Source organism: Galleria mellonella, unplaced genomic scaffold (genome assembly GCF_026898425.1).
Source record: "Galleria mellonella isolate WM207_F2 unplaced genomic scaffold, CSIRO_AGI_GalMel_v1 utg74, whole genome shotgun sequence".
Lineage (NCBI taxonomy): Eukaryota > Metazoa > Arthropoda > Insecta > Lepidoptera > Pyralidae > Galleria > Galleria mellonella.
Genome location: NW_026442147.1, coordinates 3,545,515 through 3,617,603, shown reverse-complemented (window position 1 = coordinate 3,617,603; position 72,089 = coordinate 3,545,515). Strand labels below are relative to the sequence as shown.

General features: G+C 32.6%; 1 protein-coding gene across 2 annotated transcripts; it reads left to right on the top strand.

Moving 5' to 3' along the window:
- The first annotated feature begins 18,861 nt into the window (after positions 1–18,861).
- LOC113510433 (runt-related transcription factor 3) lies at positions 18,862–54,766 on the top strand. 2 transcript variants are annotated; one of them, XM_052901012.1, is made up of 5 exons: positions 18,862–19,901; positions 34,851–34,964; positions 46,551–46,652; positions 50,073–50,258; positions 51,115–54,766. In XM_052901012.1, the coding sequence occupies exons 1-5, from the start codon at positions 19,484–19,486 to the stop codon at positions 51,735–51,737; spliced, it is 1,443 nt and encodes a 480-aa protein (XP_052756972.1). In that variant the 5' UTR covers positions 18,862–19,483; the 3' UTR covers positions 51,738–54,766. The 2 variants fall into 2 exon arrangements, with proteins under 2 accessions (XP_052756972.1, XP_052756971.1); XM_052901011.1 differs by having other exon boundaries at positions 46,536–46,652.
- The last annotated feature ends 17,323 nt before the right edge of the window (positions 54,767–72,089 follow it).

Here is a 72,089-nt window from a genome sequence, read left to right as displayed (position 1 = left end):
GTGGCAAATAAGCATAGGTACAACCCATCTGATGGCAAGCGACTATCGTAGCCTATATAGGTTATGTTGTTTTTGTGATAATTTTGTACATATTTGAAAATAAGAATCCAAATTGAATCAATTATTGGATAGAAGCCTTTGGTTCTCGATTTTTTCTATGTACCCCGTAAGTAATTAAACTAAAAGATAGATATATAAACAACTTCAAATTCCATGCAATTCGAGTAAATTATATTCTGTACTTATGTCCCTCGCTGCTTAGTTTGTATAACACTACAAAATACTTGAATATTTTAGGAAAACATAAGTTGCCATATAGAGAGCCAATTGAGCAACCATTTCCATTCATTGTCTCGAAAAGGCCAAATATCACATATTTAAAAATACCAAATACAATTTTATTAAGGTGACAGAGAGTTTTAAATGGCTTGTTAAGTGAATGTGCTTGCGGGCGCAAATCTAAGCACAGCAGCATAGGCGATTTTGAGAATTTGCATAAGACGTTGTCAGAAGGGTTGAAATCTCGAGGGCTTTTCTCGTTGATCCGGGCTTATCCTGATAATTATTTCAATTGTTTATGCCCGTCGACGATGCATTTAGATAGCGTATTATAGTTTGTTGGAGCTGTGTCTTCATTACCGCCGCTGGTAGACTGTCATCGAGTGATGTATGCCGCCAGAGGTATCGCAAATGGTATTACCCGCCTAAATTGAGACAGATCTCTGGAGGAACGTTATTGTGATTGTGATTTTGATATATATGATAATATTGGTGAATCTAACGTTTTATTTGAGGTTCTGTTTATTTTTATTTATCCATTTTAATACCACAAATTTTCATTATTATATTCATGCAAAGGAAGATTGGAGATATGTAGAACTTAATACGCAATACCTAATTGAGAGATTCTGGTTTACTTTGACCACGATTAATAAAAAATGTTAAAATAAAAAATAAATATATTATTTTTTACATGTAAAATCTATTCCTATAATAAGTTTGTAATTGTAACTGGTTTTTTTGGCCTGCCTTACTCGTATTTGCCTTATAGTGAGTTATTGATTAAAGTTATCGTAAATGACCGAAGCCATCAATTTTTCATCTGACTTTTTGATAAATAATTTTCACTGGCCAACTTATTATTTGGTAACATTGGGGTGAGTTGGAAATATCTGACGAGATGAATGCGGGGCAATTGCTGTGGGACACTTACCCTATTTAATAAATATTATTAAGTGTTTATCTTTTTGTTTCAGTGCCTTAGATACCCAAAAAAATTATATAAATAATAGGTATTGTTAAACAAATGGTAAGTTTGGTATGAAGTATTCTATTTGCCATCTGTGTATCAAATTTCATTTAATCCCATTCAGCCGTTAAAGCATGAGGTTCAAATATGTAAACATGGAAATATCTTCCACATTTAAAGTTTCGTAGTAAGTATCTATTTCTTACAGTGAAATTATGATCACTCCAATAAATTTAAACTAATAACTCGTCTAAGAACTCGTCTATAAACAAGAATGTGATAATAATACTTATATATAGGAAATATAAACAAATCCAGCGAAATGTAACTGCCGTCAGTGGGCTGTAAAATGTGGTTAAATGAATACACACTATCAGTTCTATGAAAGTGGACGAAACCATGTACACATATTACAGTACCTTAATATAAACATATAGTTCAACTAACATTACAAATAGTTCACTGGAGCATTGTAATGTAGTATTTTAATAAGTATACAATAGAGTACAGATATAACTATATTACACAATTGTAATAACTTTGTTATATAGTTAAGAGGTACAAATATTTTCAAACAACAATTATAAGACAAGTTATATTCTAAGTATTTTATTACATAAAAAAAAACTACTGTGATCCTGGTATTAATAAATTCAATTTCGATATATTGTGGATAAATCCAGAGCATGCTTATATTAACAGAATAGTTGACAAAATATTTTTTTAAAGAGTATATGTATAGTTTTAATAAACCGTATGTATAGTTATATATAAACAAATTAGTTTTAAAAACCATTATATTATCATAAAAATTTGAATTGAGATGTACTTTTTAATTCAGCTAGATTTTTAATATACTAGAGAACTTTGTAAAAAAGTCATTTGCTTAGGTAGTTTTGTACCATTCGTGTTTCTACTGTGAAGCAGTTGTGTTTGCATGTCTATGTTTCGGTTTGAAGGGTGGAATATAGCAGTGAATTTACAGGGTATAGAGGTATAATACCTTAGTCCTCAGGAATGGCAACGCTTAAAGGGTATCATGGGCGAAACAATATTCTCTGTTATGCCCATGGCACTGCTCATGTTTATAGGCGACGGTTACCACTTTCCATTAGATGGGCGGTCAGCTTGTTTGTCATTCTAAGTTGCATAAAAAAAATTAAACTAATTCTATAAAATTTCAATGTTTTTGTATTTGAAATGAATTTAGTTAGTAGTGTCAAAGAAATTGGAATAAAAAATTTGAAGATTAATTAAATGAGAATTTTATTTTATTAATATTGATAATTTGTCATTTCTTAACCCACGCCTTTTTTGTAATTGCATATAAAAATTATGTTATTTAGTAAATTACATATAGTAATTGATATCACAATTTAAAGGACCTTTCCTTAGGTTTTTTTTCATATTAATAAAATTATATAAAAGTTGGTAACCAATGTAGGTCTCATCTGTACGAGCACATCGCCTACCTCCGACGTAGGAAGTGGTTACATCAAAAAGATGCGTATTCCGCCTTCTCGAGGGCCGTCGTGGAGGGTCAGGGAACGTTTTGAAATACCCTATCAATATGTTTACCATGATTTGTGTACAATTTCATCGGATAACATAGTTTATAGATTTTTAAAAAGTCTATGTAATTATGTGTTCGAAAACGAATTTGCATTAACAGTGATCTGTTGTTTTAAATTGCAAACATTTTTTAAAAACATAACTAAATATTATCATTTATTTAAAAATTAACAAATTTTAGATAGGTTACAAAATTAAAGAATAAGTACGAATTATAAAATCTAATACATTTTATGTGATATTTTAATCAGTTTATTTTCTATTTCTAATTATATTGTTTGTTATAATAATTTATTATATATATTTATATTGTTTGTTTTTTATTAATCTATTAATTTGCTTGTTCCGTTTAGTTAATAATTTACTAGACTATTTATAAATTAATTAATGGACAGAACATTATTTACCTTCTTTTCATTAAGTACAGATGATAGACGCAACATCTAAAAACGGGTCTCTACTATTCAACTATGAGGCAAGCTGAAAAAACTTTATAATAATATCCATCAGTCCCTTTCATTACCACTAATATCAAATTATTGTATGTATATACACTAGTATATTGCTTAATACGTACACATTAAGTTTGAGCTTTTTGTTACTTCATAATAATAATAGATAAAATAAATATACAATATAAGGAATATTATATCTCACGTAAATAAATAAAATATGGTTACACTACTCTCAAATCAAAGACTCTCTTGCTTCACTGGCCACCGATAACAATTGTTTTGGACCTCAGAGAATCCGTAAAGCGCCGACAAAATATCTAATTGGAATTTCTAATTAGACATAGAAGAGCAAGATACTAATTAGTTTAAACAGGAACGAGTTTCCAATAACTGTATACGTACATTTTATAATGACTACTATTATAACAAACTATGTTAAAATATTATACATAAAATTTTATTATTATCAAGATTAAGGACCTATTTTTGAGTATTTATCACATTCTTTAGAAAGGATTAACCTAGTATCACCACCCAACTCTCCAGTAATAGAAAATATCGATAATAGATCCATAATAATGATAATTTGAGTAAGGCGGTAGGATTTTTTTTTTGATAGGTGAAAATGGTATGGTAACCCCGCCTGCGTTAACGAGATACGCTGGCGGAGCACCAGTGAAGGGTGATAGATGAGAATGAAAACAGGTCAGTTAGCCCAACATGATGAATTCATCAAGAATTAACTATGATAGTTTCCAGGGGAAATCGCGAGAAGGTCGACCTGGTTGGGTATATTGCTAGCAATAGGATTCTCAGTCTCCATTACTAACAATCCCTTTCCCCCAGGCGGTAGGCTTAGATCCTATCACGTTTAACTGTAATACCTACTCTCATAATACATACTCTCATAATCATAGTCATAACTGGACTACGCTCTAAAAAAATTCTCCGTTAATTATTTTCACAAGTAACTGTTACGTGTTTTATCAGTTGAGTGAAAATTATTTTCCATAAAGGAAAAAGTTTTATTCTTCTCTTGGATAAATATAGATTTTTTTTTGAGTAACAAGTTATAAAGTTACACGTTTATTGTTTTTTTTAGTCGATGCTATGTATAATTGTGTTACGTTGATTACAACTGTCCATAAATGCTTTTACTACAACCTCATAACAGATTATCATCGTGAACATATTTATTTATTTATTATTATTCATTATAATGGTTTTTATCTGGTTTTGCTTCTCTTGTATTACATACATACATACATGTCTGTCACGCCTGTCTCCCATTAGGATAGGCAGAAACAATGGAACGCCAAATGCTTCGAATCAAACAAACCTTTTTCGCTTCTTCCACATATTTTTCTTTCTTGTATTAATGTATTGTAATTTTTTTTCTTAGAGACAAAGAAATAGTATTTTAGTAATACGAATATAATAAAAATGGTTCTGTTGTAGACTTTACCCTCTTGCCCAAAAAAACCTCTATTAAAGCAATCTCAAATAACACCACCTGTCCAAAATGTAGGAAATTAGCAAGTGTAAACATATAAAATGCGAAGCGGTAGCAAACGGCGCCCTTTCATATAAATTGCAAGTCCGATTTCCATTTAAAACACCGGCCATACATTAGGGATCCTTAGGTCCGAGGGTCAGTTGGTACACTCGGCAGAAGAAAGGGCTCATTTTCATTAGGCTAGTAAGCGTCAGAAACGTATGTTGATAAATATATGCATGGCATCCATGTTCGATGCTCTCAAACTTTGCTTTGTCCCTTATACAAATTTATATTATATTATACATCTTAGACACATTTATTATAAAAATTGTATTTAATACTTTTTGTAATTAATGATTGTCATTTAATCATTCCAATCTTATTATACAGGTATTCTTATACCTATCTCAGGCACCAGTCTCTCACAATTATATTTATAATTTGATTACTTTAATATAAGCATGTCTCATTGTATCTCACTGTGATAAATTGTGAAGAGAAAATAAATCTATTTATTTGTCAACCAATTAATAATATAATTTAACAATTAATTTATTAATACGAGTATTATTTAATACGTTTATTGTAACAGATTAATGTTATTTATTACTAGTTTGTATTTTTGATTTCGTCCGCTTGACCGGAATATCTTGAATGACTAAAATAAAAAGTATCCTATGATCTTCTCCATCCTATTGGTTTTTTTTTATGGGTGATGATGGAATGGTAACCCCACCCGCGCTATTGGTATACACCGGTGGGGCACCAGTGAAGGATGATAGATGACGATGAAGCAGGTCAGTTAGCCCATCGCGACGAATTCAATAAGAATTGTTCACGATGGTTTCCAGGGGGAACCACGTGGAGGTCGACCTAATAGGGCATATTGCTAGGAATGGGGCTGTCAAACTCCATTGCTAACAATCCCTTTCCCCCGCCATCCTATTGGTTAAGCCGTTAAAATACTAAGATTTAACAAAAAATATACCCATTTATCTATTCTATATCATTATTGGTACATGATGTAAATTTGTATATCATTGACATTTTTTATGTATACTACATATATCTTTTTATTTCAATATTTGTTTATATTTTTTTATTTCTATCTATGAATATCTAGTATGATAGTTAATGAAACATATTATAAAAATAGTTTATATTTAGTTTTCAAAATCTAATAATGTCATTTAAATTCTAATTAGATATAATATGGCGAAATATTATTTGCATATCACTACAGTAGTTATATACAAATAAAAATGCATATTTTATATATGCGTCGCCGTGTGCGCCCCGGCATAGAATGGGCCACCCCTTCCTTTTCCGTGGTTGTCATAAGAGGCGACTAAGGCAGGGCGAGGGATGGACAGCAACGTCCCTTTTAAAACATTCTCAAAGACTTAACTGCGATTGCCAACCCGCCTACTAAGCGTGACAACGACTGGCAAAAACTCCCCTTATGGGGAAGGCTTTGTACAAAAGTCGATTGCTTGGGTACCTCTGTCCCATTCGTGTTTCTACCGTGAAGCAGTTGTGTTTGCATGGCTGTGTTTCGGTTTGAAGGGTGGGATATGGCGTGAATTTACTGGGTACAGAGGAATAACACCTGAGTCCTCAGGAATGGCAACGCACGGGGGTATCATGGGCGAAACAGTATACTCTGTTATGTCCATGGTACTGCTCATGTCTATAGGCGATGGTTACCACTTTCCATCAGGTGGGCCGTCAGCTTGTTTGCCATTCTAAGTTGTATAAAAATAAAATAAAATAAAAATAAGGCTCGTTCAGCAGTGGACAATTAACGGCTGAAATAATAATAATAAAATCTTATATATGATACGTGTATCTATTGCGTGTTATTATTATTATTATTTGAGGAAATCATTATTCGTATAAGAAGTATAATTCTTATTAGAAAATCTAAAATGTAACAAAACCTTTATAACAAAAACTGAATAGGTATAAAGTAAAATAAATTATAATATGAACTATTGACTAAAAGGTTGGCGCTTATTTCTATTTACGAAGACACAAGAGGAAACCCATTTTCGAAAACATTATTTATGTACTGTATTGTGGGTGTACAATAAAGCATTAACTGGTAACCCATTATGTGCATAAAGCTACATTAGTTTTCTGGCATATTTTTAAATTATAGATTTAAATCGTTGTTACGTATGTAAAAAAAATGATAAAAAATATTAAAGTCCGTTCAGAATTAGTCTTAGCACACACATAAATAAATACCCTAATAGCCGTGTGCATCAAAATTTCATCGTCATCATTATCTCTATCATTATTCGTACTCCGCTGAACATAGGCCTCCCTCATAGACTGCAATAAAGAACGGTCCTGAGTCACCTGCATTCACTTGCAATGCATTTTCATAAAAAAAATATTAACTATTAAATCAACTGTCATTAACAATTAATTTAACAGAACACTAAAATTTTTATAAATTCATATTATCTATTAAATTAACTTAATATATAAACAGAAATGTATTATTTGCAAATTCTCAAATTATATCTTAGACAAAAACTTACCTGTAATTGTTATTTTGAGGTATTATTTATTTTCTGCGTCGATTTTACCTGTGTATTTTGTAATTTAATTTATTGACAGGTTTTGTTCCTTTATGTTAAAATTACTGAATTTAAATCTGTGATATAAACGGAAAATTACAAATATATTTATAAAATTTAGAAAAATGGTAGTAAGACCGCGGTTACGTTGTATGCTAGTCTAAAACTACTAGTTAAAAGCTATTTAGTTGCTTTATCACTCTCAATATCTTAATATGATACCATAATTATTATAAACACAGTTATAACCTAGTACTTAATATAAAGTACCACGGAAATAGATATTTTTTTGCAATTTGTTTTCGGTGTTGCCGAAGTGAAATTGTATTTCATTCATTAAAATTATTCGCTTGTACATCCTTCACACTGGCTATCCCATTAACTTTAAATTTTCAATAGTACATATATAAATAGGTACTTACATTAGTCGATTATCGGGTAAAATAATAGTGTAACTGTTAACTGCCAAAAATTATATTAGATTACATTAGATTAGATTTGATGCACTCGGCTGTAAGTCTCTGAAATTAGTTTTTCTCTATTACACGAAGTCTAAAAATATCACGCAACAGTCTCTTTGTTAATGTTGTTGAACTGAAAAATATTTATACGTATTGAAGTACTATTAAAACATTCTATGTACAAATATTTGAGAACCACAGTCCACGTTAACGAGTGCCCACTGCGAGTCCAGTAACCCTTGCCTTTAAAACGCCGTCAGAGACGAGAGGTATTTTTGTCTGCGAACGTTTTGCAGAGTAAGGAACCATGCAAAGCATTCTTGCACTGTGATGTATTTGATGTTTGAAGTCTATTCAACGCAATTTACATAATTATATATATATATATATATATATATATATATATATATATATATATATATATATATATATATATATATATAAAACACTGTATTGTCCTAGGTAAATTAGCAAGTATATAAAAGAAGATTCATAATATTTATTTTTTTAATTAATGGAAAATATAAACATTTTATTTAATAAAGAGCGTATCGTAAAAACACATACATCATTGAATGATATGTTTTGACTTATTGTATAGTATTCTTAAGTAAACAATTTGTATATATACAGTATTGTGGAGAATGAATAAATATTTCAGCTTCATCACAAAATTAATATAGGTCAAAGATCTTGTATTGGCTGCATATTACCTCAAACCCTATTAATTGCAAAAATAATTATTAAAATCGATTAAAAATTGGCGATATAATTACGTAAAGTAGCCACAAAACAAAATTTTTTTTGACCAATTGAAGTCTTTTTCTTCTGAAAGTCGTTTGAAAATCCTGTTGTTAGCTTTATAGCTGATATGGACGATAATAAAAGTCTGGTTTCAGATTTTTATTATCGTATTGTTATTAATTTATACTCTGTAATTGCCGTGTAAGTCCCGGCATAGAATACGCTTTTTGTTCTCGCGGGTGTCGTAAGAGGCGACTAAGGGAGCTTATGATAGAGGAATGAGTAGCAGCATCTCTTAAAACATCAACAAAAGCCAAACTACGGTTGCCAACCTGCCTGCATAGCAACTACTGGCAAAACCTCCTTCAGAAGGATGCTTTGTTCAGCAGTGGACAGTTAACGGCTGATACAACAACAAATGTGTAATTTGTGTACAGTGTTACTTTCGTTCTATAACCTCGGATTGTTCTAACGTAGCGTAATAAAGCACTTGGTAAGCCAGCATAGTGCTGCCAACCATTGAGAGTGGAACATTTTCTTTTCAGGTGATCGTATTTATAAACCAGGTTGTATCTGTGTTCAGTTAAGATGATGAGGTCATATTTCGAGTTATAATAAAAAAAATAACAATTATTTTTGTGTATTTTTCATGTTAACTATATTACCTACTTGTAGCGAACTTCTTTTTTTATATATACTGCGAAGGTGGTGAATAAGCATACAGCCCGTCTAATGGTAAACGGTCGGTGTAGCCTATGGACGCCTGCGACACTAAGGGTATCGCGTGCACGTTGCCAACCCTGCTACTAAAAATCTTAATACACCCTTCTTGAAGAACCTCATACTGTAGTCTCTAGGAAAAACCTCGGCAGGGATTAACTTAAGATCTTGGTCAGCTAAACTAGTTGATGCAGTGTTGCAAAAAAGGCAGGAAAGAAACGAAGTGAAATGTAGCAAAGAAAATTCATTTTTTACAATATCCTTTTATTTATGTAAAAATATTTTTCGGCTATAATAGAAAAACCCCTTAAAAACATTTTTTCATTAATTCATTCAAATATAGGATAATCTAATGTTCAAAATTTAAAATAATTGTAACAGAAAATCTAGGTACTCATATAAAAACATAATTGGCGATGTAATATCCTAAATTTAAAGTCAACGTAACAGAAAGCCTTTCCATTAATATCTAAATTAACATTAAAAATAAATTAGGTTTTGGGCTGCAATTGTAAAACAAACCTGTGTACCTACTAAGAGAAAATAGACATTCCCAGAATCTTTACCCTACTGAGAAGGGGCCTACTCGTATAAAGCACAGTGGTATACGTTCGTTTGAAGTGCGAACATGCTCAAGCCATTATCCCCTCGCGCATCCCGACTTTTGTTTTAAAACGTAGAAAATTAAAGTTTCTTTTTTCGAAACAATTCTAAACTGGCAAACAACTTCTATTTTAGCAGCGCCCTCACATGTTTGTGGAACTTTCCAATTCGGCGTTCGCTTCGTACCAACAATTCGTTTCACTTTGTATTTACAAAATATTTTAATTGAATCTGACGAATAACGATACCGTATGAATTATCTTATTAAGGATAGTACAACCTAGTGTCGAGAGTTTCTGTACCGCTTTTGTTATTCTTGAAGGTCTCTGTCTTTGCTTACTAGACGGCGTCTATACTATTTTTAATTGATAAAGTAGTAATATCGCCAGCGCTAATGGTATCCGCTGATGAGGCACCAGTGAGAGATGATAGGTGAGAATGAAAAAGAAAGTCAGTTAGCGCATTGTCATGAATACCCCTAGAATCTTGGTGGTTTTCAGAAGGTATCACGTTGAGGTCAACCTGATAGGGTATACTGCAAGCAATAGGTCTAGTAAGTTCGCATTACTAACAATTCCTTCCCTCTCCCACCACGACTACAGTATTTACTAAAACTTAAAACAAATGAAACCATACGCTTTTACTTGCAAATTCATCCTCGTGATTTGAATATATTAATTGATCAGCATAAATAGTAGAATATGGCCTTCATTTAAAAAAATAGTTCCAAATAGTATAATAAAATTTCAAGTATTTTGATTTTGAACCATTATTTGAGCCGTTATAGCACCAAAGGTTACAAACAAACAAATATTAACTTTCACTCTTATAATACTAACTGTATCCCATAACTTTTTCGAACGTAAATCAATACATAAAGTACCCTATATGTTATGTTAGGACATAACCTATTCGTGTACATTTTATTAAACTCTGTTCAAAGATTTTACGTTATAGAATAACAAACATCCATTCATATATTCTAACTAACGTTTACATTTATAATCATAGAAGAACTAGAAAGGGCAAAATGAACGAAATATTTTTTAATGTTAAAATTTACTGGGTTACCTATCAAGAGCCACGTATATTAAAACTGGTCAATTTTGTAGCTCTAGTATATTATTGTCGAAGTAGCACTACGCGTTAGGTAGTTCAATTAATCAGGGTGTGTAGCGGAGCGGGCGGCGGACGAAGGCGCGGGAGCGTGAGCGGGCAGGGTAATTAGATTTAAGAACAACTGGGCGGCGTCACTGGGAGAATGGCCAGCATTAATTTGAGCTTCTCTAACGAGGGCGACGGACGGTCCAACCGACTGGGACCTTATAACATGGATAGGAAAGGAGTCGCCATCGCTCTTATATATTCTAGTTTTCTTTTTTATTTTGTTTTAAAGTAAATACTTTTTACCACGTGTTCCTAATAAAAAGCAAACTATATCCTTTTTCATGTCAAATATAAGACGCACGCTAATTTTAATGAGATTATTATGTAAGGAATTTTTGTTTAAGTCAAAATAACTGGAAGGATCCCCTTTATGCTTAAATTTGCCATTGAACCATATATTATAATTTACTCCTGTTATTTTTTTGTACAATAAAACTATAAAAACAATCTAAAGGAATTTTTAATATAATTGTTAAATTATATTTTTTATAATATTCATTTCTCTAGTTTATAATTTATTCGTGTTAGTCTTTTGTAAAATGAAACTCTAAAAACAATCCTTAGTATTTTTAATACAATGTATAAGGCTATATTTCTATCTTTTTAATATCTAGATTATAGTATGATTTTGTAATTTTTTATCATTTACTCCAACACGACAAATGAGATAGTTTTTATCTAGATAAAAAAATGGATCATAGATGGCGGTAAGGGGCAACATAACGTTCGGAAGGTTTTGTTTGTCAACAAAGTTTTGTTAAAATTATCTCAGATACACTGTTTTTGGGCATCAATAGATTATAATTAGGTAAATTATTCATTTATTAACATTCAGTAATTTAACTAATCGATGTATGATTTATATTGTTATTAACAAGGGACTTGGACTTGACTTCATATACATATATGTGTGTGTATGTTAGTGTACCAAGCCAATTGTCCATTCGTTTAAATTTTAATTAAGTTTTTTTAAAACAGACTAACAGTAACTTATAAAAATCTGTCCGCGACTCCGCATACGTTATTGTCCTTTCGTAGTCAAGCTGTGTCCGGCGTAGCAGCGTGCTACGCGTCCACAGACTATGTTTATTGCAATCTGGCGGCTAACTGCCGCCTGCTTACCCCATTCACGTCGCCATTTTGTTACTATAATAAATTAAATTATTTTAAATATGTTGAAAAATAAACAATATAACCTTATATATAAATAATGCTCTTTTTTTTAAATAACAATTAAATAATTTTGAGCGATATTATTTGATGTGTAAAGTTTATTCATTTTACACATACATAATTTCTATGAATTTAATGAAATTTTTAAAGAAGTTTAAGATAAATTTATACCGCACGAGAAGTGATTTTAAATTTAAGAACATGCAATTAATTTATACTACCTCATTTATATATATTCAAGCTCAAAATTAAAAAATCATTGAAAATAAACCGTTTTACAAACAATTACCTATTTATTTATTTGCTGTTCTAAATAAAATAAAAAAAATATTTTATCAGTACCATTAATGTATTACTTATGTATTTACTGACTCCTTGCAACATTTGATGATTATCTACATTGCATCTACAGTCACTCGAAACTTTTCTTTGTCATCGGTTGTCGATCGAAGCTATATCAAGCTAATGTTACTACAACTTATTACAAATGGATTCTATTTGGCAGCAAAAGTAGTAGCACCGAACCACAGAATAAATACATAACATATTACCAGAGAGAGACTTTGTACAAAAGTCGATTGCTTGGGTACCTCTGTCCCATTCGTGTTTCAACCGCGAAGCAGTTGTGTTTGCATGGCTGTGTTTCGGTTTGAAGGGTGGGATATGGCGAGAATTTACTGGGTACAGAGGAATAACACCTGAGTCCTCAGGAATGGCAACGCATGGGGGGTATCATGAGCGAAACAGTATACTCTGTTATGTCCATGGTACTGCTCATGTCTATAGGCGACGGTTACCACTTTCCATCAGGTGGGCTGTCAGCTTGTTTGCCATTCTAAGTTGTATAAAAAAAAATATTAATACTGCGTACGACTATGAATCTACTTGGAATAGGAGGTTCAAAATGTACTGTCCTATATCAAACTATGTTTTACTGAATTAAATGTTATTTTGCGGAAGTCAATATCACTGGTTATTTGATTAGAATTATTTTGCTTAATTTTCCTACAATTAGTAATTAATATTATTTTTGTTTATATTATTTATAATGAATATAGAAGGATATAGAACTTCAAGTACATAAGAAGTAGTAAATTTTCGAGTGTTAGCAATCGCACGCGTACTTTGTGGCGTAATTGAAGGAAAATAATTCTAATGAACTAATCTGTGAAATATGTTTCTTTAGCAAAAATATTCAATATCGCCGATAGAAAATAGTCTAGAAGAATACTAATGATTTAGACTTATTTATTTTAATAAAATAAGTATGTATGTATTTCTTACTGCATTATTGTAACATTTTATAAAATTTGAGATCTAATAATTTATCATTAGATTGACATTATTATATATATAGGTTTAATGTCAATAAATGTACATGAAAATACTTCGAACTTCAGTATTTAAAAACAATTTAAATTATGCGCACAAAGCGTAATATAATTTTCTAATCGTTCAGACCTGACCTCTGGTCATCTGAAAGGGTTGTTGAACTATCTCCCTCGACGGTCGGCCCCCGGCCCTGGGCCCTCGGCTCTCGGTGCTCGGCCCTCGCAAACAATGCGCTGTGTGCACGGACTTAAATAAAAGGTTTGATTTTGTGTTGTAAGGGAGCCTCACCCAATATTTGTTAAGCGGTCCGACGGTATCGCATACCTTTATTATCTCGACAGTTGCTTTGAGGTCTGCTAATGATTATAATGGCGGATTTCGCGTATATTGCGGTGATTAGTGAATTTTTGTTGTTACATAAAAATTACCCATCATTAAATTATCATTTTAAAATTTGAATACTGATCTGTGCGCAAATAGCGCGTATATTACACATATAGTGTTAATTCTTATAGTAAATTGATTATAAAGAAAACTTAAAATTAGTAATATTTCACTCGCCCACATGAATAATGATAGGTATTAAAATATAATTTATTATATAATATTAAACACTTAATGAATAAAATAAATGTTTACAAAAAACTGTGATTATTTTCTGCATAAAATATATTGTCCACCCTTCTCTATAGTAAGCGTTTAAATGGGTAAAGCCTAGATTCAACCTTTGAGTACCTAGATCCGAGATAGGGCCCACTTCGTCTAACAGGCTTCGTTAACTGCGCTCACCTGTCATCCATCTTACGCCTTGCCACTTATAACGTTAATACACATGAACATTTACTTTACCATATTAACTTTGTACTAACTCCCCTACATGAGTATCATTGTCTCACTCACTAAGAACAGTAACTTCAAGATAAAGTGAATAGTATAGAATAGAAATACTTTATTTACTATTATTAGGTGTTAATAAAGTTAATACTAAGCGTCTAAATTTAATACGAGTATATATTTATTTTTAATGTCAGTAATTAATTTTTTTTTTATTTAACAATTGTTAAATTGCAATTAGGTGTTTATAAATAAATGTTAAAGAACTTCTTTATAAAATGTCATTCTTTTTAAATTATATTATTCTGATAATTGTTGAATTTTTTCACATGAACTATAATTTTATTAATTTTGGTTTACATGTATTAACACTTTCAGTGAATGATGTCTCTGATCTTGCAATCATTCGCAAGACGTATGTTACAATGCAAACAAAGGGCATTGTCGACCGTGTGAAAAAATTCATGACCTTTTTAAAGAAGCAAATTAATAAAATACATGAGAAATTATATTTTTTTGAATATATCAATATACCTACAATTTGTATGTCTTGAAGAAATCGACTAGAATAGCTTGTTCTAAAATATTGTTGCGTCCAATGAAAAAGCGGCACGGTCGTTAACTACGCCTCCCACGTCGTGTGAATACTTTTATGAATATCATAAATCAGACAACAATATTACAGAATCAACTATAAAATAGACAACTGAACTATGTTATAATATATTATAAACAAAACAGCTACTTACATATTACAGTCTCTCATTACAAGACATTATTATAGAAACTTTAGTTTTCATTTATTTTATTTTATTTTATTTATTAGGCGCACATAACAGAAGTTTTTCTACAAAACATACTAGATATACCTACTATATTCTCGCGGTTTCGTCTACGTAGATTGACATAAATAGAAATTTATGTATTTATTTATATATGTGAATTCCTATTCATTTATTAACAAACAACTAAACATGTTTAGAAAATTTCACACACAATTTTCATCATCATCATCTCAGCCATTATCTGTCCACTGCTGAACATAAGCATCCCCCATAGACTGCCATAAGGAACGGTTCTGAGTCACCTGCAATGCCATTGACTGCATGCAATGCATTTGAGGTCGTCACAATATTACTATGAACAAATTTGCTCAGATTTTTAGATGTTTGTTCCAATCACGTTAAATGATAAAATAGCAGAATGTAAAAATTACAAGAAAACAGAACTATATTTTCTATTTTTTTTTTTCATATAGAGTGAAATTAAAATCATATAATCTTTCTAGTTACGAATGTTCTATTAGTGAAACTACTTAGAGATTCCAAATATAATAGACACACACTGTTTTTATAGTACAAATTTTTAGTTACTTTTTAATCCGTGTTTTTTAAAATACGTTCAGTTTCACTGATATTTTCTTAAAAATATGCTAATATTATCATTGTGTATATAGATAAATATGTACATAATGTCTCAATTAAGTATATTGACTGGACCCAGGATCTATCATCATTTTCATCATCATATCAGACTTTAACTGTCCACTGCTGAACATAACCCTCTTCTTGGGGGGTTTTGCTAGCAGTTAACAGTTGTGACAGGCGGATTGACCACAGTTAGCAATTAGGCTTTGAAGTTATATTAAAAAAGGCGCTGATACCTATCCCTCGCTTTTCCTTAAACGCCTCTTACGACACCTACGGGAAAGGGAAGGATGGCCTATTCTATGCCGGGACTACACGTCACCCAGGATCTATACAATCTTGAAATATCTCTATTGTTCAATTTTAAGAAATTTATTAAAACGTGTGTAGATATCTTACAAATCAAAATTAAATATGTGAACCATTACTTAACGTGTCTCTTTGGGCAGTTATACGCACCTATAGTACTCGAGCTATCTACATGCAATAAATTTCGTACAACAATGCATTGATAGAGTTTGCACCCCTATCTGTAGCCTCGAATGCCCTTTGTGTGTGTAAGGACACTCTTATTGCATTGTAACAGGGGCGATTGTAAGTTATAACTATCGAGGAATACGAATGTCTGATACTGTACGAAACGTATAGTTCAAGGGACACAGTTACATTAAAAAACTCAATAGTTATGCTAGAAATTAATCTGAATTTTTTACGGAAAAATTATATGGTATAGATAAATAAATAGATACTCTTTACTGTTTCTTCCAAAAGGTTATTAATTCTTCCAAAAAATAAAACAAAATACAAACAATTACAAGGAAATATTACGTTGAAAAAACTATGGGCTGCCTTATCGCTGAGAATGATCTCCTCCAAGCAACCTTTAGATAAAGTAATTATAGTTTGATCGGAGGCACGAAACTCTGTTCGTTTTTTTTTTTAATACTTATAGAGATAAATTACGAACAATAATATGAATATATAATGTATATTTTAACTTACTGATATATGCTTAAATAAATCTATATACATTCAAATATATACATACAAATACAGATACACATGTAATTGTAAAAATAAAAATTAAAACAATGTGGGTATTACAAATATGACAACATACTTGGAACATGTATATAAATCCTTAACTTTTGTTTTAAAACTAAGTAGATATTATATATTTCATATAGAGATTGGTAGATTATTCCATAACAGTTTGCACAGTAAACGATTTGCCATAAACACTTCTGAAATGTACTGGTGTCTACAACTTCAGACTACCAGACGACTTCATATTAAGGGAATTAATGTATGAATATGAAGGCAGTTAATTTTAGGTAGCAAGAAGAAGAAGGATTGGAAAGGATATTGTGGAGCAATAAAAGAATGTGAGTATACCGTAATAATAGAAAAAAATCAAAATACTCTGCTAAATCTTTATTAAATCAAAATATAAAAAATAATATTATATTTCTCTTTTCCTAAAGACTGATTAATATATCCACTTTTTTCTAGATATATTTTATAAAAAAAAATTAAGAATAAATATTAAAAATAAATTATAGAAAGTACCCTATCTCCAGGACAGCTCTGATGACCATTAGCGTGGCAGGCTGCAGCTGACATTTTCGCATGTGAACTGCACGAGACCTCTTTCAATTTTGTTCACTAAACTGTATCAACTATGATGTTGGAGGTATTTGGTGGGTTTTATCTAAATTAAAATATTGAGAACCTAAATATAGTAATATATATTACAACATTATAGGTAGTGTGAGTAAATAATTTAAAAAAAATTGTAAAGTTTGGTTTTCACTGACACACAATGGGTTCTGATTCCATACATACATACATACATATCTGTCACGCCTGTCTCCCATTAGGGTAGGTAGAAACAATGGAACGCCAAATGGTTCGATTCAAACAAACCTATTTCGCTTCTTCCTCTTTCCTTCTTTCTTCTTCTTCTGGTTCCGTATATAAATATTATGTTTATAGCTATGACTACGATTTTGTTTGTTTACTAGTAGAATTTATTTTACAAACTAAAGTTTTTAGTTACTATCTCTTATAAAGAGAGCATTTGTGTTTTTAAATGTCTATTTACTCTTAATTCTTAATTTAGCAAAACTACATATAAATGTCATAAAGTTATATATTCCGATATTTGTATTGTTTTCAGAATGCTTTCACATTACAGTTTTTTCAGAAAAAATATGTCCGTCTTACCGAACAACACCAAGCACTCAATGAAGTATGTCAAACTATATTTGCCTGGAGTGATGTATATTGCCATCATTTATCAGAAAACTTTAATGTCAAAAAAATTTTGGAGTAAAAGTGATACATTATTTATTTATTACTATTTTTTTAAATTTATTTTATATATATAGTTAAACTACACTGCTAAAATAGTCCCTTAAATAATAGCTAGTGATTTTAACTTCATTGATAATATTATTTTTGAATATTTTCAGAACAATATTTTTGCCAGACCGTACTTGCATTGAGAACAGAAACATTAAAGAATGACTGCTGGACCAGTAAGGAAAACTCAGTTGAGTTAAGAAAATATTAGTGGGATGTTATTGGGACGACGTACGATAAACGCGGAACATCCAACATAGAAGCACCGGTATTATATGACAACTGTGTCTTCCACTTTACACAACGGCATGACACTATGAAAATACTATGAAAAAAGTACGAGAGTGTAAACATTATGCAATATTAGTGGTGTCAGCGACGGCTGCACTGTCGCCTACCGCCGGTCGCGCACCGCGCGTGGTGGCTGTTAAATGCCGCAAGTGCGGTCCGTCGTCCCGCTTGCACCGCCGCGCTCGCCGCACCTCTCGCTCGCGCCGGCGCGAACACGTGTTTATTTGTATGTTTTATCCTTCGGCGGCTTTAAACCCAACCCACTCCAACCGCAAAGTGCGCTCCGCCGCCCGCCGCGCCCGCGCCGTCGCCGCCTCTCGCTCACCGCTGCCGCTGCCGCGGAGCCGCACCGACTCGCCCGCGAAACTTTGTCCGAAGTCGACGGGCGCGGACGTACGCCGCGTATTAATAGCCACCGTGAACGGCCACCGCAACCGAGGGCGGCCCCACGCGCCGCGAGTCGCACCGCAACCGCGCACCCAAACGCACGCATAGCACGCAACTAACGTCTAAACCATACACACCATCTCGTAATACGTACGAAGCGAAAAGCGAAACTAAATACGGAATTCCAAATAGTCAAAAACCGAACGTCGAAAGTGAGAGGGACGTGCGTGCGGTGGTCGCGTAAATACGCGTCACGAAAAAAGTGCCGTCAGTGAAACTAGTGAAAAGTTTTTTCGCCGCGCGCGGGGGAGCCACCCTCTGCGCCGGAAAAAATCGGCCCCTCGCGTCCCTCGCCCGCCTACCGCCGAACTTTTCATTCACGGGGGAAAAAAGTGTGGCAAGGCCGTCGTGACGTCACAGCGTCAAGTGGCCACGCGCGCGTTTCCTAGCAACGGATCACGTCTCGTCAGCTCGTCTTTAAAAAATTTTGAATCGTCGGTAGTTAGGAGTTGGTGAACAATGGTACTTGTAAACGAGAATGTGGTGTCGGCACGGTGGTTGTCTCCGGCTTGGAGGAAGGAGTGACATGTAGCGAAGGGCGCGAGCACAGTGGACTATATGTGTAGTACACAGCGCGCGCGGGTGTCAAGGATGCACCTGACGGGCGCGAGCAGCGGCGCCGTGTCGCCCGACACCAGTTCCACGCTGCTGCACGAGACGTACACGAAGATGACATCGGACATCCTCGCGGAACGAACTCTTGGGGACTTCCTGTCCGAACACCCTGGGGAGTTGGTTCGGACGGGCAGTCCTCACTTCGTGTGTACGGTGTTACCGCCACACTGGCGGTCAAATAAGACGTTACCGGTGGCGTTCAAAGTGGTTGCACTGGGCGACGTCGGGGACGGCACGCTGGTCACTGTTCGGGCTGGCAACGATGAGAACTGCTGCGCGGAGCTGAGGAACAGTTCAGCAGTCATGAAGAACCAAGTGGCGAAGTTTAACGACTTGAGATTTGTCGGCCGCAGTGGGCGCGGTGAGTGCTGAAGGTGCAGTTATGTTATACACAATGAGTTTTATCTATCTTGATTTCAAAATAAAACGTAACTTATGCGTAATTTTGAAAAGGTGAAAGAGCACTATTAATTTTTAATTTTTTAATTATAGTTTCTAATTCGAATAACTTTAATGAAAGTATCATTAAAGTTATCTGAATTAAAATAACAATTAGGTACATGATAACATAATATTATTTAATATCACTATAATATTATTCTAATTATAGGTGAGTAATATTTATATTAAAATCTAATTAACAATAATATCTTATAGATAAAAATGAAGTTATACTGTAAAAAAAGTGTAAAAAGTCTCACAATTAACATTAAAAATAATATAATTAATACTCAATGCTTCATTACAAAATATTCCTAACAAAGTTTTAGTCTACGAAGTCTGTGACATTGAAAAGTGTTCGAAACTTTTTCGAAACAACTTAAGAAGTTACGTGAATGTCAAATAAGAAGAGGGCGGCAGATTTGGGCGGCTATTTCCGCCCTACACTTTGCCGCCCACCCTTTCTTCAAGAAAGTTAACTTTTTCACAAATGCGTATCTGAAGTGATTTGTTTAATACGCTATTTAAGAAAATAAAACTTTAAGAGCGGAAAAATTTGCAATTTAATAGACAGTATATATGTAGCAACATATATACTGTCATATAATATGTTATTTATGGTATATATTAGATATATATTAATACTAATGAGTCGCCCCGGCTTCGTACGGGTGAAATATAAAAACCAATGTGGTATCAGTATGGACAGATTAATAATATTACTATTGTAACTGTCTAAATAGCATTCCAAGCTCTACATAATTAGTATTATTTTTTAAATTTTAAAATGGTAGAAAGCTATTCTAATAATATAGATATATATATCGCTGACTTTTTGGAGCCCTAATGTAGCGGGACAATTCCATCATATATTATTTTGTTATATATATTTCAAAACAATGAGACAGTATTTTCGACGAAAGCTCTCAGTCGGCTTGTTTTCTTCCAATATCTTGAACAATTATCGTCACATTCGAACAAATTAATACGAATCAATATTAACCTATACGTATAAACCTTCCTACTGAATCACTCTATCTATTGTGAAAAACACACACTCCTAGCAAGTGTTCATAATCCGTAATCGTTTCCATTAAACGAGCCGTATGCTTGTTTGCCACCTTCGTAATATATAAAACAAAACAAAAAAAAACATTAAAATCCATTGCGTAGTTTGAAAGATCTAAACGTACAAATGGCGGATAACGACTTTCTTTTATACTATGTAGAAATATAAAAAAATAGCTTTATTGTTTGTACAAAACTTTTCATAATGGAGACGAATCTAACGACAACCAATTTATTAAAATCCATCGATCCACTTAGCCTACACATTGCACCAAAGATACAGATTATTAACATTATATAATAAATGTCAAAATGAATTTGTTTGTATGTTAGCACCTCGATTATGGCGTTGGCTGAACTAATTGTTATGAAATTTGGTATATGTGTACTATATGGAATGGAGAATGACTATTTATCCCGATCAATCAATATATTTCCTTTATAAAGGCGAACTCACGGATAATACGAGTACATTCGAAAATCTGAATCTTTCATAGGTAGATAATTAAAAAGTATATCACTCACAAAAGTATATCAATCGTGATATAGGGATGAGCAGCAGAGTTCTTCGTAAAAGATCACCAAATCCTAAATGCGATTGTCAACCTGGCCGCCAAACGTGGCAACTACTGGCAATACCCACCCATATGAGAGGTCAATGTTCAGCAGTGGACAATTAACGGCTGACATAATAATACTAATGATCCTGATAGGTAGATAGGATACAAATTATACAAACATAACATTTTCAAACACAAAATAAATTATAAATCTTTTACTGTAAAATCAAATTGTAGCTTATGTTAATTTAAATAAAGTTATAAAAATAAAAATACAAAATGTAATGGGTATCTTACCTTAGTACATTTAATTACCAGCGAAATAACTAAAATTATAAAAAAAAACTGGAATTTTCGATGCGATTTATGTAAATCTATGTATGAAAGATATGACAGGAAAAGGTTGCAAGTAGTTTAGTTATGTTACAAACGCTAAAGTTAAAATGGACAAACCGTTTGCACTTTTAAGTGCCTGGATAAATTTGGATGAAATAGATAGATGGTATTAATATGCAAAACGTGCAAAAACTCAGCATTTACATACATACATACTTACATGTTCATGTTTCTAATATTTGTTGAAGACAAAAATTAGTTGGGAAAAATGGAATAACCCATTTTCCTGTTTCCATACAAACTGTTCCTAGCTCTCAATCTTTAACGAATCAGCGGTATATTTTTTTATTGAATGAAATTTTACTTGAATTGACATAAGTTATTTATTATTTGTAATTGTTTTATTAAAAATCATAATTTAACAGATATTGTACAATATTAATATTTGTACGCTCTATTTTCAATGAAACGGCGCACTACATATTTTACAACATCAAACTTATGGTATACTGTGCCTATGTTTATGCAAAGAAATTATTGATTAATCGATTGAATCAGTTATCATAAAATTTGATACATATGTATTCTATTGGTACATATGTATTATCTATTTGCCATAGAAAAGGCTAAAAGGCTTTTTATTTTTAATAAAAACATCATAAATTTACCATTTAAAGTAGGCGTTCCAAAGAAAATGGTCATGTTAAAGACAGCAAAAAATATATAATATACTAACAAGTCTTTTATTATTTTCATTTTATTCATATATACTTTCATTATATATTTCTGTTAACTGTTTTCTGCTAAATATAGGTCTCCCCTATAAGGGGATTTTGCCAGTAGTTGCCACACTTGGTAGGCGTGTTGGCAAACGTAGTTAGTTTTTCACTGATATTTTAAGAGGGACGTTGCTGCATATCCCTCGACCATTAAGTCCCTTTAGTTGCCTTTTCTATGCCGGAATCATACAGCAACTAACAACTGTTTACTGGGCCCCATTTTACGAAGCAATAAGTCTACAAGCAAATTAGTTAATAGTCTATGTTATTAGTTAGAAATTCTAATAAATAATAACAGTAAACCAATAAAAAATATTAAATTGACTTGGTTGCGTATTGGTACATGGTTGGTATATGCTTGATACTACTTAAAAATTGGAGAATTGTTTTCGTCAGTAATTTATAGGGACTTAAAATAAAATTATAACATATCATTTGTTTAGGTTAGTTATTTATCGCTTTAAATAGCCAATTTTTTCTTATATACATAATTATTATAAAAATACTTATAGTAAATATTCAATCGACATCAAAACTTCTCAATTCAAGAGGAGATTTTCAATTTATTTATATGTTTTTTTTTTGTGTGTAATATGTCTAATACAGAGAAAATTGGACCAATACAAAAAGGCATACTTAGATTATTTCAGTTATACTGCATCACCAAGTTCGTTGACTTTACATTATCATGAAATATCAAATGTTCCATATATTTTTCTGTGAAAAATACCTACAATAATAAATTAATAAAATTGTTTAATATTTTACACACATTATTTAATTTTTGGTATTAATTCATGAGCTAATATTATTAAGATAATATGCTTGGTAAAATGGGGTCCTGAAAGTACAATAAATATTTTAGTAATCAGAATCGCAAAACATAATATTTAGAAATGATAGAATATTTAATTACGAACAACGTAAACAAGTAATATTAGATTTACTTTTCTTTAGACTTTTATAATAGTATGCATCTAAATGCATCTGTGTGCAACTTTAAAACGGGTGTCAAAATTCTATTTTAAGACGAAAGAATCTATCATTAATATCTCATTGCATAGGTTATTATCACAAGAGAAAAACATATTTTATTTATTTATTAGAGTATATTATGCATTATTGATTTTGTCCCTTCTTACAACATTCTTTGGATAAAAAGGAATGATAGAGACCAATCATATTAACATAAATAAGATCCATTATGAAATATTGTATTATAAAAATTGTATGTATATTAATCAATATTGTAAATATAAAATATTTCAGAATCATAATTACTCATAATCATTTGGACATAAGATTAGGGCTTATATATGACCAAAAAAAGCCACCGTCTTAGGTCAGCAAGTTTAGTAACTACATAAGATATTAAATATATGATATTACATAAAAATTATAAAGTATTTCCATAAACTTCATTATCATATCTTGACTTTAACTTTAATTGTAGATAGAAAAATGTCACAATAAGGAAGAATTGTCATTAATAAGATTTGATAATGACTTATGACATCATAATATTCTAGTCGTTACTAAGATCAAGAACTGAAGATGTAATTCATGATTTCCTACAAACACATACCTTGACAGAACTCTTGGAAGTTATTGACAAAATCAACAGCTTCTTTCATTCTCATTCTTCAATTCTAATTGCTAGTGATAAAAAATGAGGTCACATTTTTTATGCAACTAGGAATGACACACAACATACTAGCAATAGTTTTAAGGGATGGGTTACAATTATATACATATTTACATACTATCATAAATAGATAATATAGAAATATTAATCAGAAAATAAATCTCTATGTTGAATGTGTCTTAAAGTATTAAGTTCGCTACATGCACCATTATTATGTATGTTTTAGCATTAAATATTATACATATAAAATAAATAGGTAACAACATAAATAATAGTGAAATTTCAATCTACACCTTTTAAACCACGGTGACGTTAGAGTACTATAATATGTATAATTAATGTACAACATTAATTGATTGATGACGTCAAATATGAGTCAATATTTAATTGATGACGTGGAATACTATAAAAAAACTAAACTACGAATATTCATAGAATAGTCATTTTGCACTACTGCTGCACACACTAGAGAGACATTCGTGTTTTCTGTTCCATTCGTGTCTCTGTTGTGAAACAGTTTTCTTTATTTATTTATTTTTTGTGCAACTTAGAATGGTAAACAGGCTAACGACCCACCTGCACGTGGAATGGAAAGTGGTAACCGTCGCCTATAGACATGAGCAGTACCATGGACATGATGCCCCCATGCGTTGCCATTACTGAGAACTCAGGCTTTCTTCTTCTGTACATAAGAAACATAGAATACACATGAAACATAGCCATGCAAACACAACTGCTTCACAGTAGAAACACGAAGTTGAATTTGCATGGCTGTGTTTCGATTTGGAGATTGGGATATGGCAATTAAATTACAGAGTTAAATTAGAGAGCATAACACCTTAGTTCTCAATAATGGCAAATCACCAAAGGTATTATAGGTTTTGCAGTATACTTATACATTATATTTATACTTATACATTATGTCTATAGAACTGTTCGTATGTATAGGTGACGGTTACTATTTTTCATCAGTTAGATCGTCAGCTTGTTCGCCATTCTAATTTGCATTAAAAAAACAAATACCCGCATATTTTTATAAATTTTATATAACCATATTTGTTTGTAATTTTTATTGATGTTTTGTAATTATACTTATATGTGTGTGGTGAAGACGCAAATATAATTTTATTCATCTATCTCTTTTTATCGTAACCTATAGAGATCTATACAAAGTTTTCCTAACATCCTATTTAGAATGTAACTGTACAGCGCTGCTCGGAGAATTTCCCGCTTTAGCAATCATCTGTACAATATTATATTTCATACCACTGCGGTTCCAAACGAAAACCAAACATGTTACAACTAAAGCATACCTATTACTGATATTACTAAGGGTGAACAAAAAAGCGACTGAAGCAAACCGCAGCAGGAAGTTCCGTTGCGCTTTAATCCGGCGTTATTTAAACCTTACAAATGAAAAGTTGGTGTCTGAGACTTGAAGAAGGCGCCGCCTTCCGAGACCACGGCAGCCAATGGAAAAGTCGGGAAATAACGTCTTCGTGGGAGGCGGAGCCGCGCAGCCTGCGGTCTCAGTTGAATAAAAATTCTCCTTTGAAGAATTCTTTATTTGAATATATTGCGGTGGCGCGAGATGGTCGTTGTGTTTTAATTACAGCTCGTTTATTAGCTGAGACTGCAGAGCGTACCAGTTCTCGGTATACTTTATATTGCTTCCGGAATGTTTCATTAGTAACAAAATTAAATTTATAGATAGTTAATATCATTGCATGAATATCCAAAAATAGAAATTATTTAAATAATGATGCGAATAAAGTTAGAGTAGGTGGTAGAAAACAATACTGTTTACCACCTTGATCACAAGGCGTCACCCTCATAGCATCTATCAAGTTTCAAACTGGAAATCAAGGAAATTAATAGCGATTCGTTTACACACGTAATACTTCTTACTGCTTGAATATATATAGAGAGAGTGTTGATTTTATTCCTAATCCGAGCTTTAATCCACCCATAATATTAATTTGTGTGCATGGCTTAAATATTATCATTGAATAGCTATTGATTACCTACATGATTTTAATTATTGTAACACAATTCTAGTGAAAGTACAAATCTATATTATAATTAGTAGTAGTAAACTGAGTAGATAATGCTTAAAAGACTAATTAAACAAATGTTTAATTTCTAAATAAAACCTCATTTACAGAAAATCTCTTATACTATTTTCAATATGAATATTTTACTTAAATACGTTATTTGACACTAAGCACCATTCTCATAATCTCTTATATTACTATGAAAAGAATAAGGTGAAATACTTGTGTTAACTATTATTAGAGTTGCATTTTTAGTTTTTCATTTAATATATATATATATATATATATATATATATATATATATATATATATATATATATATATATATATATATATATATATATATATATATATATATATATATATATATATATATATATATATATATATATATATATATATATGTGCATAACAAATGCATGTCTGCGTTCAATCATACAAGTGGTTTTGTTTTCCATCAAATCTCAATATAATAGCAATCAAATTAAAAACAAAATTTTCTTACTTTCACCACCATCTCTGTATTGATCACCATCATCATCTATATTGAGATGATAAATTTCATTTAAAAAAAAATGCTCTAGAAAATATTAAAATTTTCAATAAACAACGGTATTTTAGAAGTACATAACTTAATTCAGCTGATAGATCATATTGTAAAAATACGTATGTAAAACAAATGTTAACATGATCGTTGAAGTCATCTATCCTGATATATCTTTATCTATATTATTATTTAAGTTTTTACAACCAGAGGGAGACTTTGTCTCTCTCTCTCTCTCTCTCTCTCTGTCCCATTCGTGTTTCTACCGTGAAGCAGTTGTGTTTGCATGGCTGTGTTTCGGTTTGAAGGGTGGGATATAGTGTGAATTTACTGGGTACAGAGGAATAACACCTGAGTCCTCAGGAATGGCAACGCATGGGGTGTATCATGGGCGAAACAGAATACTCTGTTATGTCCATGGTACTGCTCATGTGAATAGGCAACGGTTACCACTTTCCAACAGGTGGGCCGTCAGCTTGTTTTCCGTTCTAAGTTGTATAAAAAAATTACATTTAAACAAAATTTGATATATATGCGAAATAAAAAAAAATTATTGCGTGATCACTCCAAATCTATTTTTTAAATTTCAATTTATAAAAGTAATTATTCCAAAATTCCTTTTCTAGTCAGAGCCAGTAAAACAAGTACGTGTAAGAATCATTATTGCCATATTAACTTGTTTAATTGTAATCCTAGTTCACATATTTTATATGTCAAAAAGGTTAATTAATTTTATTATGACTTGGTTTCTCGGAACTTGATAATTTTATTTTAATTTTCAATAATAATATTTCTTTTTGTATATTTACTTCATCTGTACAAACTTTATCGATTGATGAATTATTTAATTGTTTTAATGTCTTATGTATGTTTCCTTAAATTAATAAATAAAATAATACTAATAACTATAAACAAGACTCCCACTATCTTGGGAATTTCATCTCGATGACATGTGGAAAGACAACAATTTATAAACTACTACCTTTTTCTATATAAAAAAAATTGCATTGTTTTATAGTGTATTTTTTATAAGCAGGTTTCAGTTTTTGTTACATCATTAATTTTCTTAGACTCTTACGTATGTTTTCATATAAAAGTTATTTTTCCCCGTTACAAAAAGACACGAAGACAACTTATGTACAAAACGAAGAAAAATTAAAGAAATAAAATCGTCGGATCGTCGGATAGGTTGCACGCAAACATCGTGTGCGGCGCGGCACGCCACCCGTCAGCCATAACAAGCCCTTGTCAACCATAACGTGGCCACACGGTTAACCGTCGACCGACGGCGACCCGGGTACCCGGCCCGGTTAGCCGGGTAAGCGAGGTTAGCCGCGATGGAAAACTACTATTTCATTTACGGTTACCGTTTCGGGTAGCGCTAAATAAGCGGAACCCACAAGTTGCGTAACTACTCTCTACATTTTCATATAGATACCTACTTCATTAGATATGTTATGGTCTATTGTCGGTTTGGCAATCCGCTAGTGCTGTTTTCACACACTATCAATAATTCGGGGCATAAAAGAGTTATTTTATTTTATTTTTATCTAAACGGCGCAAACCTACTATCGCATAAATTCGAAATTATTAAACAGAAATAGAAATTTATTATTTGTCTAAATCACAAGATACAATGGGATCCACACTTGGCGAAGCTGTATCGTGGGCACCCATCAAAGATTAACAATTCACAATCTGTTACAATAAAAAGTACATGCTGGGCATTAGTATCAATTAAAGACATGCTCTTTAATGCGTAGATGTGCATTGAAATTAACTCTAGCAGCAATATTTTTCATCAGAGGGAGAGTTTGTACAAAAGTCGATTGCTTGGGTACCTCTGTCCCATTCGTGTTTCAACCGTGAAGCAGTTGTGTTTGCATGGCTGTGTTTCGGTTTGAAGGATGGGATATGGCGTGAATTTACAGGGTACAGAGGAATAATACCTGAGTCCTCAGGAATGGCAACGCATGGGGGGTATCATGGGCGAAACAGTATACTCTATTATGTCCATGGTACTGCTCGTGTGTATAGGCGACGGTTACCACTTTCCATCAGGTGGGCCATCAACTTGTTTGCCATTCTACTCGTAAGTTGTATAAAAAAAAATTCCAAACCGATACGACATCGTAACCTTCAAGAAAGAGCATTTAAAAGGCCGGCAGTACATTTGCAACTCCTCTGGTGTTGCGAGTGCACATGTAGGCAGTGGTAGTTACTTACCATCAGGTGGGCAAACACATTTGCCTTCTATGTTATAAAAAAAAATGAAAAGTATTCTATTCTAAGTGAACCTTTTTTTAATGAACAGTACCATGGACATAGCAGAGTATACTGTTTCGCACATTCCAAAACTCCGAGCACAGCCCTCTTCATAGTATAATATAGTAGTAGTAGTGATATTTTTTTATAAATTGTTTGTAAAAGGCTGTATTTTACTTTAAATTAATATATTTATACAGAAAATTTAATCGATACACCCTTAAAATTTAAATATAAAACTTTTTTCATTTATTTATTAATTTTTTTCGCACTGACTATTCTCTTTAGATAAATAGATAGATATAGATATATAATTTATTTATATTATTTACGGTGCACAAATTATTACGGACATAGACAAAAAGAGACAAAAGGAAAATATTATACTTTATGTAGAAGTAACATAATGTTTCATTTCATACATGTGCCACAATTACACAAAATGGTCACAACACAGTTAATTGCTTTGCTCTCAAAAGAGATACACTCAAAAGACAAAACACTGACTGAAACAGAGTATCTGTCGTGGCCAAAAGCCAGTAGCAAAATTACATGTTAAAAGTTTATTTTTTACTTTAGCGTGATAAATACGAGAATTAATACTAATTCTCGTCTTTATCACACTTCATTCAAACTTAGGACTATCTACAGCTCATTAGGTGATATAGTAAATTGTATAACTAGTACGTATAAACTATATCTCAATAGTTCACAACACGACCTCATCTCAGGCAATAGAACACCTTACATCGGTATATTAATTCAGTCAATTAGCGCTCAGGGCATTAGCACGTCGTTACCTCGACATCGCGTACTAATCGCAGCGATTGCTGACAAGGCGACGAGTGTATTTGACACCTGTCAAATTGGATTGCATCCAGCTATTAGGGAATGTCGTCTACCAGAACTCGCGCCGTTGGTACACAGTGGACATAACACAGTGGTTTAAACAAAATTTCTCAAAAGTTTACATATTTTTTACTGTTTTTTAAACAAATTTATACCTATAACATTATTAAAAATGAAGTTACATAAAATAACAACTAGAATGCAAAAAAACTTCATGAGAATAAAAAGATCTAATTTGCTCCTTAGTTTATTTACATGTAAAGTGAAGTCTTTAAAAAAAGAGCTTACTCTTTCTAAAAAGGCCGAAACGCATTTATTTTTCCTCTGGTGTTGGGAATGCTTATATATTACGGTAGTCACTTACCATCAGGTGAGCCTCTTGTGCGTTTGCCACGTGTTGTAAAAAAATGTATAATGTATTTTTAATAACATAATATAGAATTATATTAATCCTGCCATCATAAATCTTGGATGTGAAAACTCGTAACCTTTTAATTTTTGTTACTTAATTATGCTTAAATAACTGAATGTATTTAAAAATTTGGTTTAAGAAATGAAATATTTTCAATCCCTCCATCCAAAAAATATCCATTTTAACAAATAAGATATTTTTTATGTCAGAGGAACAGTACATAGCTAATAATAATATGTTTTCAAGTAAATAAGTTCGAAACAAGCGGTGAATTATCCAAGCGAACTTTTGATCTTTAAAGGGTCTTGCCGTATTTCCATATGAAATGTGCACTGGCGTCTTAATTGTTATTGGTGCCTATAATACATTGCTAGTTGTTGCTTGCTACAATAACTAACAATATATTAAAATTAGCAATATATTTTGTTATATAAGTTATAAATATCTCTATTAAATTTTTTAAACAAATATTAATAAAAAAATGATATCGAAACATTTTTAGACTTGTCCATATTTGCTATTGGTACAAATTGAGATGTGCTAGTGAAGTGGAATGAATGAGTAGGTAGTGTAGAGTCCTCTATTCATACAACTGACTACAGTCTGGCACCTGTGCTAGTACTAACAATCCCTATGTCGTTGTTAATTACGGATTACAGTACGGTTCAGAGGTACAACACTTTAGTTCTGAAAAGTGGAAACGTACGTCAGTGCTTTTCCTTATGACAGTCTTTGTGAGAGGCCTACGTTCAGTAGTGGACAGTAATGACAGATGATTGATAATCATGTATGGACGTTACAGTGATATTCACATTTTTATAAAGTTACCACATTTTTAACAAGCCATTCCATATTCTATGATAGTAATTAAATATTTGATAATTTTTTAATTAGAAAATTCAATATTTTTTATTAAAACTTATTTCTACATATATACAGTATGGGAATTATCGTAACCTATTACTTAACATTAATAAGGTTTGAAAAAATCTTTTTCCTAGATTTTTTTATATTACCAAAAAGTAAAAACATTAATTAAAATTCTCGAAAAAAAGGACAACTTGTATGAGTGTGTGTGAGTACCAACGACAGTAGTATTATATGGTGCTATTGATTCATTTATAGAACAAATACGATTATTTATTTATGCTATTAAAAGTAATTGTCAATGGATGGTGGAGATAGATATTGGCTGAGGTAATGAAAATAATTGTCAGTCAGAACATTTATGACATTCTGGATAGATCTGTAATAAATTGGTACACAAAAATACTTATTGTACTAAAAAAAAGTCCGCCACCGCTATTTCTTCAGAACGTTAATCGTGTAATCGTCCCAAGCTCTACAAAGCGTTCACGTCACTCATTTGCCTTGTCACGGTGAGTGCGGAAATTGTGAGCTCATAAAAACGTATCGTGAGCCAGGGGCATTAACTAGGGGTTATTTATTTAGGCGCTGAACTACATGAGCCGTGGCGTGCCGCGACTGGCACCGAATCGGTACATCACTCACCTTACGAAAACTGAGTTTTTAATCGGCTTTAGAATTGTTAGTTGAAGGTGTAATGTCTTAGTATTTAATTATAGGTATACTGAGTGTATTTCTAATGAATTAAATAGAATTATATATCAATATCGCCAGCGTTATTGATTAAGTAAGCTAGATAAAGATAAAGATGATATCAGATTTACTAGAAATTAATCACTCACAGTAGTTTCCAAGACCAGGACTGTTCTTTATGGCCTATGTATAGTGGACGGATAATGGCTGGAATACTGATGATGATGACAAATAGTTTCCAGGGGATCCGCTTGGAGATCGACCTGACTATTGTATCTAAGATTTGATAAATCAATAATTAATAAATTGTTTAGAAATATATATTATTAAAACATACAAATCGTATTTTGATAAATATTGCATGATAAAAAAACCCTTTAGGTAAAAACCCTTCCCTTCTTAATTATTTTTTTTAATCAAAAAATAATTCCTTAGTTTATGTTTATGAATTTCATTTTTGTATAAAATTTTTTGACACAATTGAGTTACAAAAACTATGTATTTATATAACTTATGTTATTTTTACTATATAAAACATATATTGACCACGTAGACTTTATTATCGTTATTATTAAATAATAACATAAAAGATTGACTCGGACTTCATTAATTAATCAATGAAATCAAAAGAAAAAGGAATATCTCTATCGCCATATATTCATTAAATCCTCATCAGAGTTTGATACATTAATCAAACATCACACATGTTGGATAATGATTACCTGAGTGACATTGAGTTAACCCCAAAAGCGAAAACAAGTGTGAACACTGTAAGCGCTTCTCCGGCCACGTTAATAAACTCCGATAGGCCACAACAAGCTGGCCGCGTGTTCGCCCTCCATTTTTAACGAGCCTCACCGCCGAGCCCAAAGTAGCCTATACATGAAATCACGTATGAATGAGGCCTTTTTTCAGTTTTTTCGCGTGTAGCCAGCGTCCAGACCCCATTAAAGCTCACATGTCACTCTCCCACCTCCCCGAGGGTGCGGGTGTGGGGGCCGCTGGAAAAATCGCGGAATCGGTATTGGCTGCATCCCGCAGCGAGTGGTCGGCAAAGCTCTCTACAATACAGCTTTGACGGACGGTCATTTAATATTAACTGTGGTTTTTCCGCAGATGGAAATGTTTTTTTTTATTGGCAGCGTTACGCCGTGATGAAGTGGCCGCTCCGTTGTTTGTGACGCGCTCTGATATGTTGCGGGATAGGATGCTCTTTTATGCTCTCCACATTTGAATGAGATTGTTTCATTTCGAGTACATGTTTTTGTCTGTATACAAAAAAAAACTGTTGTGCATTTGTAACGGTAATTAATATCCCGCCATGATATCAGCAAAACATAAAGTGTTTGGTATTGATGTAGCTACTTCTATACGACTATAGGAAGCACGGGTGAGTGGAGGAATGAAATTCCAGTTTTGATAGACAATTATTTCTGTCGCGTTGGATAGATTGTATACCGCGGAAGAGAACAAATTTCATTGGACACCCAAATTGAAAACGAACCGGGCAATAAATTTTAACTTTTCGAACAAGCGATCAAAATCAAACTACAAAAAACGCAGTCGAAAAGAGTTGCGACCACAAAACGAATTTATGGCTTGCGTTCACTTTAAGTAAAAAGTTTGTGCAAATATTTTTCGTTTTTATTAATAACAGTGCATTCATGTTTTCACAAGCCCTTTCAACTAAAAATAAATTACAGCATTGATAAAAGTTTGTTATGTTGTATAATAGGCACTAATAAAAAGGGTGACAAAGTGAATTTCATTCGATATCTTAACTTCCGGAGATCGACCGAGTCAAGGCGAAATCTTCATTATAAAACTTTACAAAGGAAGAGCGTTTTCTTAATTCGCCTGTATTTTTTATAAGCATATTTTACAGCAATCTAGCCAATTCTGAAGTAATATTTATAATTATTTTATCAATATATAGACACTTTCCTCAATGTCGTTCCCATATTCTTACTAAATATATATTCTTTATTGTACACAAAAGGTTATTGAAATAGAAAAAAAACAAAGATAAACGTGCACAAAGGCGAGCTTATTTCCAAAAGAGATTGAGAGATTGAGTATATACTGATGATTCAATCGAATACAGCGATAGTACTCACACGTAAACTATTTTTCCTATTCAGTTGAATTTCAAAATGCTTTTCTTCGTAGTTTTCTATTCCCTAAGATCTAGACCTTTAACCTTACTACCCATTATTATAAACATTTCATAAGAAATTTTATACAATCCTAGTCATTTATATAATTCATTCCGCTATTTATCACCATTGTTTGTCATTGATTAGTGTTATTTATTATAAAAGTACCACATAGTTACACCAATTTTCCTGATTCTCAAGCTAGAAACCTAGAACCCTACCTTATATAGCAAACATTGGAAAGCACAACTAGAACACCCAGACTCGAGTCAATTCGGAAAAGAATATTTAAAAAATTAGCCCGACCGGAACTCTAATCCGAGATCTCATTTACGCAAAGCAGTGTATCCACTGTTTTTCCGTGTGGTCCTGGCATAGAATAGGCCACCCCTTTCTTTCTCGTGAGTGTCGTAAAAGGTGACTAAGAGGGTAGCAGCGTCCCTCTTAAAACATTTTCAAAGTCTAACTGCAGTGCCAATCCGCCTACCAAGCGTGGCAACTACTGGTAAAGCCTCCTAGGAAAGGAAAGTTTAGCAGTGGACAGTTAAAAGCTGATATGATGATGATGATGCATTTATCCACCATCGGGCTACCGAAGTTTTTAATATAGAATAACTAAATTGTTTTTATAATTGTTGCAGGAAAATCGTTTACGTTAACGATAACGATATCAACGACGCCACCGCAGGTCACCACGTACAACAAGGCTATTAAGGTGACAGTCGACGGGCCCAGGGAGCCACGGTCCAAAACCAGTTAGTATTGCTACTGTTTTTTCTTATTGCATTATTTGTTTTTATTTTATGCAACCTGGAATTAATAAATTTTTTTTTTTTTTTATTATTTATTTGGAACAAAAATATTGATTACAATATTATTGAAAAACGATGATATCTGCCTAAGTATAAAACTGTATCGCGAATAATGAATGAAAATAAATTGACGGCTAACCTGATGAGAAGTGGTAACCGTCTCGTATATATGGATATATATATTACAGGGCTGTTCATGGGAATAGCCCTGTAATTTTCTGATGCATGTGATTTTTTTTTATGCGTGAAAATGAAATGGTAACCCCGCCCGCGCTAACGGGATACGCCAGCGGAGCACCAGTGAAGGGTGACAGATGGGAAAGAAAACAGGCCAGTTGGCCCATCATGATGAATTCATCAGGAATTAACCATGATAGTTTCCAGAGGGAACCGCGAAGAGGGCGACCTGGTTGGGTATATTGCTAGCAATGGGATTCTTAGTCCCCATTACTAACAATCCCTTTCCCCCCGATGCTAGTGATTAGGTACTATCAGTAATAGTACGTAATCACTATACTATCTAGGTGCTATCAATAATAGTATTATTATTTCTTATGAATATCTGATGCTACTCATAGTTTAGCATGAAATTTATTTAAAATATAACGCAATCCAATCAAATACTTGCAAACATTTATAGCTATACCACAAAAGTTGTAAAAGACAGATAAATTACTGTATAAAATGCCATAATCCAAGTTCTTATAATTTTTTTTTTTATTTTAATAATTTATTGATGTAAGAAAAGACATACTAAAATCAATTTTATATTATAAAAGAAATATAAATTAAAATAATAATAATGTAATTAAATTAAACCAAATTTGTTATATTAAATGACAATAAAGGATATTCTATTCTGTTTTGCTCTGTTTTTTTCTGTTCTATTCTAAATAAAAATAATTGAAACTATTGTTTTAAATTTTTTATTTCACGTCACATTTAGATAATGAAATTAGTTAAAAAAAGTTTTGATTTATTGGTATTAATGCATTAATTATGAAATTAGAGGTTGGTACCTGAAAATGTAGGTCAAATTAATATCATAAAATGTAGTTTCGTAATGTAAATTAAGCATAATAGTAGCACACAGAAGAGTTTGTTTGCATAATACATAGATTGATAGTTTGAACGTCGTTTACAGAATCGGCTTTGGTGACGCATTGCTCAATTTAATGAAATGAGGTTCGATTCTATCCGAGTTCGATTATCGGTTGCCTTCGTCTAGGAGACGATCTTTTATAAATGGATTTAGTCTATATGTTCTGGTTCATATCGTCCCTTTAATAATAGTCGTGTAGTTTATCATTTCCTTTTAACATTTCTGTCGTTATTTTAACATACTATAATTAATTATTATTTTTTATACATATTTATTTTATGTAAGTTTACCACTAAATAGTAAACAAATTACTTAATATTTATTTAAAAAAAATTATAAATATGCCTTTATTTTTATAATATTATTAAAAGTAAATTTGTTAATACTACCAATGCTGAGCCAATTTTGAATGATTTGAATTTATCAAATATAATAATGACGGATAAACGTTGTAAGATCTGTCTACTTGTTCTTGATAAATAAAATAAAAATAAAAAAAAAAAAAAACAGAAAACGTAATAAAAGTCCATATAATATAAACAACAAAACATACCTTAAAATATATTGTATATGTACAGTAATTTAAAAAATATTATAATAATACTAGATTCCAATATAGATTTAGGAATATATTTGGCCTTTGGGAATCCTAATTATTAAGTTAAAAAGTTTCAGATACCTGATAGATACATGTTACAAGGACGAAACACCTTATTCCTCAGGAATGCCAAAACATATCATGGGTGTTACATTATACTATATTGTGTCCATGGTACTGTTAATGTCTACAGGTGACGGTTACCACTTTCCATCAAGTGGACCGTCAGTTTATTTACTATTCTAAGTAGCATAAAAAAATACTGAATTATTAAAATGCTTAACTCTGCCTTTGGGAATCCTAATTGCTTGAAAATTTTCGGAATATCCGTTATAATTCCGTTGCATCGAGCTGATCAAGCTATTGAAAAATAAATTACATATACATAACACACAGTTAAGGGTGAAATAATGTTATAATAATAGAACACTTCTTTTATATAAAATTAATATCTCTATTCTCGTAATAATTTACGTAACACTAACAACAACATCAAAGGTCGAATTTCAAAACACTCCAAACACAAACAAGCGTAACCGCAAAACATTGAAAACAACCGCCCTAATGAAGGTAATTTATTAATAATTTGCCAGTAGGCTGTTAGCAAAATTTACCTTTACAAATGCGCATCACGTGAATTTAACAAGTTAAAGGATTCCGTTTGTTTAAAGAATAAACTGCAAAATAGTTAAGTGTAGATATAATTTAATATACATTATTTCAACATATATATAACATCATAATAGAAATAAAAAATGTTTAATATAGCAGTTAATTGTTTAACAAGTTTTTATAAAATATCGTTTATCGTATACACTGGCGGAGTTACAAACATGATGAATGTTTTACACAATGGTAATATTTTAAAAAATATAGGATGGCTAATAAATGACAGCCCATGTAAAGTAATAACCGTCACTCATTTGTAGCCCTGTAGTCCCGGTATAGAATAAACCACCCCTTCCTTTCCCGTGGGTGTCGTAAAAGGCGACTAAGGGAGGACGAAGGATAAGCAGCGTCCCTTTTAAACCATCTATAAAGCTTAACTGCGGTTGCCAATCCGCCTGCCAACCATGGCATTTACTGGCAAAACCCACCAAGAGAAGAGCTTATGTTCAAAAATAGACAGTTAAAGGCTGATAACCGTCGCCCATAGACATGAACAGCACCATGGGTATCACAAAATATAAAGCAATGTCCACGCATTGCTATTCGTAAAGACATACCCTATAATTTCTCTACCATGACATGTAGAATGATTTTTGTTTATTCATATAAACAAAATATTTATTTGTACTTTTCGTAATGTTCATCGTACATACTTGTACCACAGGCTCCCGTACTACTCCAATATCTAATCACATGGAAGCGTTCAGATTTCCATGTTAACACGCGTCGGAACTTACTAGAATTAAATAATTTATCGCACCGTATAGAGGCTGGAGGCATAATAAATCAATATGCAGGGCACATGCACACACGCGGTGAGGGGTTACAGCCCTCCCCCGCACCCTTTGGCCCTTTCTTGACTAATTAATTAAACAACCGATTCATTACAGCAGCCTCCTTTGTGCCCTCACATTCGTCTAGCGAGCTAGTGTACAGATAGCAAAACATATTTTAAAGAAATATTATCTTTTAAACTATTTTTATTAGTGTTTTTTTTTTTATTTATAATAAATACCTCTGGGGGAGTATTAATTGTACAGTATAAAATACGGAAATAACAGCATATTGTAATACTTGTTTATTAGCAATGTTCATATCTATAGACGACGGTTACCACTTTCCATCAAGTGAGCAGTCAACTTGCCATTCTAAGTTGTATTATAAAAATAAAATAAAAAAATCTAAATATTATTCTATTATTTATTACAAATTCGTCAAATTATACATATATTTACATTAATATGAATAATAACTAAAAGTATTAGAATATATATATCTGCTATTAGCGTAAAATTAACAGAATACCAAAACTTTCATTTCACATTGATAAACAGTGGGAAATTATTTAAATATCTAATTAAGGTTAAGATTTACTGTTGTGTTTTAATCCATATAATATCAATATATGTATTAGCTATTATATAAGAATTTTATATTACACTAACAATAGTGAAAATAATTCTTGTTGTGATCTAACTATGGTAATATAATGTTTTTCCCATTTTTTTTTCTCGTAGTTATTATTGGGAACATGTTATTGAAAAGTCAATGTTACCAAAATAAGAATGAAAAACTTTTAAAAATATTAATTTTGATGTAACAACACATTTGTAATATTTCATATTCATTACGCTTTATTAAAAATGAATCCATTAGAAATCGACTGTACAGCGAACGGTACTCAACCCTTTAGATCGCCGGCGGGGGTCTGAAAGGCCGGCACTATCCCGCCGCGCTCGCAATTATTTTAATTTCTCCACGTGAAGGATTGATCGAGCATTAGGTGTGATTTGGAGGAGCGTCGAACGAGACGCTTGTCCTGTCATTTGTTACCGTCAGAGTCCTCTTAACTATTTAAATTGCGTTGTTAATCGTTAGACTTGGTGGCTTAGTACGAATAAAATATCTAATATTTACCAGTGCTATCGCTTTGACTCCATTATTAAGCAATATAAGGATTCACATACACTCAGAATAAAATCAAAACTCATAAGGAATTTTAAATATCCTGAAGTTACTTAATAATCTACTAGAACTGCATATACGAAAGTATATTTTATGTCATTTATAAAGCTATTAATTCAATGTCCGAGAAAAAACAATTTCAAAGAAAACATTTCGAAACAAATTGAATTTAATTATTTACTAAGTTTAAAAAAAATTGTAAATAATTTTGAATTACATTTTCATGTTTAATTTTTAACGACATTGATGCTCTTTTTCACTCTGGGGTTACTGAACTCTAACTCTTGTAGAGTTGAACTCGCCTTTGTATATTTACTTACCTCTGTCATATTTTTATGTATTATTAGTGTGTACAATAAAGTACAAAAGTAAAATAAAATTTTAGCAGGCGTCAAAATAATCAGAAACAAAAAAAAAATCATTAAGACAGTGCTATTTAAGGATGTTATTATGAACTGCAGGTATTCAGGGTGTAAAATGAGAACTGAGTAATAGGATAACATAGTGAGTGCGGATATTACCCCCCTGCTACTATTTTTACTCTCTGGGTGGGTGGCTGGTTTTACAGCGGCGCTGCGCAGTAGCCGACTACGATTTATTAATCGCTGGACTATTAACGATGTTTTTCTTAAGGCAGCAATAGTCGGCTATTTTGGGTGCGACGGTACAGACCACCCGCGGGCGGCGCTATTGCAGTTTACGGGTTAACATTTGTTTACTTCACACGACTACATTAATAAATAGTGCGGATATTAATGGTAATATTATTCGATTTTTTTTTATTACTAACAAATTAGTATCAGGAAACTTTAAGACAGAGTATCCACTAACAACCCTATGTTTTAGTGTCGCACTTTTACATTATAGTCGATTTTTTTTTACGTCTACCATAATTTTATTTATTTACAATTAGTATTTTTCTAATAAGATATAAATAAAATAATATGAAATAACATACGTAAGACAAAAATTTGCTAACCGTCTTTATTGAATCGCTTTGGACTTTAACGCTCCGTCTCGATGTACTAAGATTTTTATAACCTTTATTATGTGTTTTCTTGAACTTTTTTTAATAATTATATAACTATAATTAATTAGCAACTAGGATTAAAGGAACCAATTTGAATTAGATCTTACCGTATTTATAATCAGAAAAGCTGGGATAACTACTACAGATACTTGGCATAATAAATCTAACTAGACCGGACACCACCCTGTGTAATCCTTTAATCAGGTCCACAGTAGCCCTTGCCGCACCCTATTTTTCCCTCCCATCGCCCCCCTACACCCACGACCCCTCGAACGGTGCAAATGACAGTTTCTAATTCCAACTTGCCATGAAAGTGTGTAATTGTTGCGCTGTTGATTTATATACTGGAACCTTTGCACGGGAATTGAGCATGTGTGTGCAGAGTTGTAGGTGAGAGACAAACGCGATTCCATGCGATATATGTTTTCAAAATTAGGTGGACTAGTAAATACGCTACAGATGTGATTTCATGAGATATACTCGTATATTCTCAAATATATGTAGATAATATGCCCTTTCTAGCAATAACCAGGCCTTCTAGATAAGTGGCAATCGAATTCGTCGATGGAATCGACATCGCTAGCGAGTTCGTGAGTTGGAATGAGACATCCGACGTTGGTATTTCATTCTATCTCACGGACTCGCTAGCGATGTCGATTTCATCGACGGATTCGCTTGCCACTTGTCTAGAGAGCTAGTTATGTAACATGATCATTAAGAATTTAGGGAGGTCAATAAAAGATGCATATTAAAAATTTTTTACCCACTTAATAGAAGGAGTTCCCAATTCGATTGTATTTTCGTGTACTTTTTAAGTATTTTATATCATAGCCAGTTCTACTGCAATTTCGATGATTACTTTATCAACTGATAGAATTTAATTTCGCATTAATTTTTTATACTGTTTTTATAATGGTAGTAAATATTGTCTTCCAATAATGTTCATATCAATAGAATGATTCTTATATTTACTACCTAGTTGTAATAATTAAACTAACAATATAAAGAGAAAAGAAAAATAAAAGAAATCGATTTTAAAATCTATTTCCTCTATATGATATGCTATGTTTAATTTTCATAAAAGTTAGTTATCTACTCTTATTAAGCAGGGATAAACTGCTAGTTTTTTCTTTCATATAATTGTCACAGTATGTAACAATATGTTGTTATCTTTAGAGAAGAACCATTTATCAAAAGTCAGCTTAGTAATGGAATATCTCTACCTTCTGACACAAAATTGTGTCTTTATAATTCACTTATAATTTTTGTATAACTTTTTAATTTTCTTTTTATGCAACTTTAAATAGCAAACAAGCTGACGGCCCGCCTGATGGAGAGTGATAATCGTCGCCTATAGATATAAGCACTACCATGGACGTACAGAGTACACTGTTTCGCCCATTATACCCTCATGCGTTGCCATTTCTGAGGACTCAGGTGTTATTCCTTTGTACCCTGTAAATTCACTGCCATATCCCACTCTTTAAACTGAAACACAGCCATGCAAAGACAATCACGGTAGAAACACGAATAAGACAGAATATATTGTTTTCTTTATAAATAGCTCTATATTGTTATGATTACTGCCTAGGACACTAGCATAAGTAGTGTGAAACAGCGTTTAGGTGTGTGTGAGTGCATTCGTCAATTTAATGCTTAAAACGTTCATTGTGTTTGTCCATACATTTATACATTTTTACGTTTAATCGTTTGTATGTACCACTGAAATGGAAAAGTAATTGCGTTGCACTGAATACTGGGACTATTATTAAGAGGGTAGTAATTAAATAAATGAGAGACGCATGTTGATATCCAGTATGTCAATTTTAATTATATCGAAACCGATTTGACAAAATTTTAAGCATATTTGTTTCTCTATATGGTGCCGAAGTTAGAACATAATGTACTTACTGTCATTTGATTTTATCTATAAGGTGTCGTAAGATACTAAAATGTAAAACAATGGTAATAAAAACACACTAAAGATTAATATTTATCATTTTCTTACATGAGATATGATCTATGCCCAGCAGTGGGATGACGCTTTAACGATCATAATAAACATTTTTGTTTCGTAACTAATTACCACTTATTGTACTTATTCGACCATTTTTATTTGTGAATAATTTTAATCAAATTTAAGACTATTAAAAATGTTAATAAGTTAGGTCACTAATCGAACTTATTTATTTTTTACTTATTTAGATAACCAATCGATATTAATTAAAGCTCTTACTAACAAAAAGTATTTAGCTTTTGTTTATATTTTATGAATTTCATCATTTAACAAAGTGTGATGTGACTGCTAATAGTGTCAATTTAATTATAATAATAATAGTATAAAAAATAAGTTACATTGCGTTGTTTGTTTCACTTATGAAAAAAATAATCCATAAAACATTCCTTACGATTTTATGCGAATAAATTTTAATAAATGCATAATTTATCCATCAACATTGATGAGATAAATTAAAGCGACAAAATAATTTATATTCCATAAACAACCCTTCAGCCTCTTGTGTTTCATGAATGAAATTAAATTATGTCGTATGTAGAGATACATGTACAAACATATTACGAACCATAAATAAAGGAACCAAATCTGTTCTCTTATATATGTACAATTTACAATATAAGAGAACAGATTAGGTACAATTTAAATATACTGTTAAAAAAAAAATTGACAATTAGAATCTTCCGGACCGAATGTCAATACTATATTTATTTATACTTTATTATAAACATTCATATAATTTATATTAAATAAATATGTAAACTTATATACTTACATTTAAAAATACATAAATATAACTTATATATATATATATATATATATATATATATATATATATATATATATATATATATATATATATATATATATATATATATATATATATATATATATATATATACATACACAGACATAATAAGTTTATGAGGACAGAAGATGTTCTTTTAATCTGCTCTTGAATATATTTTTGATTACAATTAACTTTCGCAAATATGCAGTGGAAGAGATTTCCATAGTATATATTATTTTTATTAAAATGAAAAACTAATATTTTACAATTATTGACATTGAAATACGATGTATTACTCCTCTTCGACTCGATGTATTATTTTATTTAAATTAAGTTTTAATAAATGCAGCATGTTTTTTCTTATACAGTATAATATTTATTACCAGAATAAATCTCTTTTACGTACAATCGTAAATTTGAAAAAAAAAATATACTCCTTTTATGAATCGAATAAAAACGATTATACTCGATTCAAATAAGAATTCTATAGTTCTTCACTTATATAGAATGTGACACTGATCGCATATTTTCAAAAACCCTCACAGTAATTCAATTAAACTTTATTCATAAATATTTTCATTAGTAAACATAAAATAAACTAACCCATTGACATGCCACATGCCTAGGTATAGGCACCTTAATTAGTGACGTCAATTGTAACGTAACACAATTCGGAAGTGCTGAATCGCGAATGGGAATAGGGAATTAGTGGGCGTTCATATACTTGCATATCTTATTTTACGTAACTTATATTATTTGTTATTTTATATATATTTTTATGTCACTTAGAATGGCAAAAAAGCAAACTGCTTACCTGATGGAAAGTGCTAACTGTCGCCTATAGACATGAACAGTGCCATGGATATAACAGAGTATACTGTTTTGCCCATGATACGCCCCATGCGTTGCCATTCCTGAGGATTCATGTATTATTCCTCTGTACCCTGTATATTCACTGCCATATCTCATCCTTTAAACCGAAACACAGTCATGCAAACAACTGCTTTACGGTAGAAACACGAATGGGATAGAGGTGTCCAAGGAAACGACTTTTGTACAAAGTCTTCCTCTGTTTAATTTTAGTTATTGTGTCATTTTATTATATCAGTATTATTAAGTAAAGATTATATGATAATTTTATTATTAATATGGTTAAAGGCCTTGAGTAAGTCACGCTCACTAAAATTCTTTCAATTATTCCAGATAGGTGGCGGCGTGGTGGGCCGGGTTATTAAGTCCCTTAAAATACACACAAGACATAATGAAAAACTTTCCAATTGGATTACTGAGAAATATTTTTATTCACGTGAAGACTATTTTAATGTAAAATTTTAAAGACAAGTTCCAAATTTAATATTTGTACACCACACAATAGAATTCAGAGATTCTTTTTTAAGATTAAATACTTTTAATATATAACTTAACCTGTAAATATAACCTATATTTAAGCAAATAAAGTTATTATTCATTCATTCATTCATGGAATATAATGTGATGTACGTTTGTTTGTTTGTAACACTTTATTGTACAGTAATGTATTAAATTATAGGATACAGAGTTCTTAAGAAAAGAATGAGTACAATTCGTAATACTTTTCATGAGTTGCAATTTCTGAAGACGGTGTTCTTATGTCTCTTGACTCTATAATACCACTATGTCCTACTCTTCAAAGCGAAATAAAATCACGCAAGTACTACTGCTTTATTTGTAGAAACACGAGTGGGACAAAGGTGCCCATATAGATGAATTTATATAAAGTCTCCCTCATTATTGCTGACTGATGGACGTTGAACACAAGGAAAGCAACGGATATGTAACTAATCGGAACCAATAAGACTTGCCGATATTGAAATTATGTCTAAAAATAAATACTGAACTTTGGTTTAAAAAGAAATTACTGAACTAATTTTGATAAATTTTCTATAGAGCCAATCTGCAATATGTCCTTTCAGATAAAAAAAAGATTTTTTCAAATTGGTTTCCAACTGACACAGTTATGACGTAACAAACATGAACAAAATACGACCGAATTCGGAATCTCCTTCTTTTTGAAGTCAGATGAAAAATAATAATAAATAACTGATATTAACATAAATTTTCTGATTCTCAAACATGGGAATTACACTAGGAAAAAATTAAATATAACAGAATATTTTGCGATACAACAATCATTGCTGAAACTCGATTCGAAATCTAAAATATCAATTCAAAATCGTCACGATTAAAATTTGAACCCAGAATCTGATTCTGATTGAGGACTGACAAAATATCTGGCAGCATACTATCATCATACTATAAAATCCTTACATGTCTAATTCAAGTACATTTAATTTATTTCAATAGTGAACCCCTCCCGAGGTACGTCTCACAGATAGATGTACGAGTAGGTACACGTGCTATTGAGGGTGTCACAAGTGTCAATGAATTATCGAGTATCAGACAAATCGGTGGGGGGAACGAGGGTTGACAACTCCCTGAGAGAGTTTCATTCAATGCCATGATGTGTACGGAAATCGGTAAATTGTGCTTTAAAAATTTTACTTTTCATCGGAAATATATATAAATTTAAATATATTATACGATATCCAGTACATACACATTATATTAATAAAGACTATTATAAAAAGTCAGAACTATTTTTAAGCTTTTGTTGTCGATTCAATATGAATTTAATGAGAATTGATGCACCTAAATATGACTAACTATTATCGTAAGCAAACTGAAAAACAGATATAGATACCTGCTATTATCGACAAACCATAGTTGCAGTTCAATATTCGTAATGTCATAGATAATGTAATACTATTGGTTATGTTCAGAGTTATTCAACCTTCAAAAAAATCATCTCGAGTGTCTGTTCGTCTTCATTCTATGATTATGTTTCTTCTTGCTTCACATTCATATTTTAGTTTAATACTATAAAATTGCCGTATCTGCAAATAAAAACTCTTCAAATATCAACCAACCATCCGTCTGTTGATCAAGTGTATATTTTATACTGACACCGTCATCAAGAAATGGTTGGTTTAATTGGTTTTTTTTCTTTTAACGCATATGAAGTTGCAAGCAAAATCCACTAATAATTAAATACACACTCACACACACACACACGCACGCGCGCACTCACGCACGCACGCACGCACTCACACACGAACACACACACATATATATATATATATATATATATATATATATATATATAATATATACAGATATAAAAAAAATGTAACTTAATTTATATATAATATGTATACTGTTGGTGAGTTTATTTCAAATAGGTAAATAATAGAAAAAAATATGATAAGAATGCTACTGGTGAAGGGCAGCCAATATCGTACTGATGTAGTGTTGTCTCTCCTAGGGCAGCAGCAGCAGTTTCACTTCGCGTTCGGACAGCGACCTTTCCCGTTTCCGCCGGATCCCCTCGGCGGGTTCCGTATGCCGCCCATTACTACTTGTCAAAGTGAGTACCCATCTGTTACCTTATTAATATTCTGAATATGAAATTTTATAAAGGTTTTGTTATGCAACTAAAAATGGCAAACAAGCTGGCGGCACACCTGATGTTAAATTGTAACCGTCGCCTATAGACATGAGCAGTACCATGGACATAACACAGTATATGTCTACTACATACATAAGAGAGTACATACTGTTTCGCCCATGATACCCCCATACGTTGCCAATCCTGAGGACTCAGTTATTATTACTCTGTACCCTGTAAATTCACTGCCATATCCCACCTTTCAAACCGAAATACAGCCATGCAAACACAACTGCTTCACGGTAGAAACACGAATGGGACAGAGATGCCCAAGCAAACGACTTTTGTACAAAATCAATTTGTTTCTTAACCACGCCTAAACGACTGAACGAATTTAAATAAAATTTGATACAGATGTAGGTGATGATCATACTTAGCAAGTGGGTGAAGCAACAAGAAATAGCTAATGGTTAAATACAAGATATTTATTTGTTTCAATTACTAACAATATATCTTGTCAGATCACTTATTATACGGTTTTCTCTGGAAACCATTATAGTTAATTTAGAATTTAAAATACATAGTGTAATTTATGTACTGTTATTTAAATATAATTATGATTGTGTTTCACAAAAAAAAAACACTTTTAATTGTGATAAAACCAGTTATTGCGATTATAAACTAAATTACTATGGGACCTATTTGTAAATGTATTCTTACAAGTAAAAAAGAATTTTTTAAATCAATTTAAAATGACGGAGTTATGAAGTGACAAACGTTAAAAAAAATTAACCGAATTGATAACCTCCTTCCTTTTTAAATCGGTTTAATTGATTCCATTAGTAATAGACACAGATAAATACGTAATAATAAGAAAAGTTTGTAGAAACAGATATTTACGACGATTCATGTTGTGGTCAACGAAATCTTATATCGATCTTAATATAGTTAGATGATATGCTATCTAACGAACGAGTCAAGAATCTTCGTTATCAGTAGATACTGTATGTAGCAAAAGGTTATAATAGAGATCTGTTCACACACGGTTCACACTATTAAGCCTTTAGGGAGTTTCGCTTTAAGTAAAATTTATTTAGTTTGATAAGTTACCATAACTCCAACGATTTTGTCGGAGGTATATACAAGTACATCAGGTTAAGTAATGTAATTATGAAGATATACTTTATATTCTTGATTCTGACATAATTTTAATACTAGTTTAGAGGATAATAAACAGACAGAACAGAGAGAGAATTAATTAAGATTTTTCAAACTTACACAACGGACTGCGTAGCATTTGAAAAGTTAACGATTCTCCAAATCACGCGGCAGATACGCTAAACTACGTTCACTAGAGCGCGGATTCAATCGGTTAGCAAAAAGAGAATCAACTCAAAGCTAGCTGCGGGCACAATCGAACAAGCATGCACAGAGCATAGTGAAATCCACGGCTACCCCAAAACAACCCATGCGGCTGAAACCGAAAAAAAACAACATTCACAAATCGGCGAACGCGCATTCGTATAAAAACCGACTGCGCCGATCGCCGGCCAAAACGGAACCGTGATACCAAAAAATAAAAGCCGGTAATACCCTGAAAAAATAGAGTGCACGCAAAGCGCGGACGGCTATCGGCGCGTTTTGTCCACTCATGGTATCTTTATAAGTACCTATATTGTTTTTCAAGTTCTGCAGGCAATGGCTTTATTTGTTTCTCTGTCAAACAGAATTTTGAACAATGATTGTATGTTATTAAAGTTACAATCTTTAACGTACCCAATATTTAATCTAAGGATTTAACGGAACATTGAATATGAGCACTTGTGTTCGTAAATGTTCTATGCGGGCAATATGTCCCGCGTTTGTACAAACCTTAAAGTCATTGTTACTAAATCATAAACAAAATAAAGATAGTAACCATGCAACACATAAGACATTATGCGCGCTCAACACTCACTTATGGTTGTTAGTCAATTAAAATTTACAGTGAAGCTATTTTCACTGAACATTCATTAAAACGAAACAAGATGTCTACAACATAGAGTTTATGGCACTGATAGTTTCGATTGAACGTTTTATAGTTAACATAAAATTTGCTAGAGAACATCTGCGAAAGTTTGCATAAGTGATGGAAACCAAGCACATTCATATTCTAGAGACTGAATGTTTTCCGTTTGTATCGCTCGATATTCAAGTTTTGTTTGTGCCTCTAATTATTATTATTATACCAATTTGATCGATTATAATTAATCAGATATCACTGTAAATTAATGTATATTTGGGGAACTTAACACCGGACGGTATTCTACACCAATCAACCATTATGTAAACACAGAAATAAATAGGCGGTGCATGACAATGTACAATTTATGTGCGGTAATCGTTGTAATTTTTTTAAAATTTAATTTATACCAATAGAGAAGTTCCTCACTTACATATTCTGCTATTATAAATACGAGTAACAATAAACTGAGTTACCATCATGTACCTATTGCACTTAGCGGTAAATAAACAATGAGCCGCCATGATCCTGACCTTAAGTACTACCAATTTTAAATATATTAATAATTATTCTGAATAATATAAGTATCTCACAACATAATAGGTAATTATACTAATTAAATGTTAATTTCATTCATTAATTGTAATTGTATCCAAATTTTTATAAATTTAACGCGAACAGAACACGACAGATCTTAAGTTTTTTGTAATGGAATGGAAACTCCATATGCACTATTGGATTATGCGACTGAGGCTCTTACTGACTAAGACTTATCAATAAAACATGATAGGTGAGAATTGGTTAATTTGACCATCGTGACGAATTTTTTACTGAAATAGGTATTATTTTGCAGAAGTCCATATCACTGGTTAGTTACTTCGAATTATTTTGTTTAATTTCGCTACCATTAGTATACGTGCGACTGACAACGCTTGAAGATTAACTACTGTTATTATTTCCAGAAGTTCTATAACCTTCCGTATTAGCCATAAATTCCCGACCGCTGTTCCGTCCATGCACGTTTTGCAACTCGTGTTTCACCTCTAAACGAGGCATCTTCAGACATATTAACAGATTAACTATTTGGAGCCTAGTGCTATTTTTTTGCAGTATAAGCGCCGAACAGTTAACGTGCGTGGACGGAATGGCAGTCGGAAACTGATAGTAAACATAAAAGGTTTATTTTACTTTTATTATCTATAATTATATTCAATTTTCGAATGTTAGCAATCACACGCATATTAGTTGATAGCAGAATTAAACAAAGTAACTGTAACTAACAAACCATCGTGACATAATTGGGAGATTAGCCTGATAGGATATATGCAAAGCAATGAAACTGATAGTTCCTGTTTACTATGAATTACTTTATAACATAATCCTTTATCTTTATATAGATATGAGCCAATTTGGGCTTAGTTCGAGCAACTCACACTGGGGCTACGGCGGCGCGGGCGCATACCCAGCATACCTACCATCTTGTGCCGCGCCAGCAGCTTCACAGTTCAACCCGCCCGCGCTCGGCTTCGCGGGTTCGGTACCAGAACAGACACCTTCGCAAGACTTCTCCGCTAATAATACGGGTAAGAAATATATAATAAACAGCAGTTACATATGTTTAATAGTATTTTCTATTAATAAAACTAATAGAATATTATAAGACCACTTGAAAGTAAAAACTTTTGATTGAAAGATAAACATGAAAATTGGCAAAGATATCATGTAACTATATACAAAAAAATACGGCTGAAGCGGCTTACAAATTCTGGGGCATGTACAATGTGATATATAAAAAAAAAAACTGAATATTAAATTCAGGAATAATAGTTGATGGTAACTTTTCCAATTTTACTTTTGTTGGTTACTTTAGTAGGATGATAATAGAATATAAAATAATATAAGCACACGATTATGTCTTTTAAAATAGATAACATTGCTCTAAAAGTATTCTTGTTATTTTCTTAAATTATTGTTTTCATGTACTTATAGCAATTATTTCTTTCAATCCTTTAAATTTACTTTCTGTATGATCCACTATCACCAGCTATATCTAGTGTGTTACAAAACACGTGTTCACCAACAATATTTCTTTATTTTGGAAAGTTATTAAAACAGTGATCGATTTATGGTAGGAGATCATAACTCATTAAACCAGTAGGGTGAAATTAAATCCACCAACATGTTTTACGATCAACATCCTCCTTAAAATTGTACGCGCATGGCGTGGATGGCGGAGACGCGCATCGGACATTAAACCGGCTCTCATTATAATTTACAACGGCTCGGATGCGTCCGATCCGGCCGATGAATTTATTGCCGATGCGTGCCCGCCGCGCGCCATGAAAAATATAGCGCCATATTAAACTATACGAACCCGCGACCGTTTATCAATACCTGTTATTTTCGTCCGCTAATCTAATCCATTGTTTGGTTGTGCAGTATTGCCGGACACGACTGGTGTGGATTTAGACCAACAGCTATCAGGACTGGTCGGATCGTCGCCGTCGCACCACGGAAGTCTCCTCCCGCGGTATAATAACAATGCAGACTACAGTCTCTCGACGGGGCCCCGGTCGTTGAGTGATAACAGCTCGCAGCCCGAGTCTCCAGTACAGGATGACTTGCTCACATCGAACACGACAACAAACGTAGGACACAATCACACAAATAGCTCCAATTTCACATCCCTAATGAGTTCACAGAACTCTTCGTACGGTAGTAGTAATTGTAACAATTCGTTATACCCAGTCCTTCCCGCGAGTTTGTTGTACAGCCAATTGTACACAGCGGCGAATCAAACACACAACTTTCATCCACTGCATTCGAACTCGATACATTCAACGCAGAACCATCATAATGAGTTGCAGACTATGATGGATCAAATTTCATCGACAACGAGCAATCATAGACAACACACGAACCATGGACAAGGTGATTTGTTATTGGGAGGGGGAAATTCGTGTGCTGCAGCAGCGGCTAGGGGAGAAGACGGGAGAGTCAACAATCTTGGACAACGGGGGAATCCGCAACCTGACAGTAATAGTGTATGGAGACCTTATTAAAATAACACGACACTTCTTTCTTTGCAATGTGATATAGACAAAATTAGTTTCAAATTCTTTACCTCAATACTAGAATATTGCTAGTGCTTATTGATACTATATCAAAAAATGATTGTATTTTATATATGATCGTAAAAAAGAAAGAGGTTGTCACTCTATATTAAGTTTTTAAACAATAGTGCAACGAAATAGCTGATATCTACGATATCATTGTAAGTACATGTAATATAGTAAATGTATGTTTTACAAAATTACAAGGTCTTCCTTAATAAGTATTGCAATTTTGAGGTATACTATAAATTTTGTGGTTTTTCATTATTTGACAATATTTTACACAGCAACATTCCATTACATGACAGTGTGTTGTTGATATATAATTTATATTATCTGATCACTACAAATTAGTTTCTTATCATCGAGCATTAATAACTAAATTTACATTCACCTTATAAATGTAAGTAAATAATGTTGGAAAACTAACTAAATAGTGATAAAAACAAACATATTTAGGTAGCAACATTTAAATACAAATAGTGGATCTAAATAAATAGAGGCTTAAAAAACTAAACAATAATGATAAACGAGATATACAAGTAAATTATTATAGTTTACATAAATGATCACTTTAAATCCCGTTTCTTATAAACCATAAAACATGCAGCGATATCGAAAATTTAATGTCACTTATATTAACAAGATTTTTTTAAAAAAAAATTTTTGTTGAAGCTTTAGTACACCGGAGTGACTATGCCAGCCTCATAGGGATTGTCTGAAAGTCAGTCTGTCAGTCCAGCAGGGACACCCTTACCCACAGATATAGCCGTCTTGCATTGTAACTGCCAGGTTGACCTAGTATTAAATTGACATAACCGTTATATAATGGCATATCACCCAGAATCCGCTGTTTCAGGTTACAATTCCGGCCACATTCCACCAGCAAATGTAGCAGGTCTTCTACTTTGTCACAATACATAATTAACAAGATTAAAGAGTGCCTAAATGACCATTTCGATGCTGTAGGTGCCAGTACATTGTTACTATTTTGTCTTTAGAAACAATCATGCTGTGGTAGAATCAGTATTAAAGTCTATGAGTTTAGAAAAGCCCAAAATTCCGTTCCATTTATAAATTCGTGTTGACCGTAGCAGTGAAAACATTTTTGCGTCGCTGACTGTGAATCTTGTTAAAGCTTGTTGTGCACTCTATAATTAACTACATATAATTTTATTTATTTTTATGTAAAATAATGTAAAACCATAAATTAAACAAATGGTTTAATTCGAGATAGACGTTGTAATTCTTAGTATCGAGGACCTTTTAATCAATTAGCAAATTTTATATTGTTCTCAAAATTCGGTCCCGTCCTGAAATTATACGACTTTGTTTATTAGAATATTGGCGTGTTACTTATTTCTTTTAATAAATTAATTTTAATTAATAACGGTCTATATAATTAAAGATAGGGATGTAAATAATCATTATATCTACTAAATATATAATTATATAGACTTCAGATTACAAACTGCCAAATATTTATTTTGAATTATTCGTTATTGCCAATTATAGTTTATAATTATATTATTACACACATATTAATAGTAACGGAATTGGACAAAATAATTCTAATTAAATATCCGGTGATATGGAATTCGACAAGATAACACCTACTTCAGTACAATAATTATTAATTACTTTTAGGGATTTAACAAAATAATTACGAATATCTACATAGTTAAATTATGCCCGACGAACATTCAAAAACTTTTCACTAAAAAAAATAGCACGGATCTAAAAAAGACTCCGCGTCGAATAACACAAGAAGATGTAATCCGACCACACCCTATTTAAACTAAACTGTTACCTCTTGTGATTCTATTATTATCATGGATATTATAATAAAATAAAACAAAAATTTACATGTTTCATGTATTAACTTATTAAATAAAAAGTATATACCTAATTGATAAGAGACCATGATTAGAGAATTCAGATAAAAGTACACGCATGTGTAGTTTTACATTAAAGCTCAGTTAACTTCATGCAATGTTCTCTACAACAACAAATTTTTTAACTTCGATAAGTAAATATATACATCTGATGATAATTCACTTTTTAAATTGAAAGTAACTCTTGTTAGCCGGCGGCAACTTAATTCGTCGTGGAGTCTTTTTTTTTATCCAGGCACAAAGCAATACCTATTATAATTATGTGAAATACTATTTTATTTTTATTATTGTTTATTGTTTGTTTTTAAAGTTAATGATAATCTTCATGACAAACAGTGCATTGTACTTTTGTGTATAATGAAATATATCTCAACCTCTACGCTGTACATGCATAGTAAGTAAATAAAAAAATAAATGTAAATTACATGTATTTGCACGTCATGAAGTTTATCAACAAGCTGATACAGACTTATATTAAGGTTGTATATAAAATGTGAATACAATGTTGTAACGCATCTTGTAAAGTGCAATAGATGTGCAATTAATAAAGTTGAGTAGATGTATACTGGTTTAATTAGTGTAAGATACACTATCTGTTGACTATGTGAACTCTGTCCATATGTAGATACCTATTTAGATTCTGTTCTATGTTATGTTAAATGATAATTGAATTTGATTTGCTCTATTTATCGATCTATCGTTACTTAGGTACATGTGCCAAATATACTTAGTTATAAATAGCAATAATTAATTTTTATATGTGTCTTTATGCAATTATATTTTAACGTTTTACACTAAAATGTAAAAAGTACCAACCGATAATAATGAAAAGTACCTAAACAGTAACTCAAGTCTTTATAAATAAAATGACTTTGTTACCAATGTAATAATGTTATATTACACGTATAAAAATAATTTGTTTGTTTTTTTCGAAAACCCCTAATTCGTAAATTTTAATTTTAGTTTGTTAAAATTATACCAAATATACCAAAGATAGAAAAGGGGACGTAAAAATCTTATGCCAAAACATTGTCTGTAGCTATTTAAATATGTTGGTACTTAGTATTTACACTTTGTGCAATATGATATGTTTTTATAAGAAAAATTAACTTGCATAGCAATTCTTATTTAATTTCTGCTTGTTGTTGTATTTTTGTTCAATACAAGTAGAGAAAATAATTTTACATTAAATAAATTCGATAAAATTATGATGTTTTGTTATATATCCTCCTGTTTTACTTATTGTATTAACTTATTTATTAATTTTAAATTTACTGTTATATCAATTCTTAATGTAACCTGTATTATATACCGGTAGGGTGGACGACAAACGACTGAGGACGGCGCAGTCCTACAAGATGGACTGAACAAATTGGCACATCATGAGAGCATTGTGGAACTAGTACCTAAGATACTAAGTTTCATAATGCTCTCTTGACGCCAAGGATAGATACAGATGGAGAAATATCATTAGAAATGGTAGTTCTGCGAGGTCATCACTCTCTCAGTAATTGAGAAACACAACGCGAGGAAGAAGTGTATATAATAAAAAAAGAAATAAAATTTAAACATTATTAGATACATAGTATTGAATTGGACTCATTAATGGAATTAATACAATTTTCGTAATTCCATTATTCCAAATACGATAACTCATTCTTAACATAGTATTCCATTATATTTTAATTTATTAAGTACCAGTTTAACTTACGTGTAATGTCAGTCACGTTCACGATATTCCAAACGGTCCCGAAACTAGTCGAACTTTCTCGACCAAATTACACGTAAGATATTTTTTTTATTTATTAAAAGGTATACACAACAGGTTACAATCAATAACATTATAAACATTTATATAAAGATAATAGTTTGAACTAGATTGTGACCCAGGCAGGTGTACACACAGCATGGTTGAAGCAGTCGGCAAACAATGTTAAATTATAAAAAGAAAGCAAATGAATGTGGTAAATAACAATGCAAGCAAATAATAAAAATACATAAAAATATGGACATGTCAAAGAGACTTGATGGCTGATTGTAAAATGTTTTTGAAGTTATTTAGACGTGAGTTGAAGATATCAATTTGAATTTGATTCGGTTGTTATTATATTAAAATATAATGTGTACTTACGAAACTTTAATCAACAAAATAGTATTCCATTTCCTTCTTTATTTCATTGAGATCCTGATAAATAAAGTAACCAGATTAGTGACTAAATAATAAGTAAAACTATGGTAATATATTTTTATAACGAAAATTGAATCGAAAAATCAGGCTCACGAAATGTTCAAAGCAAAACATGTAAATTATAACTACAATAACATTAAAATGACCTCACCTTTTTCATATAACACATTATAATTATTTTCATACATAATATAAAGCATGTTATCATAATATTAGTAATAATCTAAGAATATTACACAAACATATGTGATGGAACATTGAGAGTCGTATTTTCAAAACCAGATAAAAAAATATCAAATAAATATAACACAATTACACCACATGCAACCACATTGTTATGATATATCTGAGTAATATCAGTCAACCGTTTTACATATAAAGCCCTAATGAGCTCATTACTACACCGGACACACATTTCCATATTACCTGTCTCTACTGTCCAGCCGGCCTGATATTTTGGCATCGCCAAACGAAACCGAAATAAATAACCCACCCTCATTAATTTGCGCCAATGCGATGGACAGACGAACACATCCCTATTGTATGTATGTACTAGTGACACCGTCGTTTACTGTAATAAAATCGGACACACTATCTTTTAAAATAAATCGGAGTGAAAACAATGCTTCAAGAATTGTTGAGCGATTGAACATTCTTTGATATGGCGTGTATTTACTGGGTACAGAGGTATAACATCTGAGTCCTCAGGAATGACAACGCATGGGGTATCGTGGGCGAAACAGTATACTCTGTTATGTCCATGGTACTGCTCATGTCTATAGGCGACGGTAACCACTTTCCAACAGGTGGGCCGTCAACTTATTTGCTATTCTATGTCGTATAAAAAAAAATTTAGATGAGTTTTTAAAGTCACTACGGGGCCAGTGTTCTTACCACTTGAGTTACAGCCTCACCGAACACCCGTTTCTGTCTAGTCATAAACAAATCATATCATCATCATCATCATCATATTAGTTAATTGTCCACTCCAGAACATAGGCCTCTCCCATAAGAGGAGTTCTCTCAATAGCTGCCACGCTTGATAGGCAGGTTGGCAATCGCAGTTAGGCTTTAGTGATGTTTCAAGAAGAGCATTGCTTCCCATTCCTCGATCATTGAGTTTCCTTAGTCGTATCTTACGACATCGCAAAGGAAGTGTTGACAAATTCTATGCCGGTACCACTAGGCATAAATAAATGTTTACGGTTTATATAAATGCATATGTAATTGTTGTGGGTTGTGCCCCTATATTTTCCTAATATCACAGGGAATCCTAGTTCACATTTTTTGTCACTATTTAGGCTTGAGCGTTCCAATAAATAGGAATAATAGTAACTAAATTTTATTCTATTTTGTCAATTATTTTATATATGGAAAGGCGATAAATTGACACATCTCTTCAATAGTGAACTGTATATAGGTTTACACTGATGATCGTCCAATTTTCAAAACATAAAATCTAATATCCAATAACTCCTTGCTATACATATAGTCACCCTGCAATAGTGGATAATATATTATGCAATGCCCGTGTGTCGCCAGTATACTGGTAAAAATCGATGCCAGACTGATTTGTACACCAATAATGAGATTTAAAATTGCCAAGTAATTAATGAGGATTAGTGCAGCTCGCGTCAGATACTAATTGCATCGAACATACTCATAAATAGATAGGGATAATTGAAAATACCAAAATACCATTATACAGCAATTATTTTAATGGCACGCCAATAAGTTCTTTTATAGAATTGTAACAGAGTATAAAAATAATTCCGTAAAATTAAACCAAATTACTCGTCTCAAGTTTTGTTTAATTGAAAAATGCTAAGAGTATCAGCCATGTATAGCCATGCCGGTATAGAATAGGCCACCTGTTCCTTTGCCATGGGTGTCGTAAGAGCCGACTAAGTGAGGACAAATCATGGGCAACAGCGTCCCTCTTAAAACATCTTCAAAGCCTAACTGCGGTTGCCAATCCACCTGGTAAGTATGGCAACTACTAGCATAACCCCCCAAAAGAAAGACTTAGGGGGACTTAGGGGGGGGGGGTTCTCTAGATTATAATCGTTTCAGTATATTTCTGAACAATTATGTAGAATACAGAAAAAATTCTAAAAAATGAGTGAATACCCACTTGAATGATTACAAGTAGGGAATGTTAACCAGTAATTTATACACGAATCTAAACTAAATATTTCTCGTGGTCTTACCCACATGAATTAGAGTATACAGTATACTCTATGTGTTAAGTTAGAATAAAACCTTCCCACGTACAACATTTCATTTAAACCTGTTCAGCTTTTTAAGCATGATTTTTGCACATTCGAAAGCATTTGTTCAAGGAGGCGGTTAGCAAGCGATGTAAATCGTTGACATAAAACAACAATATAAATTAAATTTATAAATAAAGACGGCATGGAACAAAAATAGAAGCTTGTTTTGATAGATAGCAGAACCAATCTTGTTCTGTTGTAATGCATATTCAGTACGTTTTTAACTAAGCATTTTAAACTAAAATCCCTTCTTATGAAAAACGCGATGGCTTTAACAAGTCCAATATTGAAATTTTTTTTAGTATTAGTATTTAGTGTTATTAAATTGTTCAAACTATATTGATTTTTTATTTTAAATATCTAACTAAACATCTAACCTACTTAAAAACCTACCTATAAAACATTACATTTATAATAGAAAAAGGTTATGTATAATAATATAAAATATAAACTTATATCATAATTACATTTAATATTGTACATCAATTTTGTTTAACCCTAAACTTAACAAATAGCTATTGTTTAAAATGCACATTCATTTTAACAGTTTCATGTTTTGCAATTAATTGCAATCAATATTTTCGCGCTTCGTCGAGTGAAAACTATAATGCGAACTGAAAGCATCCAGATAACCCCGAAAGTCTATACAACGTGTGACACACACAAATAAACTTATACCAAATACTACGATGCTACTAACTACACACACATACAAAATAATATAATAAAAATAAAAAAAAATCTTTGTGATTTAATTTTTTTTATGCGACTTGAAATAACAAACAAGCTAACGCCCCACATGATAGAAAGTAGTTACATATAGATATAAACAGTACCTTGAACATCACCATTGACAAAATATACTATGTCCTGAGCTCTGAGATGTCTGAAATGAGATATTCCTATCTGGTAATTTTACAATATCTTCCCCTGTAAACCGAATTACAGAAACAAGTATTAACTGTGGAAAACATAAACAGAACAGAGGAGAGGATACAAGAAGACGACTAGAGATCTTCTTCTTATGAATTGATCTCGTTTAGAAAATTCAGTATGAAGTTCTGTAAAAAAAGGGGTAAAGAGGTTTCTTCAGGGTCACCGAAACACGCATAATGTTTTTGGTATTACAAGCATTCACAGGCTACGGTAACCGCTTACCAGCAAATGGGCCGTATACTTATTTGCCACCACGATGATATAAAAAACAATTACGATGATTTTACCAGAGGGAGACTTTGTACAAAAGTCGACTGCTTAAGTACCTCTGTCCCATTCGTGTTTCAACCGTGAAGCAGTTGTATTTGCATAGCTGTGTTTCGTTATGAAGGGTGGGATATGGCGTGAATTTACAGGGTACAGAGGAATAACATCTAAGTTCTCAGGAATGGCAACGCATGGGGGGTATCATGGGCGAAACAGTATACTCTGTTATGTCCATGGTACTGTTCTTGTTTATAGGCGACGGTTACCACTTTCCATCAGGTGGGCCGTCAGCGTGTTTGCCGTTCTAAGTTGTATAAAAAAAATAAATTGCGTCAAACTATCAAAACGTATATCCTAACATAACACAATAACATTCATAATTTATAATATAAAATAACGTAGAATGACATAGAATAAACACAGTTACGGCTTATCATCGCGTCAATTTCATAATGCAGCCGGCGTGCGGACTTTCTACCCTCCTCTATAATGCACGCCCATAATGCATGCACTACGGTGGACACAACGTATTAATTACATACATCGCTTAATTATTGATTTTTAGCATTAAATACACGAACATTCGTTCGCCCCCGACCGCCGCTGCTTGATTTATGCTCAACCGCGTGTAACCTAAATTATTTTAAACTTGTAGGTACTATGATTATTTTAAGGTTAAGGTTTTATTTTTTTGAATTAACGAATGAATGAGTATGCTTTATTTGCATTATAAAATATAGGAAATAAGCAAGGCAATTTACAAACAACGATACAATTGTATAAGTACAGTAAGGCAGTCTTATTGCTGAGAGCAATCTTTTCAAGACAACCTTAAGGTAATGGACTAATTGTTGTACAAGTAGGTATGATAGTGCTGTATAATTAAAAAAGCATTTTTTGCAAATTAAAAATATACAAAAATGATTTGGAACATGCTGACAATTGAAGGTAGAGGGGATTGTTAATCATGGGGACTAGCTGTCTACTTGCTAGCAATAAAGGTACGAGTATCCTGTTAGGTCAAAATCCACGCGGTTCGCCATGGAAAACATCGTGATTGCTTTCTGGTAATTTTATTATCATGAGTCAACTGATTCGCAATCATCCTCACCTATCATCCCTTACTCACCCACCAGCATACACCGATGGAGTAAACGGACTTACCATTCCATTATCATCCATAAAAAAGAACTAGTAATCCACCTGATAGATAATTTTACTTACACTTCACATGCCTTACCTTATTAGTTCCTGAGAAGTAACACACATACGATATATTTGATACTTATTAGTAATATATTATCTCATATATAGTCATTCTACTACTGTAACCTACTCTTCAAACGAAACCAAACCTAGCTTAATTGCTTGGAGACATTTAATTTACACGGTACAGAGGCATACACCTTACTCTTCAGGAATGGCAATGCATGGAAGATATCATGGGCGAAACAGTATCTATACTCTGTTATGTCCATGGTACTGCTCATGTCTATAGGCGACGGTTACCGCTTTCCATCAGGTGGGCCGTCAGCTTGTTTGCCATTCTGAGTTGCATAAAAAAAGACAATTGAGACAGAGATACACACGCAGGCTACATTGTAATAAGCTTTGTAACTCACAATAACAATTTTGCTATTAAATAGAATATTAGCAATCATAACTTCAATCTAAACGATGTTTTTATTTTTTATTTTAAATGTTACAAAATTCCACCAATGGACTGGTCCTTAAGCTAAGATATCTCTATATTATAAAGAACAAGGTAATTATTATCTCAGGTTACAATCTAGATGATCCAGACCCAAGCCAATTCAGAAAAGTTTGTTCCCCAAATTGATCCGACCGGGAATCGAACCCGGGACTTCATTAACGCAAAGCGACGTGCCTACTGCACTACAAAGGTTGTCAATTGTTCTTGGACCAACAAAGATACTGTTTCTATTAAAAATAATTAACAATCGATTCGGAATTGTCTAACAAAACGCTTAGCGTTCAGAAATTAAAATACATACTTACAGGATCTTTTTTTAAATCAATAAAAAAATAAGTTACAACTGATTGCACTTCATGCCCACGACACGACATAAAGCCGAGTTCACAACTTCCATTTCAAATTCCAATCATCAGCAAACTATCCGCCACTAGACGAGTGCTGTCGAACTGCAATCGTGGAGGCGGGGTGTAATTTAAAACCGCACCGCCACCCGCGCCCCCTTGCGAAAATTAAGTGCGAGTCGGTCGGTACGTGACACCGGCAAATGCGCCGTGCCTGCCAGTATGTACCCGCCTTAATTGTGAAGCTCCATTTGTAACCAGTCTTTACATGTAAGTGTGTAAGTTGGAGAAAGCGACTAAATTAGAATTATATGGTATTTAGAATGAATCTTAAAAACACCCATAAGAATATTAACTTAGTTACTACATTTTTATTTAGCACTAGTGATCCGACTCGGCTTCGCACGGGTAGATAGATTATTCGAAAATAATATATAGCCTATGTTACTCAGGGACAATACAGCATTCTAATGGTGAAAGAATTTTTTTAAATTAGTCGAGCAGTTTTTGAGTGTATTCATTAGAAACATACAAAAATATATTATTCGAATGGCAAACAAGCTGACGGCTCACCTGATGTAAAGTGATAACCGTCGCCTATAGACATGAGCAGTACCATGTACATAACAGAGTATACTGTTTCGCCCATGATACCCCCTATGCGTTGCCATTCCTGAGGACTCAGGTGTTATTCCTCTGTACCTGTAAATCCTGTAAATTCACGCCATATCCCACCCTTCAAACCGAAACACAGCCATGCAAACAGCTGCTTCACGGTTGAAACACGAATGGGACAGAGGTACCCAAGCAATCGACTTTTGTACAAAGTCTCCCTCTGGTATATAGTGGTAGATAAATTTATCTATTTAGATATTACAAACTTTGCTTAACTTAGAATTAATATCGTACTTTCTGTTTCAATAGAACTCCTCTTGTGTTCCTCTCATATGTATGGGTAGCGGTAGCCACTTACTACCAGTTGGGCAGTCTGCTTGTTTGCCTTCCTAACAATAAAAAAAAAAACTTTATTGAAATATAAAATAATCAATAATTCACCCGACAATTAGTTTGCTGATGTCCAATAGGATTAGTTCATTAATAATTTTAATTTGCTAATTATTTAATATTTCTGTGACATCTTCAATAATTGGTTGCCTTTTCATTAAATAGCATATCTTACTATATATTAAATAATTCATCAAAAAGTTAATGTTTTATTACCTTATGGAGTCTTAACGGAATATTCGAAATTGCTTTTTAATAGTTATATATTATGTATGTATGTATGTATATATAAGCATACGCCTATGTGAACATAAGCCTCCCCATAAGAGTGTTTGCCAGTAGTTGCCGCGCTTGGCAGGCGAATCGGCAACTTGTTGGTAATACACCCAACCAGGTCGACCTCCTCGCGGTTACCCCTGGACACTATCATGGTTAATCCCAGATGAATTCAACATGATGGGCTAACTGGCCTGTTTTCATTCTCATTGATTACCCGTCACTGTGCTCCGCCAGCGTATCACATTAGCGCAGGCGGGGTTACCATTATATTTTCACCCATAAAAAAAAGCCTTATATATACTTATTTAAATACATGTGTACCTGCTTCTTTATTACCGACATGCTACTATTTACCTACAAAATTTTCTTATCGCATTAACTCCCGATAGTGTATTTAAATAGAAAGTAAATAAATTCCAATAGAACTGTTTCAACAATTAGAAAAGCTGTTGAATTCTAATTGTCAATGTAAGGACATTACCGAGACATCGGTACAAACGTACGCGCAATTAGGGTGCTACCTACCATTCCATACACTCCCTTTAATTACCGACTGCGAACTCCTTTGTGCTTACTTTCGTTTGTGAATACCAATTATTGCAATAAGTGAGCGCATTGTTTGTTTCCAGACGTTCTGTTGAGTAAACAATAATGACAGTAATAAGTCATGTGTTTAAGCAATGATTAAGGTTCAGAAGTGTTTAGTAAATTGAGATGCTATTACAAATATATATGTATGTACACTTCGTAATAAATAGTTATTTTTACAAAAAAAAAAAAATAAGGAGGTACGAGTGATGTCAAATAATAGGGCTGATATATTTTACTATTTCATATTCCTAAGATTTTTTTTAATTCTATAGGTGACGGTTACCACTTTTCAACAGGTAAGTTGCCAGCTTATTTTGCCATTCTAAATTGCATATAAAAAAAATCACGAAGGTCAATAAAAAGCCCATCTAACGATCTTCGTTTATTACAATCTCTGAAACCGCTCAACTTACTTTTAAATGTGTTCTTTGCTCCGAAAAAAGATAGTAATTTTTATCAGAGTAACAAAAAATGTATCCCATAGATGGCAGTAGGGAGCAAAATAAAATTTGCAAAATCAGCTTCTGCCACTACGTTTTATTTGTAATAAAAAATCGATTTACATATTAAGGTTTTTTAAGTTAATAATTAGTGAAATGTGTAGCTTTAATAAAAACACACAATCGAATTTAGACCTTTTTCTTTTTGAAGTCGGTTATAAATAAAAAAAGAAAAATCAATGAATACTGATTAGTAATCTCGCACTTAATTAAACAAAGAATGGGGGCGCTGAGTCTGAGCTACTACTTTGAATGAAAATATTTTAATTACCGCCAACCCTGAGCGTAAATTTCCCACGGCTGCGATAAAGAATAAACATCGGCATTGTCTTAAAGCCGTGCTAAGAATTATTGCTAAATACTCAGGGTTGTCAATAGTTGACAATCGTTTTAAATTCTATCTAAAGTTTACTAGAATTTTATACGATGACTAGAATTATTATTTATTAAATTATAAAAACGTACTATTCTTTTTATTTGTACGCCATTTTAATTGAACTAATTTGACTCTATTAACAATTTTATTTACATATCTTCTTTAAAAAATATATTGATACACTTCTATAATGTCATCATTAAATATGCCACACCAATCTGGATTTAAGATCGGAAAGGATTGTGAATTTTGTTGCATTTTGTCGAGCCTTTTTTTTGTGGGCCTGTATTGTCTATACCACTAATAAAATATGTAATTTTATAAAAATACTTATAATGTTATTTGTGCCAACCCTATCTGGTAACAGTTCAAGAGTGTCTGCCGTCTCGTGGGAGCCATTACGCGGTCACTGGCTGATTACCGTCCCGCCTTGATTTCAACCCTTACGACGCCGGATTTCAGCGCGCGCTCTGGATATTATTATAGTTTCAACGGCTCGTTTTATGTTCAATATAAAAGCGTTTAACACAAATAAAATGGCACGAGCTAAAAAAAATTGATACTTAAATCACATTATCTTATTTTAAAAACTAATATTGCCATGATAAAAAAATATACACACGATTGTAACCCTTGATAGTGTAGATTATTACCTAAAAGGATGTCAAACAAGAATGTGGCCCATCTAATGGAATAATTTAATGAGAGTTCAAGTATTACGTAACGCAATTTAGGGATGGAGGGGGGAGGGGAGGCTCGTAAAACAATAAGTTGCGTTACAGAGCGGGGGATTTGAACAATATGTTACTTAACATTGTTTTTTATTTAAATAAAAACTAAGGAATTAAAATCTCCTAAGTTGGTAACCCTTTTCTATATGTTTCATGGGAATCACTCAACTGTATTGTACTTATTTGTTATTTTGTTGTCGTTGTTAGTATTTGTTAGTGTGGTAACTTTTCGGTAAAAATGGTCACTAGGTGTTACATAACATTTTAATGAAGGGGAGGGGGGTACAGGAAAATGTTACGGCGTATTATATGAGAGATAGATAAGGATCGAAAATCTTCAAAAATTGTATTACGTAATATAGAGAGAGATAGAGTGTCTCCATACAAATTCTTCGAGAAAAGCGGATCAACGTTTTCATACAATTTTGCGTGATAAAGAGTACGAGTGATTCCTTTATTACGTCTATATTTATTTTGTCTTATAAATTTGGCACCTTTTTAATACGCATAATTTTTTTTTTATTAAAATATTAAATATCGATTCGTCAAGATACATTGTATGTGTAAGTATATATAGAACACTGATAAAAAAAGACGAATCAGCTATTTTAACAATTAGCTGACAAAAAATTGACGTGACTTGACAAAAAAGCTCGATACTCTATCTATATAATCTAAGATTTTGTCTTATTTAATAATTTGTTACTTTTACTAGAACCTACAAAACCAGTTACCAATAAAACTCATCAAAATTTACAGTCATCTAGCTAATATAAATAAAATAACTATTTAAACTCATTTTTAATAAAAACTTTATATTGGTAAACCAAAAATAGGTACGCTTACCTATTGCTACGTACTGTATAAATACGTAGCTATCTATATTAAATAGAGGTATGTAATGTGACCAGGAAATAAATAGTGCAGAAAATTACAAGCACTCCCACCCTACAGTCGCTCACTGTTATACCTACGTAGTTTATACAACTAGTTAGTTATAAGGACAGTTACAGACTTGTGACATTTTCCATTTTACAAAGAGTATTTTTTTATGCGACTTACGTCAAATAAAGCAACACATTCCAAAAGCAGAAGTAATGAAAAAAAGGGCGAATACGATTAAACATATAAATAACTGAAAAACAAATGGGGTTTCTTCAAAAGGAGGGTAAAGCGGTTTCCTCAGTGTCGGCGACGCGCGCGTATAACCCCTGGTATTGCAGGCGTTCATAGGCTACAGTAACCGCTTACCATCAGGTAAGCTGTTTACCTCTCTAGTAGGTAATATAAAAAATATGTATAAAGGATCTTTTTGTATCAATAAATAGAAAAAAAATCGCCACCAAAATATATCTTTATGTTACCTGTTGTATTAAACCAGATAGGTTTGCTTCTATAGAAAAGTAACATTACATTGAAGACATTTTAAGGCTTGCATACCGAAAGTACAATAATTGAAACTTCCATAAACTAAATTTTAAAATTTCTAAACTGATATATGTATTTTCATAATAATTGAAATTATACTGTAATGGTACTAGAAAGATGAAGGAAAATAGAAACCAAACGAAACAAAACAATAATGTACGTACGTATGTAGACTTGGCCTAAGTACAGACAAATGAAAGGACATCAAAAACCGTGTGGGTTTGATTGCCACTTCCTGCACTATTACTATTATGAGGCGAGTCTTATTAGGGGCGGTTTCCCTTTAAGAACATTATTTAAGCAAAGTTCTAACTATCTGTGCGTAATCCTAGTGTGATGACATGAAATAATTACCTATATTTACATATTATTATTAATCGATAATAATATGAGCATGTATGTATCTTTGTACTAGATAGATACAATCTTTTATATTTTATTTATGTATTCATCTAGCCATCGACAGGAAGTTCACCCTCATACCCTACATCCTAAATGGCCGCGTACAACGCGCTTTTAGATATCTTTTCTCCCAGAAACACTCAGGTTATGAAATGAGCTCCCTGCCGAGGTTTTCCCAAGAGACCACAGCATGGTTCTTCAAATGGGGGATAAAAAGGCTGTATAAAAAAAGTTGTATATATATATATATATATATATATATATATATATATATATATATATATATATATATATATATATATATATATATATATATATATATTATATATGTTTACAGGTATACATAATTAACTTTTATTTTCTTTACTTATCCCTATAATGAAGTACTGTATTTGTGATTCACTGTTCATCATAAAGGTAGATTAGTAAAGAATGCTACTAGCATTAAATCCGCATTATGTACCATATTTTCGTTTGATCACTAAAGTTATTTAAATAAATTTATAGAATAGGCTACATATATACTATACAGAATGGGTCACCCCTTCCTTTCCCATGGGTATCATTAGAGGCGACTAAAACAATTTAATGATCGAACGACAAGTAAAACATCACCAATGCCCAACTGCGACTGCCAACTTGCCTGCCAAGTGTGGCAACTATTGGCAAAAACTCCCAAGGGGAAAGCCTATGTCCAGTTGTGGACAGTTAACGGCCCCAGTGATTATGATCATGAATAAAAAAGCCAGTGGGCTGGTCATATTATGATCTGTAGAATCAATAATTGGTTGAGTGGATGTACCTACTCAAAAGAGGATACCGCGAATTGGAAAGCATAGTAAAAGACAACCGTTGCCTAAATGAAGACAAAACCAAAATTATATATATCATTATAAATCATATTCGACTTAAAATGACTGAAAACATAGCTGAAGATAACAGTTAAGTGCATTGGTTGAGTCCAGTGGACTACAATGAGTTTTTTTTTTATACAACTTAGAATGGCAAACAAGCTGACGGCCCACCTGATGGAAAGTAGTAACCGTCGCCTATAGACATGAGCAGTACTATGGACATAACAGTGTATACTGTTTCGCCCATGATACCCCCCATGCGTTGCCATTCCTGAGGACTCAAGTGTTATTCCTCTGTACCCAGTAAATTCACGCCATGTCCCACCCTTCAAACCGAAACACAGCCATGCAAATACAACTGCTTCACCGTAGAAACACGAATGGGACAGAGGTGCCGAAGCAATCGACTTTTATACAAAGTCTCCCTCTGGTAAAATTGGTAATCCTATTACTATTATGAACGCGTTTTGTGAGAACGGACGGATGTTTATTATTATTTTATGCAAAAACTACTACATGGATTAGAATGAAATTTGGTACACTGATAGGTTACATCCTAATTTAATATTTAGAGTACTTTATATAACGCTTTACTTAAGTGAAGCCACGGAACACAGCTAGTATGAAATAATGAAACATAAATTAACGGTAGATATTATATACTTATATAAGTATAGGAATATAATGGGGAAAGATATTGCCCGTTTCTAAGGACTGAGGTCACGGTTAAATTTTTATTGATAATTGGAAACCTACTCAAACTACTAATGGTGGAAAAACATACTTAGATTACGTTTAGATAGATAGATACTCTTTATTGTTTCCTCCAAAAGATTACAATAGTAAACTTATTATAAATATAAATAATTACAAGAAATATTCTTGTAATTATTTAGATTACTTCATACCTTTATCTTATAAATCGTAGGTATAGATATGAGGATAAATAAATTTATGTCAACATCAAACACCTAACTATTGTAATCACAAACTATATCATTTGAACGCAATTTTGAGCTCATCTTCAAACGAGTTTTCGAGACGAAACTATTTTCAAACCACAACTACACGTGTCGCCATCTGTTTGAGATTTCCCACACTAACAGCACACTAGCGCCAAAGATAACACACATTTTTATGTCTTCGTATGAACGCTAACTCACACATTAATACGGAAAAGTTGTCAAAAATGTTGAGGCGTAGCAATGTTCAAAATAACTAGTTACAGTGTAAACAAAATTGAACTCTGTGTGGTAATGAGACGATTCATATTTGTTTAACAAACACAAGGACGTAAGCTATATTCGTTTACAGTGAATGAAGGAAAAGTAAGAGTTCGCTAATGAAACAGCGCAAGTGTAGCCTTTGCCCCATACTCTTACGACTCTTTTGAAAATGGAATCTTTCAGATACAGATAACAGAAGCGCAATGGCATAAGTGTCATAGAGCATCGAGGCATTTAAGGCCTTTTAGATAAGGGTTATCGACCAAAGCGGTCCCCTATTCTTATGAAAGAGGGTGTAGATTGTTGTGTGCGTTTGGCGAGTGTCGTGAACTTTCTTACAAGGAGTTTGCTTTCTTATGAACGCGAAGAAAACGGAAAGGTTTGCACTTGAGGGCGTTTTGTTAAAAATACTGACTACGCGATTCACCGTCGCGCCGGCAGAGGTCGCACTGTAGCGCGTTTTCAAAATGCAATTTTTTTACTGTATCAATTTAGATTTAAATGTTTTATTAATATTTAGAAAAATATAATAAACCTAAAACACGATAGTAGGCATTGTCTTATTTAATTTAAATACGCCAATGTAAATTAAGTAAGTACATACTTTTAATAATTAAAAGACTATCTAATAGCATTGCATAGGTTGATAATAACGTTAATCGACCAGTACATATGTGAAATCACGAAACTACGCCTCAAATATCTATTACAGCTAATTATATTGTCGAAACATTAAAAGCCCTACACTGTCGATTAGCCGATCGTCGGAGCACGAATCAAACCCACAGACCGCAACACCCAGTTACGAGTTCGCGCGAAACGACACCCCGTGACAAATCCTTCCAATTGCGTCCACATTATCATCTTAACGAATAGCGTTTCGCGGTTAACCGCAAAATTATCTCTACCAACCAATCACAGCTTTCCCCGCCATATATTTTCCATCTATTTATTTTTCCTGGGGTGAAAATCTTAGAAACCGCACGCCTAACCGCAAAGGTCAGGTGATCGGCCAATAGGACACCGTAAATATAACCGCAAGCCACGCCCATCTAACCGCAAACCAACCACAACGCGAGACGGACGTCTCGTTATCGATCAAAGTAATGCCGACGTTCTTTTTTCGAATTATAACTCTCTGTTACTTATATACGGCCCGCTATACTTGATTTATACTTATATCTCTTGGATAGTCGGTTAACAATTTAAAAGAAATAAACTAAATAACATAGAATACAAAACATTCAGCCATCAATTATAAGGAGGATTAACTTATTACCGGGGCTAACAGCTTAACCCTAAACTGGTCATCGTCCTTCATCACAAAGATGAATTTATTGATTCACCGCGTTTGTTGAGAAAGGCAGCACGCACACACGCGCGCCACCACGTTCAGACGCACGGACACAACCGCGACCGCATTATATTCATAATGAATACAGCTATCCCACTCGCCGCTCGTCTTTGACTTTGTATAAATATATTTTGTCCCTCTCCCACGGCACTTGAGCGAGCTATTTCCCCCCGAGGGAGAGGGACGGGTGAGGGTTAGGAGTTTGTCTTCGAGAGGTCGCCAATTTCTATTTCATTAGGTGGCGCGCCTGAAACCGCAGCGGATCGATGGAACTTGGCCACCTGATCAAAAAATAAAATCTGCAGACAATGCAAATCTAGACTTAATACTTCTATACTTAGACCTATATTAAGTTTGAGAAGTCAATAACAGTTTAATAACTACTTTAACACAGTACTAATATTGTTGGATAGATAGCTATTTTGTTAACCTAACCCTTTAAAAATTTCTTTAGTTCAACAGACCTAAAGGAATTTTTTTAATAAATGTACATACTAAGAACATATTGTTTACAAATTTAATTATTTTTGGACCTCTGTCCTACTCATGTTTATATCATCAAGTAGCTGTGTTTGTATGGCAGTCTTTCATTTTAAATCATATGGCAATAAAATTACTGTCCCTTCAAGCTGTTAGAGCAACCCTCAGAAAATATATTAATATTAGAAAACAACAAGAGATTATTCATGCATTAAGATATAATTATAAGCATAGATAAGAATTAAATAATTCGAAAAAACAAATAAAGGAGGACAAATCAGTAAACCAGTGGACATCCCAAAGGTTTGCTAGTAGACAATGCTATTAGCATTAAGTCCGCCTTTTGTATCATATTTTCTTTTATTTAATGAAGTTATTTAAATAAAAATAAAAATCACAAATAAATAGCAATTATCTCAAATAGTACAAATATCAATTTATTTTTACTATTTCTCTATTTACGCAGATGACACATTAAGACTTTCAGATTCTCTTTATTTCTTGGCACATTAACAGCTAAGAAACAATTCGTTACGGATTGTTAAATATGGCGTTTTACCTCCCCATATTATATTCAGGAGTATTTCCTTTGAAACTCGTATTCTTATTGTGATTTGAGTGCACATTAACAATTCATCAGAGGACACGTCGACAGGAGCCGGGGATTGCAAGTACTTAATATCTATTCACATAGGTACTTATATATATAAGTAAGTATGTACATAAGTGAAATTATATTTTATAGTATTTATTATACAACATATGGATTTTATGTATTCATAGTTTTTATTCTGATTTATCACCATCATCATATCAGCCTTTAACTATCCACTGCTGAACATAAGCATCCCTCTTGGGGGGATTTGCCAGCAGTTGCTACACTTGACAGGTAGATTGGCAACCGCAATTAGGCTTTTGAGATGTTTTAATAAGAACGCTGCTGCCGATTCCTCACCCTCCTTAGTCGCCTCTTACGACACGCGCGGGAAAGGAAGGGGTAGCCTATCCTATGTCAGGACCACACGGCATTTTATTTTAATTATAGAAGATAAAATCCCAAACATTAGCATCTCTATAAATGACATCGTACATTTTATTCAATGAAGAAACTTGGGTTGAATAATTTAAGACTGGAGTCCCACAAAAAAATAACTACTTCAATTGTGGTAAATCCAGTTATTTTAAAAACTAAACTATCAAAACGATTTTGATAAAATTTGTAAGAGTTTCTGTAAATATATCCTTTCAGATAAAAACTTTTAAATCGGTCTATAACTGACAGAGTTATGGGTCACAGACTTTGTACAAAAGTCGATTGCTTGGGTTCCTCTGTCCCATTCGTGTTTCAACCGTGAAGCAGTTGTGTTTGCATGGCTGTATTTCGGTTTGGAGGGTGGGATATGGCGTGAATTTATATTATACTCTGTTATGTCCATGGTACTGCTCATGTGTATAGGC

Excerpts from the sequence above, each read along its gene's own strand:
- LOC113510433 (XM_052901011.1), top strand. The coding sequence starts at position 19,484 with ATGTGTAGTACACAGCGCGCGCGGGTGTCAAGGATGCACCTGACGGGC. Across the intron at positions 46,653-50,072 it reads GCCCATTACTACTTGTCAAA|ATATGAGCCAATTTGGGCTT; the intron begins GTGAGTACCCAT and ends ATCTTTATATAG. Across the intron at positions 50,259-51,114 it reads CTTCTCCGCTAATAATACGG|TATTGCCGGACACGACTGGT; the intron begins GTAAGAAATATA and ends TTGGTTGTGCAG.